This window comes from Gorilla gorilla, chromosome 21, assembly GCF_029281585.2.
Source record: "Gorilla gorilla gorilla isolate KB3781 chromosome 21, NHGRI_mGorGor1-v2.1_pri, whole genome shotgun sequence".
Lineage (NCBI taxonomy): Eukaryota > Metazoa > Chordata > Mammalia > Primates > Hominidae > Gorilla > Gorilla gorilla.
The window spans coordinates 33,969,417-34,041,505 of record NC_073245.2 but is presented as its reverse complement, the minus strand read 5'-3'; the positions used below and the strand labels follow the sequence as shown (position 1 = coordinate 34,041,505).

The window sequence follows — 72,089 nt, the reverse complement described above, 5'->3', positions numbered from 1 at the left end:
TGTCCCTGCCACTTACTCCTGCTTTTGCCATGTGACACGTCAGCTCCCACTTTGCCTTCTGCCATGAGTAAAAGCTCCCTGAGGCCTCCCCAGAAGCTGAGCAGATAGATGCTGGCACCATGCTTCCTATAGAGCCTGCAGAACTGTGAGCCAATTAAACCTCTTTCCTTTACAGATTACTCAGCTTCACATAATTCTTTATAGTAATGCAAGAATGGAGTAGCACAGAAAATTGGTAATGAGGAGTGGGACATTGCTGTAAAGATACCTGAAAATATGGATGTGACTTTGGAACTAGGTAACAGGCAGAGGTTGGAAGAGTTTGAAGGACTCGGAATAATAGAGGAAGATAAGGGAAAGTTGGAAATTCTCATAGACTGGTTGTGACCAAAATGCTAATATGGACAATGAAGTCCATATTTTCCCACACCATGGGTTAGGACACACGTGATCTGGCAAAGAAGTTCTATGTTTCTTTCAAATGTGAGGAGGAGTCTGAGAACTTCACAAAAACAGGAACATTGGGAGGCAGTGATGATGGGTGAGGGCACCCCAGAGCCTGTCCTGCACAGGGCATATTGTTTTCATCTGTGAGTGATAGAAATAACAGCTCTCTCCCTCCTTTATCTTGTTAGGCTTGGTTCAGACCCATATGGTGGCCAGCATGTCACTGATAGTAATTTTTATATGTCCGCAAACACAGCAAGGATATTTCATGTCCCAAAACCCCATGCATGTCCACTACTCTGTGACTTCACTTACATCATTCCATCAGTCTGGAGAGACACCCTTTTCCTTTCAGTTCATTCTTCACAAGGTCTTTCCTGATCACCAGGTTCATCCACGTCAGAAGAATCCCTACCTGAGTTCCCATAGCATGTTTCACTTACATTTATGGAAGCACGACTTTGCATTAGGTGAAGCTCATTTCATATGTGCTCTGTGAGTTACATTACAAACTTATATAAAGTAGAGATCATCTCCCTAGCATGATATTTCCAGCACTTGACAAAGGTTGTGATCCATAGTAAATGCTTAACAGACGTTTGATCAATCAAAGAAAAAATAAATGTGCATAAACACCTCTACTTTAAATACTCTCAGAATCAAAGGGGTTTAAAGTCAAAGGGAATATTCTTTAGGACTGTCTTTAACAGAAAAGATATACATTGATTTTATGACATTCTCTACATCACATGGAGATGGTCCTACTGAGGCTTCACATCAATGTGATTTGACAGTGACACAGAAGGTGTGTGTTTAAGTCTGAGTCCCCTAAAGAGTCAGACATTTCCTATATATGTGTATTCATATCCCTTTGTGTCCAGGAAAACACATGAGGGAAATGGTGGCTTGGCGTGGTCAATGTGCACAGGATACAGTGAAGTTCACAAGACCACGTGGCATTGTCATGGATGATGCTGACCCCTGGATCAAAAAGTGGCGTTCCTATCATTTACTTCCCAATTTATCTGCTTAGAAGTTCTCACTGAGATGGTCTTGACAGTTACTTTGTTACAATATATTTTGTGATGAGATCAAGAAGCCAATGTAACTTATGGAAAGTGAGGTGAGATCTTAGGGAAACATTATGTAGATTTAGCATATCCTTAGGAAAAGGCCGGATTACTGGTTAGTTCCCACTAATGTAAGCAAATGGGCACTCAGACCTCAACAGCATCATCAGTGGCTGAGATGCTGTATAGATGAGATGCTCCCCCATCTCCTCTCCCCACACCCCCTCTCCCCACCCCCTCCCCCCTCCCCTCCCCCATGGAGGGGAATAATCAGCCACTGGTGGGGCTCTGCATGGCCCCAAGCCACTTCTCATTCCTCCTCCTGATGTGCTTTGATACAGTTCGTTTACTTGCCATGGTACTTCGGGTAGAAATAGATATATTTAAGCAGCTGTTCACTCTCATCTTAAGGACTCATTAGCATTTTAAGAGCTGTTGATAAAGAACCTAAGTGAAAGGAAAGAAGTCTGGAAAAGGAACTTCACATAAAGACAGATCATTGCTGAAAAGTCTCCCCTCCTCCTAAGGGCTCACTTGTGGCAGGAAGTTCGCAGAACTCATGGCAATTGATCCAACAGGCATGTTTCAAATGGTAGGCAGGTATCTCAGAAAGTTGGTATGACCATGCTTTAACGTAAAAAAGATTTGTCTTTCCACACTTTTGATAACACAATTAGAACAGTCTCACTGGTTCTCAAAATTAAAATGATTTTAACACTGGCCTGTAAACAATGAGGTGACGAATTAAAAATCCCTGGCTGGCTGCTCCAACGGTCTGAACAGATCTTGGGGTAACTGTTCCCTGATTCCATCTTCATCTGAATGATGCCATGGAGCTCCCTCCACCCACACTTCAAATCCAAAAATCTTAGCAACTGGAGTCCACTGCAGGGTGTCCACTAAGATCACAGCCATGCTTCTAGAGAACAGATATGAAAACCCCCTCAGGGATCAGTGGGAAAGAGAATATTTAAAGGATTTTTTTTCATGGTGGCAAAACTTCCTTAACTTGCGCATTCTTTTTTCACTATTGTGTACAGATGGGCCACAAAAAAGTTAGGGAGAAAATAACAAATTGTATTCCCTTGAATTTCTTTCTTCAGGAAACCTGTAACAGTACACCTTTTGATGAATGCAGGCCTTTTTTTTGAAAAGAAATTTTCTCTACAATGCATGAAAATTACATAAGAAATGAAAACTAATTAGAAAACTGAAAGAGAAATCGCTTCCAAGAACAAAAGTGGAGGAAGGGGATATGTAGCATTACTATTGCTATTCATCTCAGTCTACAGAAATTTATTTTCTTTCAAGCCATCTCTCAAGGAAAAAAAAAATCTCAGCATGATGACTGATAGTGCTACTCTTCTTTCTCTAACACCCAGGGCTTGGGAGTTGAGTTATGACTTCGTAGTATGAAATTATGACTTCCTAGTTATGAAGACTTTTACCAGTTGGGTGCCTCAAAGATCTGTCTCACATTCCGCTTCTGAGACACAAGGACAAGGCCCACAAATCATCCCTGTGTCTCCAGCGAGTCCTAGTGAAAAGGAAGCCAGGCTTCCTTAACCCCATTGTTTTATGTGCTAGATGATTTTTTTCTCAAATCATGAAAATTTCTTCTGTCACTTCTAAAATGTGACTTTCATAACAACTGGGGCAGATAACTCAGGTATGATACTCTTCATTTTATTGACAACAAAATGGAGTCAATGGAGTGATGCCACTGGGAATAGTGAGGTAAGGATTTCCAAAAGTCTGCTTCCAAAAGTCTGCTTCTCAATAACAGCAGTGTGAACACCGGCAAAATTTATCACAGTCACCTTTTTCAAAACTCTACAAATTAACCAAAGGACTGTAGCAATCCAAAAGGAGTTTACTGAAAAAACAACAACAAAATAAACAGATGAATCTTGGTAATAACAGTGGTATTTTGCTTAATCTTTTCCCATGCCTCTCTCCCCAGCTCTGTGGTAGCCTTGAAAACATCAGGTCAGGATCCCAATCATGGTAGCTGTGAAAAACAGCAGCCTAACAGGCACTGATGGGACAAAATGAATTTTCAGCTCCCCAAAGCCCCATCCCTTGAGAACTGTCATTATGTGACTGCCCTGGCAGCTCTCAGGAAACCCCAACTTGCAGTGCCTGTCTTTATTTGACCTGACTCAGAGCTCTCTGCCTGTGAACAGCTTTTCCTCACGACATTTGTTGAAAATAATTGGTAGCAATTATTTACTATCTTAGCTGCCTGAGGTGGTGACATGGAGGAAACAAAAAGCTGATCAAAAAACTTAAAAGGAAGAGCTGAGGAAGGAGATATCTGTAGGAGACTTTGAAAAACTTCAAAACATCCCTGGTAATGTAGGAGGCCATATGCATGTGTGGGACTAGGTACATACCCAGGACAAATCCCTAGACTCCAAGCTCTTATCTCTGGCTGACTTCAAAGACAGGTGACCAGGAGGTAAAGACTAAGGCAGTGTTGTAAACTGCCTGCCAGAGTGCTGAAACCACGCCCCAATGCACACATTTACTCACTCAGAAAAGCCTGTGGAACTTATTGACAAGACATTTAAAGAAACTTCTGTCTCATCATTAGTTGACCACTAAACTAACTGAAGAGAGGCTTTAGAGGCCACAGAAGACAATGAATACAGACTTTAGAGAATTACTTCAGGAAAGTCACTAGGCAAACAGAAACAACAACAATTAGAAATAACCACAAACCTAGGAGAAGAAGGATATGATTTCCAAGTTATTGGATTATATTATTTAAAATGTCTAATTTTCAATAACAAAAAATGAGACATGCAAAGAACAAGAAAATATGGCCCATATACAAGAATAAAAAAATCAGTCAATGGAAACTGTTCCCCAAAAACCTCAGACATCAGATTTGCTATTTAAAAAAAGACTTTATGTAACCTATTTTAAATATGTTCAAAGAACTTAAGGAAGCTTTGTCTAAACAAGTAAAGGATAAGAACTGTATCTTCCCAGAAAAGAATATCGATAAAGAGATACAAGGGATTTTTTTAAAGAACCTAATAGAAATTCTGGAGGTGAAAATCACACTAACTGAAATGAAAAATTCACTAAAGAGTTTCAAAGCTGAATTGGAGATGGCAGAAAAATAATTAGTGACCTTGAAGATAGAACAATTGAGATTATACAGACCAAGGAATAGAAAGAAAAAATAATGAAGAAAAAGGAACAGAGCCTCAGAGACCTGTAGAACTCATCCAGCACACCAACACAGAGATAGTGGGAGTTGTGGAGATAGAGAACAAAACAACAGGGGCAGAAAGAATATTGGAAAAAATAATGACCAAAACCTTCTCAAATCTTATAAAAATACATGAATCTACATGTCCAAGAAGCACAATGAATTCCAAGTAGGATGAACTCAAAGATATTTACATCAAAACATATCATAATCAAATTTACCAAAGCCAAAGACAGAGAATCTTGAAAGAAGAAAACGAGAAGTAACTCATTGTGTATAGGACATTCTAAGTCAAATTACCAACTGATTTCACAATAGACACCACAGCGGCGAGAAGGTGGTGAGAGGACACTTTCAAAGTGCTCGAAGGAAAAAGCAAGCAAACAAAAAGCTGTCAACAAAGAATTCTATAAAGAGGAAAACTATCCTCCAAAAAATAATAAGAAATTAAGACATACGCAGATTTATTTTAAAAACTGAGAGAGTTTGTTGCCAGAAAATTTTTCTTATAAGAATTGATACAAGGCCAGGTGCAGTGGCTCACGCCTGTGATCCCAGCACTTTGGGAGACTGAAGTGGGTAGATCACGAGGTCAGGAGTTCAAGATCAGCCTGGCCAAGATGGTGAAACCCCATCTCTACTAAAAATACAAACGTTAGCCAGGCGTGGTGGTGGGTGCCTGTAATCCCAGCTACCCAGGGGACTGAGGCAGAGAATTGCTTGAACCCAGGAGGCGGAGGTTGCAGTGAGCTGAGATCACGCCACTGCACTCCAGCTTTGGTGACAGAGGGAGACTCCATCTCAAAAAAAAAAAAAAAAGAATTGACACAAAAAGGAACACTGGTAATCCTAGCACTTTGGGAGGCCAAGGCGAGTAGATCACAAAATCAAGAGATCAAGACCATCCTGGCCAACATGGTGAAATCCCGTCTCTACTAAAAATACAAAAATTAGCTGGGCATGGTGGCGCACACCTGTAGTCCCAGCTACTTGGGAGGCGGAGGCAGGAGAGTCGCTTGAACCTGGGAGACAGAGGTTGCAGTGAGCTGAGATTGCACCACTGCACTCCAGCCTGGCAACAGAGCAAGACTCCATCTCAAAAAACAAACAAACAAAAGAACACTGGTAAAGGTAAAAACAGGTAAACATAAAAGACAGCAAAGATGCAATTTTAGTTTTAATACTTTGTTCTATTTGATTTTAAATACAACTACATAAAGCAATAAGCATAAAACTGTACTAATGGGCTTATAATGTATAAAGATGTAATTTCTATGATAATGATAGCACGAAGTAAGCGAGTAGGAAATGGAAGTATATAGGAGCAATGTTTTTATACACATTATTGAAATGAAGTTGGTATTAATCTAACTGTATTATTATACAATTAGATGTTAATTGTAATCCCCAGGAAACAATTAAGAAACTATCTCAAATTATAGTTTAAAAAAAGCAACAAGAAAATTAAAACAGTAATCTACAAAATATCTGTTTAATGCAAAAGAAGGCAGAAATAGATAAATACAAAGGACATAAGATATGTAGAAAACAATATAATGTCAGATACAAGTTCTCCCTTATCAGTAATTATATTAAACATAAATGATTAAATATTCTAACTAAAATGCTAAGATCAAAACTATCAATAATTAAAAAAACATAATCAACCATCTTTAAGAGATAAACTTTAAATTCAAATAAACAAGTAGTTTGAAAATAAAAGAATGAAAATGATTAGCCATGCAAACAGTGCCAAAAGACAACTGAGGGGCCTATACTAATATCATACAAAATAGACTTCAACATAAATAATGCTGCCAGAGACAAATGAGGACATTTTATAAAGATAAAAGTGTCAACCATCAGGAAAACATAGCAATTATTTTTAAAAATGCACCAAATAACACAGACCAAGAACAGAAAGCGATAACTGATTTAATTAAAAGAAGAAATAAACAATTCAACATTAATAGCTGGAGACTTCAATATGCCACTTTCAGTAATAGATAGAACAACTAGACAGAGGAAGAATAAAGTTGCATGACTCTCACTTTTCAGTTTCAAAATTTACTACGATGCTATAGTGATCAACACAATGTGGAACTGGCATAAGGACTGATGTATAGATCCCTAAAATGGAATTGACAGTCCAGAAATAAGCCCTTATATTTATGGTCAGTTAACTTTTGACAAGGGTGCTAAAATTATTCAATGGAGACAGAAATGTCTTTTCAATAAATGGTGGGAAGACAACTGGATATACATATGCAAGATACTCTATCTCACACCATATAAAAAATTAACTCAAAATGTATTAAAGAGCTAAATGCAAACCTAAAGCTATAAAACTCTTACAAGAAAATGAAGAAAACCTAGGCATACATATTCATTAACTCAGATTAGGCAATGGCAATGTTTTCTTAGGTATGACACCAAAAGCACAAACAAAAACAACAAAAAATAGATACATTGGACTTTTTCAACTCTTATATGTGCTTCAATGGATGCCATGAAGAAAGTGAAAATTCAACCCACAGAATGGGAGGAAATATGTATCTTACAGGTATCCAGACATTAAAGAACACTTACAACTCAATCATAAAAAAGACAAGTAATCCAATTTAAAAACAGGCAAAAAATACTCGACATCATTTTTCACTAGGCAAACACAATTAAAAACCCAGTGAGATATAACATTATAGCCACTAGGCTGGGTATCAGATTAAAAACCCCAGTGAGATATAACATTATAGCCACTAGGATGGGTGTCAGAACAAATCATAGCCCACTACAAGTGAAGTGCTGGAGTAGATGTGAAGAAGTTGCTACCTTCCTGCATTGCTGGTGGGTGCACTGGAAAATGGTACAGCTGCATTGGAAAACAGTTTGTCAGTTTCTCAAAAAGTTAAACATAGAGCTACCAAATGACCTGGCAATTCCACTCCTAGTTATCTACCCAAGAGAGAGGTGAAACATACCCCCAGAAAAATGTATACACAAATGTTCATAGGTACTTTATTCATAATAGCCCCAAATTGGAAATGACCAAAATGCCCATCAGTTGAATCAATTGGTGAACAGATAAACAAAATGTAATATTATCTATACCATAGACTATTATTCAACCACAGAAAGGAAAAAAGTATGGATACATGCTACAATGTAGATGAACCTTGAAAACATTATGCTTAGTCAAATAAGGCAGACACAAAAAGCCACATACCATGTGATTCCTTTTATATGAAATACCAAGAATGGGCAAATCTACAGAAACAGAAAACTAATGAGTGACTTCCACAGGCTGATGTGAGAGTGGAATGGGGAGTAACTGTTAATGGGCACAGGGTTTCTTTTGTGATGAAAATGTTCAAGAATTAGATAATGGGGACGGATTACAACATCTTGAACATACTAAAAACCACTGAAATGTGTACTTTGAAAAGGTGAATTTTAGGACACATGAGTTACAATAAATAATTGAAAGAAAAATATATCAGTTGATGGACAATTCAGCAGCAAGATTATAAAGCATTCTTAAATGTATGCTGCATTCGGGCTACATAAATACAAATGTAATTCTGACAGGTCACATATTTCGAGTATTTTCTTTTGAGCTTAAGGTTGCTCAAAAGACCTTATATGGATCATGTCTCATTTAATATCAAAACAGCAATCCTATAAGGGAAGTACACTTGTTTCCTCAATTTACACAACAGAATTTGAGGCACATAGAATTTAAGTAACTTGCTTTGAATGCCATTCCTGTATTGTCAGCTGAATAAATTTTAAAATAAAGTAACTTCATGTTGTTATTTTCTAAGATCCCAAGAACAATGCAATTTTCTTTTGTTTTTGTTGCCCCTCACTTTAGTTTGTTTGTTTGCTTCCAAAGATAGGTACTCTAAAATTCTCATTTTACAAATAAGAAAACAAAGTTATTGAGAATTGAAATAAAATATCCAAAGATATTTAGCTACTGAGTGACAGTACTAGAATTTGGACCCAATGAGTCTGTTAAAGAAGAAAAGGATATTTGTTGAAACATGTCTGCTTATGGAAGCTGGAGTTAGGAGAGGCTCCACGTACTCACCTCCACGGTGGGCTTTTTAACTCAAGAAAAACAATGATAGTCACAGTGCACTATTTATTAGGCACCTTGGCTGTTAAAATGCCTATGGACTATTTATATGATATTTTGAAAAAGGAAAACTATAGGTATAGAAAGCAGACCCGTGGTTGCCAGCTTGGGGTGGGTCTCAGAAGAGGAGCTGACTACAAGGGGAACAAGGGAACTTCTGAGGTGATGGAAATGTTCCGTGTCTTGATCATGGTGGTTATAGAATGGCATACATTTGTCACAACGTATAGAGCTGCATACTGAAAAGGGGGAACGGAACGTTACTGCATGTAAATTATATCTGACAACCTGACATTGAAATAAATTGAATCAGTGACATCCTAGGTTGACCTGTGGGTTAGAGACAGAGCCAAAAAGGGGACCAAGGTCAGCTGTTACAATATGATAAGCAAAGTCTGAGAGCCCAGGACTCACCGACATGCCTACTTCCCCTCCGCCCCCCGCAGGAAATGTAGGCAGCTCCTCCTCCACCTGTCTGAACAGAAACCTTCATTACCATATGCTGAAACTTTGATGTGAAAGGCTGCCCTCTTAAATCTTATTTCTCCAGCAAGTATATTATAAATTCTTTTAGGAACTATTTCTCTAGGGGCTTTCCACTCCAAGAGCAGAAAAGAAAACCAAAGACAGATATATTAATAACCACATTCTTTAGCAAGAAGTGTCACATTGGTGCCTTGTGAGATTAGAGAGTTGGGACTGTTAGCACACATGCAGAAAGCTTCCTCTTTGATTAATCTAGTTTGCCAATTTATAGTTTACAGAGCCAGCAGATCCAGAACATCAGGAAGAGGTATGCTGGGTTGTCAGATCTTCTAAGAAGACACAGAAATGGGGAGACACTGGTGGTGCTGGATACATAGCTGCCCAGGGGTCCCCAGAGAGATCTGTCAGCAGATTCCATGGGAGATGAGTCCGTCTAGTGTGCACGCTTTTCTCCAGCAAAGTACAAAGGCCCTCTGTGCATCCATGGATCATATCTGGGCAACAAAATGTGTGTAGTTAAAGAAAGGTAGAGAATGGAAACGGACAGGTTGTCACCATGCCATGGATGTAGACTTCTCAAGACCTGATTTTTAAATCAGTATTTTAGCAAAAGCAATTACACACACTATGAGCCTGGCACCATTCTATGTATTTTAGAGCTATTAAGCCTTAATCCATTGAAAATAATATCTATGGAGTAGGTAATATTATCTCCATATCCAAAACTGAGGAAACTGAGGCAAAAGGTGGGTGAGAAATTTCCAAAACCACCAAGGTAGTGAGGAGCAATGCCAGTACTTAAATCCAGACAATCCAGCTCTGGTGCCCTGCTCTTTACTAATGTGTACTTCCTTTCCATGTTCACATAAAAATGCTTCATGTATTTATATGTTCATAGACAGTACAGGTAGATAATTATCAAGATGTATAGATAGAAAGTATGTATGTATGAATGGATGTATGGATGAAGAAAAAGAGGGAAGGATGAAGGGAAAAAAGGATGGATGGATATATAAGTGGATGGATGAAAGGATGAATACATATGCATGAATGGAACAAGAGAGGGAAGGAGGAAGGAAGAAGTGAGGGAAGAAGGAAGGAAATAGGGATAGATGCAGGGAGCAAGGGATGGAAGGAAGCAGGAAAGGAGATGGAGGAATATATAAGTAGGCAGAGAAAGGGTGAAAATAGAGGAGAAAGGGGAGGGAGAAATTTATGGATGAGTGGGTAGGTGGCAGCATTGAGGGAGGAGGTGATGGATGAATAGACAGATAAATGGAAAGATCAATTTTGGGGTTAAATATTTATTTATTGGGTGTTTTTTGACTTCAGTGTATGAAAACACAGGATACTGCAACAAATAACAGAAAACTCTACATATTTGCAGCAAGTAACAATACTAAGCATTTACAAATTTAGGCATTATTTTTCTTAATTCAGTCTCAATGATTTTGAAGCCACCAAATAAGGGCCTTAATATGCATTTTTAAGAAGAAAGAGGAGGTGGAAAAGAAGAAGATGCCAACCAAAAGAATTTCTATCCCAGATTCCACCACTAATTAAGCCCTAGATATATTAATACCCACATTCTTTAGCAACCCACGCACTAGGTCAGTGCATAATTCAAGCACATCACATTTATTGTGCACTTTATTTCTATTATCATGACATTGTAATATATAATGAAATAATTATACAACTCACCATAATGTAGAATAAGGGGAGCCCCCAGCTTGTTTCCCTGCAACTAGATGGTCCCATCTGCAGGTGATGGAAGAGAGTGGCAGATCATCAGACATTAGATGCTCATAAGGAACATGCAATCTAGATCCCTCCCCTGTGCAGTTCACAATAGGGTTCATGCTCTCATGAGAATCTAATGCTGCTGCTGATCTGACGGGAGGCGAAGCTCAGGTGGTAATGTAAGCAATGAGGAGCAGCTGTAAATACAGATGAAGCTTTGTGCACTGGCCCACCACTCACCTCCTGCTGTGTGGCCCAATTCCTAACAGGCCAAGGACTGGTACTAGTCCATGACCCAGGGGTTGGTGAACCCTGCTCTAGTTCACAAGAATGAGCTGTGGATGCCAAAAGCATATTGAAACATTATTAAAGCGAAGATAAGGATTTAGGGTCTGAGAAGAAATGACCAAGCCAGGAGAGAGAAGGGTGAACTCTTGGCTCAACCTCCAGCTCCCATCAAGCAAGCCCCTCATCCTGACAAGTTAGTGCTGGGGAAACAGGAAGGGGAGGGGCATTGGGAAATGGAAAGGGAATTAGATGAAGCTTCATCTACCCATAATGTCTGATTACCAGCATTGCAGAAGCTGACATTCACCTATGGGTGGACACCTAGGAACAATAACTCCTATTTGGCCCTTAACTTGTAATTTTAATACATATTAACTTGTAGATGTATACACTCTTCTTACATACAAAGAAACCAAAATACACAGTGTTTTTATTTTAGTAAGAAACCATGCTATTGTTGGCCTACTCAAACGCTGCTTCAGCTGCTAAAAACAATTCAAAGACTGTACCTCTATCTTTAGGAGCCTCAGAGAGAAGATTATGTACACTCTAACCAAAAAAGGTAATAATTTAAATTATGTGGAATATTAAAGTATATATGTTCTATCAGTCAGCTTTTGCTATGTAACAAATCACCCCAAAATTTAGCAGCTTAAGAGAACAATCATTTTTTAGCTTGCGATTCTGTGAATTAGTAGGTAATTCTTCCAGTCTAAGCTGGCATGGCTGATCTTTGTGGTCAGTGGCAGGGTTGGCTCATGGCTGAATAACCCAGGGTGGGCTTACTCACATACCTGGCACCCTGAGGGCCAGGGCATAGGGGTGACCAGGCCGTATCCCTCTCACCATCCAATAAGCTAGCCTGGGCTTCTTCAAACAGCAGCAGTCGAAGGGCTCCAGAAGCTGCAGGATAATAAGTCTCAGTGCACAGCACCTTTCAGAGCCCTGCTTGCGTCACTTTTGCTAGTGTCCCATTGGCCAATGCAGGTCACAGGGCCAACCTAGATTTAAGAGAGAGAGAAAGGACTCCTTCGTGCCTTGATGGCAGGAGCTAAGTCACATTGTAAGGAGAGGAAGGCACACAGGAGCATCTGTAGCTATTTTATAATCTGCCACACACACCAGTGATATACATATTATGTATATGTACACATAGGCAGATTAAGATTCAATATTGAGTCAATCCAACTATCTCAGTTCCAGTGGATTTTAACAGGTTGGGAGATATAGAACTCATCTGAAAATCTCATGAACTCTCTACGTCTTCTCTTTTAAAGGTGTATATGCATATTAGCATGGTTTTTTTCTCAAATGCTGCTTAACAAATTGAGAAACATGTTGTGAAGCAACTGGTCTGTACTCCTAAAAAATGTCAAGGTCAGAAGACAGAAAGAAAGACTAAGAAGCTTCCAGATGAAAAGACACTAAAGAGGCATGCCAACTACATGTGGTACAGGACCCTAGAATGTGATCTGGACCTGGAAGGAAAAATAGCTATAAAAGATGATGTGGAGGCTTAATAATGACCGTGCAAACATGCCGGCATCCTAATGCCAGAATACGTGAATACATTCCTTTACATGGCAAAAGGGATTTTGCAGATGTGATGAAGTCAATCTTAAAATGGGATATTATCCTGGATTATCTGGGGCTGGAGGGGTCTAAATGTTATCACAGGTTTCCTTATGAGAGAGAGGTGGCAGAGTCTCAGGTGGAGAAGGTAGTGTGACAACAGAAGCCTGAGGCTGGAGTGAGCTGAGCTTGAAGACAGGAGCCAGGGAATGCGGGCAGCCTCCAGGAGCCAGGGAAGGCCGGGAGGAATGGACTCTCCCCTGAAAGCTGCAGAAGGAATCCAGTCTGGCCACCACCTTGATTTTAGACTTCTGACCTTCAGAACTGTAACTGAATAAGTAAGTGTTTTTTAAGCCACTAAGTTTGTGGTAATTTATTATAGCAGCCACAGGAAACTAGTACAGCTATTACTGGCAATTGGCAAATGTGCATATGGGCTGTGGGTGAGATAATTGTACAGTATTAAATTTTCTGATTTTGATCATTATACTGCATTTATGTTAGAAAATTCCCTTATTTTTAGAAGGTACATTCTGAAGTCACTAATGGTAAATACATACAAAGCCTCCAAATCACTTTCCAATGATTTAGGGAAAAAATGCATACAAATGTATGCACACACACACACACACACACACATACACACATGCATCTATATAATGGCTATACATATAAGAGATCAAATACATATATAGTTACATAATAAACATATCTAAAACTTTATGAAATATAAATATTCACATCATATACATGAATGTACGCAAATTTATAAATACATTTTTACATCTATACATAAAATACATATTTGTATATTATACAAAATATATAAATGAAAAACAATGTTTATATATTATATTTATATATTTATCAAGAGAGAATGATAAAGCTGATGGAAGAAAATGTAAATAATTGGCAAATATGTATAAAGTGTATAATGGAAGTTGTTTTTCTTATTCTTGCAATTTTTCTGAAAGTTTGAATTACATCAATATAAAACGTAACACACAAAACAATTTTCAAACCTTTGGAAATTAGAAAAAAGATTCCAGGATTTATAAGTAGCCTAAAGGCCAACCCAAAACCTCAGCTCACAAACACGTGGCCTTCATGTGGCACACAAAGTGAAGAGTAAGATAAGAATGCTTTGAAATAACAGCATTTGTCCACACATTGAAGGGAGCAGATGACCTTACTGGATGGGATGGTTACATGGCTATTCTTTGGTTTTTATCCCCAGGGTGTACCAAGACTCAGTGCACAGGAATCTGTTCCCCCTTCCAAACTGCAGCCCAAGTAAACTTTCCAGATCCATTTTTCAGAGGGCGGCTGGAGCCTGCTTGGGTTGAGAGGCACGCAGGCTCTTCTCCCCTTGCCCAGGCTCCACTCTCCCCTCTGAAGAAGGCAGCGATCCCCTGGCTTAGGCTCCCCTGGCTAAGTGCTGTGCGTCCCAGGGCACCGCACTGTGGAGACGCTCATTGTGATTGGCCTAAGGTGTGGAGATGGGGACGACGGAGCCCTGGGCTGCTGTCACAGTGGAGCTGGCTGTGTGGTGGAGATGGAAGGGAGATTGAGGGTCCCAGGATGGAGCTCAGCGTGGCCTACAGACCCCTGGAAAGGAGGGTTATGCATGGAGTGGGCACCAGAGGAGAGCAGGTGTGCGAGAGCCGGGCTGGGAAGCCTCTGGAACCCTATTGCTTGGAGCTTATATAATTGCTGGGTTTCACTTGTAATGTTTTCTCCTCTAAATATTGAACTTCTTGAGGGAAGAACACCATCCTGCACTTTCTTTGCACATCTCACAGCACCTTCCATGATGTAAAAGAGCAAACATTTGTGCATAAAATTATAAACCTATAAGGGATCATGATGTACACAAATACGCAGTTTCTTAACATCCATACAAAGAAAAACATACTGTGTGGTGGGAATGTAACATTATATCTTATTTAGTGCTTGGAATAACAAGAAATCAAACTATGCCTCTGAGAACACTGTCATAACAGGGAATTTTTCCTGGTTATAATTTTTGTTTTTAATTTCAGAACTCATGAATTCTAATCAAGATGGAGAAATGGTATCTTAGTTTTCAGGCATAATCGCTACCTCTACATTTTCAAATCTCAGCCTTTTTTACGTGTAGCATATTTTATTCATATAGTAGCTCCTTGTCTCCATTACTGAATAGCATATTTTCTAATTATGGACAATAATTGTAAATGGTTGTTACCCAATACAAGAATAAAGCAACAGCAGAAGGAAATAGAGGCTTGTTAGAAATTAAATAAATAGGCCGAGCATGGTGACTCATGCCTGTAATCCCAGCACTTTGGGAGGTCAAGGCAAGCAGATCACTTGAGGTCAGGAGTTCAAGACCAGCCTGGCCATTGGCCGACATGGTGAAACCCCATCGCTACTAAAAATACAAAGATTAGCTGGTCATGGTGGCGGGCACCTAATCCTAGCTACTTGGGAGGCTGAGGCTGGAGAATTGCTTGAATCTGGGAGGCAGGAGAATTGCTTAAGCTTGGGAGGCGGAGGCTGCAGTGAGCCAAGATTGCACCACTGCACTCCAGCCTGGGCACCTGGGCAATGAGAGTGAGACTCGGTCTCAAAAAAAAAAAAAAAAAAAAAAAAGAAAGAAAGAAAGAAATTAAGTAAATATGTATATATAAAAAAGTGTTTGCTCTCAAACTCTAGAAGTTTTCTGTTTTGTCTATGCATTTCCGGACAACCTGCTTCTAAATTGCTCAGCACACTCAGAGATGCTGTGTTCGAGGCAGCTGAAGCTGCATGCCCCTGTCTGAGGGGGGATCCTTGGCTCCTGCCTTCTCAGGGCCCAGGTGGACCTTACGTGATTCCGGTCTGCCTCTACCTGACTCCCTGGTGTGGACTCTGGGTCATCACAGTGCTTCTGTTATTATTTAAATGACATTCCTCCTCATCTCAAGCCACGTAAGTCTACCTGACACTTCCATTTCAAGCCCTTTCCCTTCCCACCACTCCCCAAGCTGTGGCTAGGTCTGGCCGGGTTTCCTCAGCTCTGAGCACAGAAGGCTGGTTCTACCAAATGGAGTCAAAATTCATGAATTTTGAATTTTTCTCTCATTTTATGTCATAGGTAGTTGTGGTCGGGCTTGCCTTTCTCACAGGATGTGATCCTTTGGGAAAGACCCCGGCAGTGCCCCCTGGTGCAATGAGATCCTGCATGTCAGGCAGATAGGGGCTTGGCTCTGCTCACAGGTGCTTGGGCTGTGCTCAGGCCACACTGAGCCTCTCTCTATCCATAGGGACCAAGAGCGGACTTCCACTCATTTACCCTCCACTAGCCCATGCGAGGGTGAGTCTATGGGGCCAAAATAACCCTCAAGTCCACTCAGCAACTAGCCTTCTTTCCAAGTTAGACAATGGGTTAAGAAAACTCTTAGCGAGGAGACAATCATTATCTGGTACCCACAGTAGAAGGAGGGAAACTGACCTTTGATTGACAGGCACACATGCCTCCTTGACTCTGCCATTAACAGAAAAATATTCTTTATGTGATTATTTTAACTTATGCAATTAATTCATATTTGTTATGGCAAATAAAACAAAGCCAAAGTTGTGTTAATAAAGATAGCACCCTCCAGACATCTCACCCTCCCACACTCCCAGTTCCTCTCATAATTCAGGCACACATTTATGAGGCTGTGCACACATTTATGAGGCCTAGATTGTCGGTTTATTATTTATCCTGGTAAAATATACATGGTATCAAATTTACCATTTTAGCCATTTTAAATGTACAGGTCAGTGGCGTTAAGTATATTCACATTGTTGTGCAACCATCACCACCATCACCTCCAGAACTTCGTCATCATCCCAGACTGAAACTCTGTACACAATAAACACAGACTCTCTATTTTCCCTCACCCCCGTCCTGGCAACCACCATTCTACTTTCTGTCTGTATGAACTTGACTACTGCGGGGAACTCATATTAGTGGAATTTTACAGTATTTGTGTTTTTGGGTTTGGCTTATTTCACTTAGCATAATGTCCTAAGGTTTCCTCCATGTTGTAGCATGTGTCAGCATCTCATCCTTTTTAAGGCTGAGTAGTATTCCATCGTATGTATATGCCACATTTTGTTTATCCACTCTTCCATTCATTCATCCATCAAGGGACTCTTAGATTGATTCCTTATCTTGGCTATTGTGAATAATGTTGCTATGAATATGAGTGTGCAATATCTATCTCTGCTTTCAATTTTTTTTTTTTTTTTTTGAGACAGAATTTCGTTCTTGTTGCCCAGGCTGGGGTACAATGGCACAGTCTCAGCTCACTGCAACCTCCGGCTCCCAGGTTCAAGTGATTCTCCTGTCTCAGGCTCCTAAGTAGTTGGGATTACAGGCGGGCACCACCACGCTTGACTTTTTTTTTTTTTTTTCATTTTAAATAGAGACAGAGTTTCACTATGTTGGCCAGGCTGGTCTCAAACTCCTGGCCTCAAGTGATCCCCCCTATCTCGGCCTCCCAAAGTGCTGGGATTACAGGCATGAACCACCGTGCCGGGCACCTGCTTTCAATTCTTTTAAGTATGTACCCAGGAGTGGAATTGCTGCATCATGTGGTAATTCTATGTTTAATTTGTTTGTTTGTTTGTTTTGTTTTGTTTTGTTTTGTTTTGAGACAGAGTCTCGCTCTATTGCCCAGGCTGGAGTGCAGTGGTGCCATCTCGGCTCACTGCAAGCTCCGCCTCCCGGGTTCACGCTATTCTCCTGCCTCAGACTCCTGAGTAGCTGGGACTACAGGCGCCCGCCACCACGCCCGGCTAATTTTTTGTATTTTTAGTGGAGATGGGGTTTCACCGTGTTAGCCAGGATGGTCTCGATCTCCTGACTTCGTGATCCGCCCGCCTCGGCCTCCCAAAGTGCTGGGATTACAGGCCTGAGCCACCGCACCCGGCCTCTATGTTTAATTTTTTAAGGAACTGCCATACTGTTTTCTGCAGCGTGCACCATTTCACATTCCCATAAGCATTCCTGCAAGGATTCCAGTTTCTCCATATCTTCACCAATGCTTGCTATTTTCTAATTTTTCAGTAGTAACTGTCCTACTGGTATCTCACTGTGGTTATGATTCACATTTCTCTGTGAGTAAAGATATTGACTGAGCATCTTGTCATGTGCTTATTGGCTGTCTGTACATCTTCCTTGAAGAAATGTCTATTCAAGGACTTTGTCAATTTTAATTGAGTTGTTTTGCATTTGTTGGATTTTAGGAGTCTTTTATGTGTTCTGGGTATTAACTCCTTATCACATGTGTAATTTGCAAATGTTTTATCCCCTTCTGTAGGCCATTATATTGCTTTCTTGGTAGTGTACTTAGATGCACAAAAGTCTTTAATTTTGAATAAGTCCAATTTATCTATTTTTCTTTTGTTGCCTTGGTTTAGGTGTCATATCCAAGAAATAACTGCCAAATCTAATATCATGACAATTTCCTCGTATGTTTTGTTCTAAGAGTTATAGAGTTTTATCTCTTCTGTTTAGACCTTCAATCCATTTTAGTTAATTTTTGTATATGATATAAAGCAAGGGTCCAATTTCGCTGTTTTTTTTGGGTGGATATTCAGTTTTCCCAGCACCGTTTGTTAATGACGTGCTCCTCTTCTCATTGAATGAACCTGACGCCCTTGTGGAAAATCATTTGACCCTCCTTGTGAGGGCTAATTCTGGGCTCCATATCTATTTCATGGTCTGTAAGTCTGTCTTTATGCTGTTTTGGTTACTGTAGTTTTATAGTAAGTTTTGAAATCAGGGGTGTGAGACCTCCAACTTTGTTCTTCTTTTTCAAGATTGTTTTGACTGCTTGGCTGTTCATTCATTTTTTAACCAAATAGAGCATACTTTATACACTAACTGCTTTCTCTCACTTGGCAGTGTGTCATGGACACTCCCATTAATGAGTGGCTACAGAGATTCCTTTTCTACACACACATAATTTAACTGAAATGGATCACGTATAAATGCTAGTTTTTCTAAAGCACAATTTCTTGGCTTATTTTTATTTCCCTTTATAGTCTGCTTTCCTCCTTTTGCTTGTAACCACTCCCAACCACACATGGCTGCTGTAAATCTCTCAGGCACATTGGCACACGTATGAAATCACATCACCATACCTGTATGGCTGTCTGTGCACGGGGCCTTGGTCTTCCTTTCTATGACCACAGTGTAGTGCCCATACCCGCTGCTGCGCCCTCCTCAACGCTCTCCAATATACTTCATGGAGATTCCTGTGTGTTTGGAGCTGCTCTATGTTTTTTCTTTTATTTTAATGACTCCATAATTTTGTGATGTGGATAAACCATGAGTTATTCCATCATTGCCCCAATAATGGGAATATTAATTTTTTTTGTTTCCAGTTTTTGTTGGTCAACACAAAACCTGTAGTAACATTCTTAAAAATAAAATATTGCTGTAACCTGATAGTGTCATTTCTAACGTGCGGATTCCCGTGAGTGCAATTTCTGGGTCATGGATTTTTTATATACTAAAACACACAAAAAGCATCTTAATCATGTTTCTACCAGGTATAGATGAGGATTCTCACCTCCCAGCAATAGATTTTCTCACACCCTGAACAGCAAATAAATTAATAGAAATGTTGTTATAAAGCTTTAGAAAAGTAAGAAATCCTGTGGAATTTTGGCACTGGTATGATTTTTCCTCACTAAAAGACAGGAACAACTTTTTTTGTGTTAGCTCATAATACCCTGCAAAATGTGATGCATCTCACTTTAGTTCTCCAGGAACAAATGGACAAAGTTCATAGATGGGTGATTTGGTTTTATTGTCCAGTGAGATGCCTGGGGAAATTACATATCATGGTTTGGTGATGGCCCCAAAAAGAGGTTGTTTGAAGTTTTAAAAATATCAATGAGCCCATGAATGCAGGCCAATGAAAGGATACTCTTTGGAGGGAGGAGGAGCTGGGCCAGAGGCCACAAGTCAGCTCTGTTATACCCAGTAAATACTATCCTTGGTACAGCATGAATTCATATATCCAGTGGGAGCTCTTTCATTTCATCAATAATTTTTGAATCTCACTGTAGGGGGTGCATTTGGAGGTTGGGCTCAGTGAGGGCCCTTCCCTCTCTCGGGGCAGATATGACTAATCCACGACAGCACACCTCCCCACTCACCTCAGGCAGCCCGAGTGCTTTTCTGTCTGACTTTTTAAGCTCCCACTCCCACTGTCCCCACCATACTCAAGACTCATCTCCTGAGAGCTAGCCCTCCCAGCAGAGCCCCCAGAATGGCAGCTCAGGCTTACAGCCATCCATGCCCCAAGTCAGAGACCACCAGGGCCACACCTGGAGTCAAAGTCGGATGTGTTACCTGCTGCAGGTTAGGAGATCACAGGCCATGGAGAGCCGTGGTGCTCCCAGTAGCAGGATGTGGAGGTGATGGTGATCAGGCCCAGGCTGGGGTCGGATGCTCTTGGGAGGAGTTAAAGAAGCAAGGACTGTTGCAGGTGACTGTGCATTTGAAGCAAGCTTATTCTGCAGACCCATAGTGTAGGTAGATTTGGAGACATGGAGGCACTGTCTGCTGTGCATGGCTCTGCTGAGGAGACCAGCACGAATGAAGTATTCATACTCCAACTGTTGCCCAGAGGCCTTCTTTGCCTGTCTCTATATACCCAGAACAGCTGGAAAATGCTTTATTAGGCCATGCTCCCTTGTCACTGGGACTCAAACAAGCCTTCTCTTACCGCACAGTTTACTTTTTTTAAAAAAGTGAATTATGCAAAATGCCAGGGAACAATCGACATGTTATTTCTGCTCCACAATTATTTTAGATATTCTGATAGGTGGGCTCTGATATTTAACATCTTATCTATATTTATTTACCTCCTACTTGTTCTTTTGCTTGGATTAACTGAATATAATTCACAACCCCAAACCTGGAGGCCTGTTACTTACTATGCTGTTCTTTCTAAAACTTACGAGGTTCCCACATACAAACACCGTCTTGGCTTTTAAAGCAGATGTTTTACACAGGGGGAAAGTGAGTTTCAGGGAGAGTGACTCAGCTACAGGCCACTGATATACTTGTTAATCATCACATGGAGAAAATCACCAAGATTAACTTGGGATGATGGCAGGGCTTGAGTCTTTCCTGGCCATCGTGGGAAAGAGATTAAGCATGAACGAGGACTCAATTGTCTAGGCATCCAAGCCTGATACTTCCAAAAAAATATTCAGCCAAACATAGCCTTTATAGTCATAGTTAGTGGGAATTGTCTTCAAGCTTGTCAGTTAAAAAAATTAAAGTAACATAAAACAGAGGTCTTTCATCTCTTTCTGTATGCATGAATATATGCATACATGAGATACGCACACACAGAGGAAGATGTATGTGTGGGTTTCTTAAATAATTGATGTTCCAATTAAATGATGTGGTTGCCCGCTTTCCTAGAATGAAAAATGGACAAATAAATATTATTTCTTACATTCTTAAAAGTTTTATTGTCATAAAAAATTAGCCGGGTGTGGTGGCAGGTGCCTGTAGTCCCAGCTACTCGGGAGGCTGAGGCAGGAGAACAGCGTGAACCTGGGAGGTGGAGGTTGCAGTGAGCTGAGATTGTGCCACTGCACTCCAGCGTGGGCAACACAGTGAGACTCTACCTCAAAAACAAAACAAAACGAAACAAAACAAAAACAAAAAAAAAATGTTTTATTGTCATGAAGAATGCTGTTACTCAGCCATTCATTTTTCTAATGTTGTCACAATGATCTCAGATCAATTGTACTAAAACTAAAAATCAATGATTTTGAAATATGACCTTCAAAATGTACTTTATAATCAATAATACCAAAGAAAAGCAATTTCTTTAGTTACATTTGAATACATTTTACAACCAACTCATTCTAGCATTTCACCAGAAACCACACAATTCAAAACAAGAAAGGCTTCTTAGAGCTTTTAAAAATATTGCTAACTTTTGTTGGCCTTCATAAGGAGCTAGAATTCCTGCCTTGAAATATACCTAGGTCATGACCATTTCAAACATGCTCTATGTGTATGAGTCAAATTTTCATTTGTCCATATAATGAAGAAGATGCCAGATTAATAACACCCTTCATCTTGCGTGAAGGGGTCCTCCGAGTCTGCCTGTGTGCAGAGGTGAGAGCCGCTGCCCAGAAGCTTGGTTGGGCTCCTCACTTTCTACCAGATGAGGACAGACCCAACTTAGTAGTAACAGCACTCACCCTGCAGCAGAGCCCCACCCCTGCCCCAGCAGGTCAAGAGGTCAGGGCCCTGGGAGTGACGTCTTGCAGGGGTGCCATGCAGGGGCTGGTGAAATGAAAGAAGTGTGACTATTTTGGAGAAAGTTCAGGTCCCTCTTACATTAGAGGTTGTTCTGTTGGCTTCTGTGGGTACAGGCAGCAGGCTTCTGGGACAGCACCGGGGATCCCCTGCAGGTCAGACACTGGCAGAGAGCTCACAGGACAGGCAGACTGGGGAGGGCGTTTATGTGAAGGTGGTGGCCGGTGGCCGGTGCCTCCCCGTCCATGGCTGTCACGCCACTGTGAGGTGGATGGAGAATGCCCAATGTGGCAGCACAGTCCATAGGACGGGGAGGTGTCATTCCCATTGGATTTATGGGAAAGTTGAGGTGCAGAGCATAATAAATGGCTTATTCTAAAGATGAGAAACAACTGCCTCATCTCTCAGCCACCGGCGGTCAGGCTGGTTCTCCCCAGTGAGAGCTGTGCATTCACCGCAGGGCTGGACTCGCCACGCAGACTTCCTGAGCCTCCAGTTTATTGCTCAGCCTCCAGCCTCGGGGCGGAAGCGTGCAGCGCCGGAGTGGCTGAGCGCTGGGTTTTATTACGCGTCCGGAAACCCTGCCACGTGCTGGGGAGAGGAGAGAATCCAGAGTGGAGTGATGCCCTCTTTCCCACTCAAAGGGGTTGCTGCTTTAACACCTCAGGGTGGTCGCCCTGTTCCGAGTGATTCATAACTAGTTACAGGATGCAGTGTGGCCCTGCCTAAGGCACACCTAAGGCACACTTCCTCGGAGAATCCTTCTCTCTCTGCTGTCAAAGGTGCAACGGGTAAAGACTTTGACCTGAGATGCGTGGCTGTCCACAAGGCAGAGGCTCTGGGGGCTGAGCCTGAAGCAAGGAACTTCCAGGGCAGAGCAGGGAGATGAGGCAGGAAGCACCTTCTTGTTCCCAGCCCTTTCCTTTTCTAAACATGCTCCGAAAAGGAACTGTCACTGTTGGCATTTGCTAGAACCAAAGATTCTAAAGCATTAATTTTTCTTCAAAACCAGCCCCTCAAAGGAGGCTCAGAGTAAAAAAGGTAAAGAAAGTCATTGGAAACACATTTGTACTAAAGCCTCATCTCATGTCTGGTTGTCTTCACGGCAATCGGGCCAGCACTGGGGAAGACCGCCTGTGTTTGTCATGACAGTGGGATAGAGCGGGCAGGCTGATGTTCTCCCAAAACAGAGCAAGTCCCCAACCTGCAACTGTGCCCACACCCATCCTCCTGTCCAAATGCGGGACGTGGGAAACCCAGGGTGAGTGGCAGCCTCCCCCAAGTTTTACACATTGGGCATCTCAAAATACACAGAGATAGACACTTTACGGGAAGCTGCATCCGTACTCAGCAGTGTTTTATTTATTTTGGAATTGTAAATGCCATTAAGGAAGAAAGAAAGATTAGGTGATATGGTTTGGGTCTGTGTCCCCACCAAATCTCAAGTCAAATTGTAATCCCTCGTGTTGAGGGTAGGGCCTGATGAGAGGTGATTGGATCATGGGAGCGAAGTTCTCATGAATGAGTTGGTACCATGTCCTCGGTGCTGTTCTCGCGATAGGAAGTGAGTTGTTGAAAAGTGGGCAGCACCCCCACCCTCTCTCACTTCCTTCTGCTCTGGCCACGTAAGACATGCCTGCTTCCCCTTCGCCTTTTGCCATAATTGCTCCCTGAGACCTCCCCAGAAGCTGAGCTTTTTACCAAAAAGCTCCCTAAGACCTTCCCAGAAGCTGAGCAGATGCCAGTCATGTTTTTGTAAAGCCTGCAGAACCGTGAGCCATAAACCTCTTTTCTTTATAAATTGCACTGTCTCAGGTATTTCTTTATAGCAATGTGAGAAAAGACTAATACATTAGGTTGTTCAAAAAGAGGCCTAATCGAGTTTAAAGAGCATTGAATAAACATGAGTGTGGCATGAGTTGCTGAGGGTCACGCCCTGAGGATGAGACAGGTGGTGGTTCAATTCTTGAATTCCAGAAGTTGTACAAAGCACTTCAGATCTGTCACTAGATGTTTTCTCTGGCTGCAATGTATTTCCTTACCAAAAGATTTTAAATAACTGACTTTACATCTTCCTGTTTGAATAATGCACAGATAATCACTGTTTAGATAACTCATGAATTGCACTGGCCTTTTAAATAATTAAAATATTTCCACCTCAAAATTAGTTTGATGCAGACCCACATCTATGAAGGGCAAAGCCAAGCTACCAGGAGTCCACAGAATGATGGGGACACCCAGGTCTGTGTCAAATTTTTTCCCCAGGCAGAAGTTACTAGAACATGGTTCCAGCACAATCGGCTCAAATGAGGCTGGTATTCAACATGCCACATGCCACATCACACCCAAATCATGTTTATAGATTTGTAGTGTTCAGCAAATTAGGGATGCCCTTCTCTGAGTTGTACAAGGAGCACCAAAATGTGTGCATAAGCAGCATAAAGACCCCCCCAATGGAGATGAGTGGAGGAGGAGGGGGCAGGTTGGGGTCGGGGAGGGTGGGCGCTGCAGCAGCCTCTGCTTACCCGGAGAATCGGCCCATCCATCCTCCTTGATTAGTCCCTGAAACGACCTGAATTTGTTTTAAAGGAGAGGAAGATAAAGAATCTACATGTGTGGTGGTCCATGCATAAAAAAGTGAGTAATGTGAGCACTTACAGGAAGATGAATGAAATCCTGTCCCAGGACAGAGGAGAGAGAGAGAGAGAGAGACTGAGACCAAGAAACAGAGTAAAAAAGACAGAGGTGAGGAGGGAAGGAGAGAGAGAGAGGGAGCCAGTGGAAGAGAGGGATGAATGAGGAGAGATAACCTGACCATTTAGGAACTGAAGCATCGTCCTCCCCCTGAATCTTTTTCATTCTGGTTCACATCAAATTAATCCACACCGCCCCCCACCCCCAGACTGCTTCTCCTCATTGCCTGTGTCCCAGCCTCTTGTACGGGAGCCCTGAAGCTGGCCCGTGGGAACACCCACACAGATACTGGAAAGCCACAGCGCTCTCATTGTTCCCACAAATGGTCCAAACAGGAACATGCAGCCCTGTTGGGACCTGGGGCATTTCCTGGGCCTCAAGGAGCGTATTCTGAGACAGGATGTGCATGCAGGTAGTGATCCCAGGAACACTGCTGGGGCAGGGGCAGAGAGTCAGGGACCTGAGAAGGTGACCGGGGGCCTTCCTGAGCAGGGAATGGTAGTCTTGCTGAGGATCCCTGGGAGACAGCACAGGCTTCTTGTCACAGCAGCTGAAGGGTGGGAGAACTGGCATCTTTATTCCTGAAGCTCTGTTGGTCACCAGTTGATGGCTGCTCCCAGGGACATCACCCCCTTGGCACCTGGCCCATGGCCACCCCAGGTGGCCTGCACCTGCTCTTAGGTAAGCAGCAGCAGATGAGGGATGCTGGAAACCATCTGGCCTGGGTGGATGGAAACAGCAAGTGCCAGAGGCTTATGGAGGGGACACCAAGAGAGCCTGTAACAGGGAATAGTATCCAGCTTGTGCACACAGAGTAATCTTCCTAGCATGGAGGACAGTGCTTCAGAAACCCAGCTTGATGCACAGAGAAACCATAAGCGGTCACGACAGACGCTGTCAAAGTCTTGTTCCGCTGCATACATTTTCATTTAGTTAACATTTGTTGTTAAATAGGATGCCACTCACCACTAACCAGGCACAGGGTAAGGAAACAGGATGGAAAGAGAAATTCAAGCTGCTAGACGCCGTGTCGAAGCTCAAAGGTCAAGGCCTGCGAGTGAAGTAGAAATCAAGGAACCATCTCTGCTTCTTATGTGCTCTGCAACTTGGGGCAAGTCTAAGCCTTCATTTCTTAATAAAAGTTGAACACACACTATGGGATTGGTCTGAAAATGAAGTAAGTTTATTCATGTACCTGCTCAGCTCAGCACCTAGCACAGGTTAAGTCTCACCAGGTATCAGCCCTTTCACTTGCAGAGGCATCAGCTTCTTCAAAGCTTCCTGAGAACAGAGAAGATGTCAGAGACCAGGCTTGGTTTCACTTGTTTGTCAGCAAGTGAAAAGTTTTCTTTATTCTAAAAGGGTAGGTCAAATATATCGTCCAGAAAATATTACTCAGCCCCTGCAATACCTGTAGCACTGACCTAGAGTGAAAGGAAGTACAAAGTGTCAAGAAGATGGTCCCTGGCCTCAAGATGTTTACAATGCAATTGATACAATGGTTTGCACAAGTAATCTCGGCCAGTAGTGCTCAATGAGCTGTGGATAGTGACACATTCACTGCCATCAAGAATAGAGACATAAAGACATATGAGTGTTTTGCAGGAAGAATTCACAAAAGAGGGGTTTGGATTAAAAGCTCAGAACGTCTCTTTGCTCAAAACTTCTCCTGTCACCCCAAAGCATAAAGTGTGTGAGTGTGCATGTGCATGCATGTGTGTGTGGCATGTGTGTGTGTGCACAAGTGCGTGTGTGTGGTGTCCACTCATGACAACACTGCTAAACATGGAGAAAATAGTTGATATACTTAGGAATTGGTTAGATGTAGGAGGGAATTCCTCTCAAGGAATAGGGTCAATCAACCTTCCACTTTCTAATCTGGGTGACTGCAGGGATGGTAACGTGGTAGGCAGAGGCTGGTTTGGAGGGAAGAGGCAAGGCAACTGAGGAGCCTGCTTGTAATTTGGGCTTCAACAGGCAAAATTAAGCTATTTTCAGAGGCTCCTTGAGAATGGGGTAAGAGAGGAATTAGTGAATGCAGCATTAGCCCTGAAAATAAATCCTACTGCATGACACCAGCCAGGCGCACGTCTCAGCTGCGGCGCAGCAATTCCCCGATGCAATGCACATCTGGCCTCTCCCTCCTTGTTGGAATCATTGCCATGAGGTATTGGGTTGTTTTGTTCCTCAATCTGCTCAGTGTTTACAGTGCTTCGGAGGGAGAAGCTATGGTGTGTAAATGTTTTAATTGCTTGGAAATCTGTCTCAAAATAACACTTGAAATCCTCAGGCTAAGTTAGAAGCAGAGGGTAAATAAAGCACCGATTCAAGTGGAAAACCAAGAAGTGGAAACAGCGACGTGAGCATTCCACTGAATTCCATGTTTGTTCAGGTGTGAGGGTGACCTGCAACCCACCGCTCTCCCAGAGCGAGCCGGGGTGGCTCTCTCTGCAGTCTTCCCTGCTGGCAAATACATTTGAGGAGTCAGGATTCAGGGTGCCTTGTGAAATCACCTCAGCAGCTACAACCCTGAAGAATAATTTATGAAATGCACGCAGAGCGTTGTTCCTCCTCATGACAGAGCCGATTATGAAAGGCCTCATGGCAGCGGGACCATCCCTGCTGCTGGGACCCAGGTGGAATCTTTCACGGGTCTTCTAGACATTCCTGGGCATGCAGGACAGAATTTTTCAGTGATCAGCTGCTCCAACCGCAAGAGTCTGGCCAGGTGCAGTGGCTCATGCCTATAATCCCAACATTTTGGGAGGCTGAGGTGGGAGGATCACTTGAGCCTAGGAGTTTGAGATCAGCCTGGGCAACATAAAGAGGCCCTGTGTCTACAGAAAAAAAAAAAAAAATTACCTGGGTGTGCTGGCACATGCTTGTGGTTCTAGGTATCTAGCTATGTGGGAGACCAAGGCAAGAGGATCACTTGAGCCGAGGAGGTCAAAGCCGCAGTGAGCTGTGATCACACCACTGCACTCCAGCCTGGATGATAGAGCAAGGCCCTATTAAAAAAAAAAAAAGAAAAAAGAAAGAAAGAGAAAAAGAAAAAGAAAAAACAAGTAATTAAATCACTGGGGTGTTGTTATAAAGGATAATTTTGGAGGAGGATCAACCTCTGAATCTCTTGACATGAAAAACTCAATAATAAAGCTTATGATTATAAAAGATATATTTAACAGGGTGAATGCTGGTGGGCCCCAATGGGCAATTGCTTTACTTTTCTTTAGTTTCTGCTTATACATATTCTTTTTCAGATCGTCTTTTTCTATTCCTTGACTAAAATTCAAGAAGATTTAATTCCTGTTACTTTCAATTATTGCCTCAGACTCATTTTTAGATACAAAAAAGTGCAGTCCAGTCTAACTCAAAACTGCAATCTCTCATGTCATTCGTCCAATCTAACTCAAAACTGCAATCTCTCATGTCATTCAAAGATTTCTTCTCTTTCCAGCTTGAGATAGATGAAGGAGGGAAGGAAACAGCATGCGGGAGGTGAGGCACATGGCAGATCCTCCTGAGAACTGTGGCCCATCCCACAGAACTTGGCACAAGGACACAAGCTCTTGCAACTTGCACATATTCATCAGGACAGTGGAGGTCTGCCCTTTCTACAAGCTCCCACCACTGATGGACTCTTGTTATCAAAAAGAAAAATGCTGCCAACTTAGGCTACAATCAACTCTCTGCAGTGTATGCCCCAGTAGATTTAACATGCCTAATCCATCCTTTCAAGGTGAACATAGTGCTTTGACAATGAGTGTGAAAAAAGCTGTTTTTCAAAAGAACTCACAGTAAAAAGAAAGCATCATGAAAATAAATATTTGAAAATATTTTCATTGTCACATAATTTTATTAAGAAGAAGAGAAATATGTCACCTCAGCATCGCTCTCATCTGTGCACTATTCAAATTTGAAGGGAAAAGAAACCATTTTCCAAATGAAAAGTTTCCATAGGTTATGAAGTGAATCATTAAAAACAACAAAGAAAATGAAAATTTACAGCATTATATACATATTTACATAATTGGTAAAGGAGATTGAAAAATGGAAATAGGATTTAGAGTGCATAAGTGACACTTCGCATCTGCCAGGTACATCTGCTATGGCAGCCCTTAAAGCCGAATATCAAAATTAATCAAATTTCTGTATTACAAAATATATAAAACAATCCTTAAGCATTTTGAAGCATATTTGATTCTGTTGTCTCCACTAAACTATTTTTGCTAAAATTTTTTTATCATTGATAAATTGAATATTTAAAATGTCCTTATGTTATATGAATTAATATTCTTGCATAGTTTAAAATGTAGATATGAGTAATATGCATATACACATGTACATGAGACATGTTAATACATGTGTAAGTACATACACATATTTACAACTTATATTGGTTGGGTTACATGATCAGAAAGTTTGGAAATGCTAACATTCTTAAGTTGAAAGTCTTGAGGTGTGTATGGACTCGCACATCTGTTGGACTGATCTTGACCCTGGAATCTGGGCCTGCGTCTGTCCTCTGCCTGCTGTGGGAATCAGACAGGCTCAGGACACAGCAGAGTCACAAGGCTACAGTCCCTGCAACCTCTACCAGATGCCTCCTCCAAGCTGTTCTTTGTTTTCTAGAAGAGAGACGGGACTCTGGGCTTAAGACTAATCTTTTAGGGAGTTTGAATTCATTAAAATGAAGCAGAGAACATGGCCCTGCCTTTGTGAGTACAATTGTGAACTCAGCTCCTGCAGTTAGTTATCTGCTTCCTTCCCGTCTGAGGTCAGGTTCCCCACGAGCAGATACTAAGATGAGTATTTGTCTGCAAGTGACTGATTTGGGAAGAATACGATAAGAATCCAGAAAGGGGTGGGGAGCAGGCCTGCTAGAGAAGCAACAGCACGGCGTTGGGCAAAGGCAGGTGGTCTCCAGCTCAGCCTGAAGGGGCGGGGAGCTCTGGAGCATAAATCACAACTCTGAGTCTCCCCTTCCCAAGCAAAGAGTCTGGGCTTTCCCACTTCTGCACCATCAGGCATGGATTGCAGGCCACCCCAGAGGACAGGAACTCCAAGGCACCTCCAGCCCTCTGAGCTCCTGCAGATGCAGTAGTCCAATGGCAGTCCTTGAAGGACGCTACAGGTACAGCTGTTAGAGGCAAAGCTGGAAAAGGGGCATGCAGAGCTGGCCAGAGAGATCCCAGGAGATCTAGGGCCACCATCCCATTTCACCCCCCTGCTCCACTAGAGAACCACCACTCTAAAACATCACCAGCAGTACCAGATTCAGTGTCATCAGTGTGCAGAGCAAGTCTGCTTTCCTGGGCCTTTAGGGGCTCACTGAAGCCACATTATCATATAGAGAAGGATGGAGACCAGATGCCATCAGCCCAGTTTTTATTTTATTAATAGCAAAACTGAATCATGAAATATCATATTCAGCATCAGCAGAGAACTAAATATTCTACATGATGTAAACTTATTTTAATGCCAACCTACATGTAGCATATTAAATAAAATTTTTTTCTAAAATATGTAATACCTTTATTTGCCTACTTAACCAAATGTTTCTAAATATAATCATTGTTTTTCTAATAACTGAAGACCATAATTACAAGCATCAGGTATTAGTCAGTATACTGAATAATACTGCTGCTGTTGGTGTTTCTCTTAGCTTGCAGCCTCCAGCTCATGTTCTAAGGACCATGATAAATGAGCATGTTAGATCTGTCTTTGAACTAAAACTCGCCCCAACCTAAGGAAGGAGTAACTCTATGGATAAAGTGCATCAGCATCAAGATGTGGAACTCACGCCATCTTCTTGCCTCTACACAGATTCTATTTCTTTGTTCTGGCTTGAACTTCACATTTTTAGGCACAGAATGAAGAACTGTTTATACAAAGTGCTGCAGCTAAACCTAAAAGCTTGATCTTTCTCTAGATAACTAAATCCTACCATTGTTCTGATCAGGACAATAGAGAGAAGGCAAGCATATTTATTCTGTAATTTGATGGCTGCAAACACACACACACACAAAACACCAAAGGCCATCAGTTCAGAGTTCAAAGTGTTAGAAAGGGAGCTTATCTGTCAAATGTTAAAATTAAAAATGATGTTTATTCAGGTTTTCAGGGCTTCAGATAGCAATATATTTCCAGCGGCTACGCTAAAATTTCACCACCCAAGACAAAAACTGTCTTAAAATGTAAGAAAGTATCTGCTTAACTTTAAAAATCAGCTCTTTGGTTAGGCTGATAAAACAGACCTGTAAGAGATAAAGCATTTGCCCCTACAATCAGCAGTTAATTTTTCCTGTTTTCTTATGCCTGCTATGTTCCCAGAACTGAGGGAATTCCTCCTTGGCAAGAATCAGGACCCCGGGGATGTGGTATAACCCTTCACCATGGGAGATGTCATCAGAGACAGGGCTCATCTGGCCACCCAGCTTCCCTTGCTGGCAGGTTGTGGCAACATGACTCAGTCTGGCCCGTGGATGGTCTGTGGCAGTGGCCAGTGGTCTATAGGACTTCAGGGCTGAAGCAAGTGAGAGTGTGTACCCTTCCTCCATTGCTCCCTGGCTCTTGCCACAAGGACCCACAGAGACCCACAGAGCCCCACAGGGATTCACAGGGATCTACAAGGCCGTGTGTTCCAGATGGAGCTGTACAAGGTGTGACTGGCTGCCAGACCTGCTTCGACTCCTTTCAAGCAAGAAATAAATCAGTGTTGTACTAAGCCCCTGAGAATTCGGCATTTTCTGTTATGACAGCTATTGGTTATTATCCTGTCCTGTGCATTGCAAGACACTTAGTGTCATTGATCTTTGCCTATAAACACCACCAGGGCTCTGACAATCACAGTGTCAAGCAAAGATGACCTCACAAATTCCCAAAATACCTCAAGAACCACAGATTTAGATTCATGACAAACGAAACATTTTCACTAGAATGATTCTTCTATCATTTGCCTAGGAACAGATTTCTGGCATTGGCTTGTGTTGATGCTTTTGAGTCATATTTAAAATAAAGGAACAATCACCCCCATCAGTCAGGGTAATAGAACAAACACACCCAGGCAAAAAGCAAATAGCTTCTGCTTCTGACCTCTGCCTCTTCCCCTCCAGGGCTCTCTGCGTTCATCAGGGCATCACATAGTTTGGCCTCCATGTATCGTGCGATATTCTGCATCTCTGGAATCAAGTACTTTGTGTGGGATGACTTTGTCCAGATCGAGAGACCTGTGATGGAAGCTGGTGTGCTCTCTTGATAGGGTGCCAGTGAGGGAGATGGTGCCATCAAATGAGGTCCCCTTAGAGAAGCCCCACCAGAGCACGGCAGGTTGGGTGGTGCATTCAGCTGCAGCTACCACTGGCTCGGGAGCTCCCTGTGCCCCCATTGTTTATGTAATTGCATATACATGGCACTTGTCTGCAGTGACACTGAATCTGTGTCACTTGGTGGGTGATGGTGATGGCAGCATGGGCCCCTCCTTCTCCTGCCCATCGTGCACCCTCCTGAGCTGGCTTTAGAGGACTCTGAAACATGACATGCCTCTCCACAATGCCCTGGTGATAGCCACTGCCATGGAGAAAGCCTGTGCCCATTGTCTCCACAAATGCCAGGTTCAGCCACAGCCCATTAATAGTAAGGAAATGAAGCCAGCAGCCACACGTTGTTTCTATCCCCGAACCCACACTCTGTGTCAAACCCACAATAGCTATTGCTATGCTAGGCCAGCTCTGTGGGACACCAGGAATTTAACCATCATGTCTCCTGAAAGTCTTCAATTAATATGTCTAATTATTACCAAGCACTACATTGAAATTAGTAGAAGAAAACGTGGCCAGAGGTTGGATTTTGTTTGACTAGGTTTAAACTACTTTGGCTTTTACATATGACTGAAAGCAAATAAACTAAAATTTAGTATGATATTTAGTATATCTCTCCTAGTCAGCTGGTAGAAAACCATTTGCGAATTCAGTGTTTGCTGTTAGTATTGGGACAGACTTCATGGAAACCAGTGATCGCCCACACCAAATTCTATGGGATGAATGATCACATATGAAAGGGAATACCAGTGTTGAAAAGACACAGCTTTTATCCTTGCCATGATTTGGTAACATGTTCAAACACAAAGAGAAGGCTCACAAGGAACACACCAAACAGCTAGGCTTATTCCTCATTCATTCAACGGGCACCTTGGAACACCTACTCATTATCTGACACTTACTTTCTTGGGGAATGCAGAAGTGGGGGAAAAAAGACAAAAATCCCCTCACCTGTGAAGCCAATTTCACAGTGGGGGCAACAGATAACTAATCACTCGGTAAAGTGCATGGGGCCTAGAAAGTGGGTGCTATGGGAGAATCCAGTGGGGTAAATGGGAAGGAAGAGATGGGTGTGCGGAAAGAAGGTGGAAAGGACAGGAGCCAGGCTGATGGCTGGTGGGGACGTTCTCAGCAGAGGAAGCCAAGAGGGCAAAGGACAAAGGGCAAAGGCTGTGAGGCAGAGAGGTCAGCATGTCTGAAACAGAGTAAACAAGGGGTGCGAAGGAGGGTTGGAGAGTCACCCTGGGTGGGAGCAGATGGGGGGACTTTAGCTTTTACCCTGGAATGGGGTTTTGAACAGGGGAGTGAACTCTAAAATTCACATTACAAAAAACCACACTGGCATGGCTGGGAGGAGAGGGTGGCAAGGGAGGTGCGGAGAAAGCAGCAGGGAGGCCTTTGCCATCGCCCCGAAAAAGATGGCCTTGCTGGATCCATGTGGAGGTGGTGGAGGATCTAAGGAGTGGCCGGAATCCAGATCTGTGCTGAAAGGCGAGGCTCTAAGTTTGCTCTTAGGCTGGCTGTGAGTGTGGAAGAGGAGATGCATAGCCCATCATTCCAACATTTCACCCTGAGACACTGCAAGGATAAAAAACGTCAAAACAAAAACAAAAACAAAAACAAAAAAAAAACCCCAAAGAAGCAAACATTTAATACAAAAACTCAGTCTGCAACCAAAATACCAAGATAGGCTTTGGTCTCCAGAAACCTCTCTGGAGGGCACGGAGTTGTCACTATGTGATTTCCTTGAGGAGATGGAATGAAGATATCATCCACCAGAAGTCAATTCCCTGTTGGCTGGGGGTAGCCAGGAGGCTGGAGGCCTTAGGAGAGCCTGACCAACTGGACAGATCCCCAGGGGTGGTAGTGCTGCCCTTCTAACCTAGGAAATTAGCTCCAAGGCAAGAAGCTAGCTCACATAATGGCTTGACTGCTGAATTCACCCTAATTGTTTTATCTATTAATTGCTTAATTAACTTGTTAAATGGGAATAAGTGTGTGGTTAGTTTGCAAAAAGTGTTTTGTACTTCTTGGTTACCTCTTCCCATTGACTTCCTCACACTGGGAGCAATTGCATGTAATAATTGCTAGTTGGCTCAAGTACAACAAAAACATTGCAGGAACTTCAAGTAAGGTGAGAACTGAGCATTCAGCTCTGTATTTTGCAGTGTGGCCATCAATAGTAACCTTGAAAGGGGCAGTTTTGGTTGAATGGAGGGCATGGACACTCAACTGGAGTAGAATGAGGAGAAAACAGGAGTAGGTTGGGTAGAGGTGGAGGAGGGTACAGGGTGAGGCCTGTAGTGAACCCAAAGGGCCCCTGTGGTAGTCATGGGCAAAAGCAGTGAACACTGCCAAATCTTTAGACTTTTTTCTGAAGTTACAAACTTCTCATAAAAAATAGGTTTTTATGATAAATGAGTTGGTCATAAATCAAAATTTTTTTTAACAGTATGGCCAGTGGCCTCAGGACCAACATTGCCACTGAGACTTCAGTTCTCCAGGATCAACTCACCTCACCCACTAGGTATCATGGACGTCTTCACTTCCAACATTCCTGAAGAGGATTCACCTCAATAGTCTTACCAGAAAATGGGCATGGTGCTATGACCTGGCCTCCCCAGTTCAACTACAGCAGGACTTCTGTCTTTGCTCCAATACTGAAAATTTCCATTAACACAACCTTTGCTTATTTCAGCTTATATCATTTAGATTTCTGTTTAGCCAAATCTATCCTGCCCTGCATGTGTACAACTAATTTTTTTTTAAATTTTGGTGTGGGGGACTTTTTCTGCAACTATTAAATTATGTTAAGATAAGAGGTGGTAAGGATGTGGGCTGCTTTGAATCCAGATGATAGAAGTTTTCCTGTTTTGTTTGCTAATGACAAGGTCTCGGGGGGTGGGCAGCATGAGTGGCTGCAGTGAGTGGAGGGCAAGGCTTTGTTATGGAGGCGCTAAGGAGCTGCGAGACTAGGGCACTGGACAGAGCCTCTGCGTGGTCTTCCATGTGGAGAACTGGATGGTCAGGGAAGCTGAAACCTCCAAGGAATAAAGGAAAAGGGCCACAGGGGTCTATACACAACTGTCTAAAGAGGGGCAGCAGGTGGTATGGCTCATGTCATGAGCCTCAGGGCTGGGATTTTAAGAAGGAGGGAGAGTGGTGTGGAAGTGGCAATGAGGAGAGAGAAGAGCCATTGCACCCCAAGTTCAGGCCACATGCTAAGAGGCCTGCAGGGGAGACACATTCAGCACAAGAAGCTGCAGAGGAGGAGCGTGCTCAGGAGGAGGTGGGAAGAGAGGGGTGCAGACTTCACCTCTAGGACAGCCCCTAGGACCAAGGGGACCCGGTCCTGTGTGTGTCTGCACGTGCACTTCTTACACTCTCTGGAGTTGTTTTCCTCACCTCCTCAGCAGGCATGGAGTGTGTGTCTCGTGGTTTCCACGTGGGGGCAAAGGAGGAGCATCTATGCATGGGTCCAGCCCAGTGCCTGGGCTCTGAGGGAAGGCTGCCCACATTTGAACATGCATTTAAATGTCAGTCTAAAGAGTGAAATGCTTCAGATGAAAATGATAGTTTAAAATAGCCAGTGACTCCATCAACCCAGTAAGTTACTGGAACTTGGGGCTTAGTTGGGAAAATCAATTCACACAGAGTGGAAAGGAATAAGAAGTCCCCATTTTCCCACCCTGCAAGGCCCTCACCAGGGGCCAGCAGCAAACAGCACCATGGAAAGAAGCCAGCAGGTGGGGAAAGATCTCCTGGGGACACCCAGATTCCAGCTTTTTCAAGGTACCACTAATGAGCTGCAGCCCCAGGCAATCCTTGTGGGTGTCAGGGCTGCCACCCTGCCTGCTGTCCAACCAGGGTTTTGTGCTGGATGATTTATGAGGCCCTGGCTCCATGCTTCCGGGTGGTTATAAGGATGATGATTCCCCTGTTCTGGCAGAACATGGTGGACCAGCTTCTGAGGCTTCAGCTACATGGGCCCTCAGTGTCTGCATCTCTCTGCGGAAGCTGCTCTTGGATTTCACAAGGTCTTTGCAAAGGGCAGGGTGTTCATCTTACCTGGGCTTGACCTGTAGATGAGGTGGGGGGAAAGACACAGCATCTGAACACACCTTGGGAGCCTCAGAAGCCTCATGCTGCAGCCTTTGCCTGCATGGCTTCAGGTGGAACAGGGAGCACGCTCCAGGCTGACTTGTGTAGCTGGACAGTCCTTGGTGGCATGGGGGCTCGAAGCCACCCAAGAAAGAACAATGGTTAGGAAAAATGCTTCTCATGCCTGCAGATGCAGAACTGCCTGGAAGCCAGAATTTCATTTTCTTTGCTGAATGGTCCCAGATGGATATTCTTTTTAGAAGGTCAGAAAGGATTGAAATTTCTGGCATTCAAAATTGTATAGATCCAGAGTTCAGCTAAAACTCTTAAATCTCACTGACCTCTTTCGAACACCAGGCTTTGCAAGATTGAGTGTTGGTTAGAAATAAAGCATTTTATTGTTCTGCATTATTTAGAGTTTCCTGAAATGTCCAAAAAGTTATTTAGTTTGAGCTTTGCTGCTACAAACTTGGAATTTCCATACGTTTGAATTAAGGAGTCACTAGTATCCTTCTACCCCTCCAAAGAAAACCTGTCACTCATCCCCAGCCTCCTCTTTCCTTCTGCTTGTGACTAAATTTAAAGGGCTTAAGTGTCCTCATAATTTTGGGTAAAAAAGCAAGTGAATATTATCACTAAAGTTCTATTTTCTGCAACCAGTGGAAACCAACTGCTTAACTTTAACTGCAATATCTAAGCAACAAATAGGGTCTACGAAAAGGTGAGTGGACACCTCATGAGTTCCAGGAAGGACTGAGCACCCCAGCAGTGAGGTGGGAAGCAACCAGAAAGCTCAGCAGAGAAAGGAAACCCTTCCCTCCAAATGCTACCATCAGCTTAGCTATGCTCCAGCCACCCCAGTGCCTGCCTCAGTTAGTTCTTCATATTAAAATTTCTACTGAACAGGATATGATAGGCCAAGTTCAGGTCACATGACTAGCCTAGAATCAAGCACAGATGACTGCAGGGTAAGAGTCACACTGTGCCAGCCAGGCTGCTGGGGCTATCCCTGCAAGTAGTTGAGGATTCCAGGGAGAGGCACGTGGGATGGTGAGTCCATATTATTGTGCTGAAGATGGAGCTCAAGCCAGGTTGCTCTGTCTGGCAAAATGGAACTTTAGGGTTGATATCCAGATGAAGGAAAAGGCAGGCTCTGGAGCCCAGGGGCTGTGCTCTGTGCCTGCCACCACGCTTTGCTCAAAAGTCCACTGAGCAAGTGCAGTCCTGTGAGGAAAGGAGAATTCAGGTACCTGTGGAGCAGAACTTGTTCTGACCAGGTCGCCAAGTGCCAGTGGTCACTCAGTTCTCAATTTATTTGAGTCCTTAGTAACAGAAAACATGATGGAGCATCCCTATCTAAGGTTCCAGAATTTCTTTCATTCTTTACCTCCTCCACCCCACTTGATTGTCTTTCTCTGCCTCTTTAGGATCCTTTCTCATACATTCCCAGCATCCCTTTCACTCCAGAAACTCAAGACCTCAAAGTTGGGTGAAAAAATCATTTCTCTCCAGCATGCCTGGAGTCAGGATTTGTTCACTATACATAGCCAATACATAATAGAAAAACTTAGCTGCGATGCATGTTGACCGCAAAAACTCATAGTTCAGATAAGTTTTGTTCAGATTCCAAAATTCAAATTTTTCAAGAAAGAGAATCTGATAGACCCAGCTTGGGCCATGTGTCCCTCTCTGGGTCAGTTAACTACCATTTGGGGTCCTGCATGATGTCGCCATGACTGCCCACCTTGGGAGCCCAGTGGGGGGCATTGCTGAAAGAGGGAGGGGCTGCTGTGAGCCAGGAGGTCCCCAAGAGCCTCCCTAGAGGGTGAGGGCACAATCAGGGCCCTATGCAGATTTCCCCCTTACAAACTACCCACTCCTCAAGCAGGGGACTCCACACTATTATTACATAAATAGTCCTTTGTTGCTACAACAAGTTGGCTTTGAAGGTGGGAAAGGTGGAGGATGAAGTTGTGAAGAAACTTTTCCCTGATCAATGAACAGGCCGTCTTCTCAAATATGTATTTTCTCTTGGATACTCTTGAGCTTTTATTCACTCTGCTTCTCTGTGCTCTGCAGGGCCCCCTCCAGAGGATGGCCAGGAGGTCTGAGGGGAACCACTAGAGTTTGAGAAATGTTGTCTTATAAGCCACTCATTTAAAGACGAAAGCTCCTCTGATGAGCACTGCTTCTGCTTCCACTCCAGGTAAGGTACCTCCCTTATTTTTGGAAATAGTGTCCCCAAACCCCTACAATAGCATAGTTCCAAGGAAAACTATCATTCATAATTCACTCATCTCCCACTCCTGCCTTCCATTGATTTCAGAGCTGGGCAAGTGAGCCATGCTGTGTCAGTCTGAGTGATTCCACAGAATTTTAAAACTTGGAGGTTCAAATTCATTTTTGGTAGCAATGCTTGGATGATATGAGCCCCGAGAAGCCCTCAATCACATTTCCATACTGTGGAGAGGCAGGTCTGAGAGTACTGCTGAAGTGCAGAGAAAGCAAGAAGTAAGAGAAAGAAAGAGTAAGAGGCCTGACAGTAATGGATTTCTGGACCCAGCTGTCCCTGATGCCTTCTTCTGTCTCTTTCCTTACTACGGTTTGGAGACATAAACCAATATTTCCCTATTTTTATCCTAAGCTAGTCTGCAACTTGTAACCGAAAAGTTCTGTGGCAGAAACAATAAATGGTGAAACTAGAGAATCCCAAGTGATAGTTTCCAAAAGGGGAGAACAAAGTCACAAAGGGAAGGAAGAAAAATGTCAAGGAGTGTCGTAGGTCCCTCCAGCTCCTATTTTGGTAGAGAAGCCACTGGTTCACTAGGGTGCAGATATGGCCGGTGGCCTATCAACATGCCCCAACCCAGTGCTGCCAACCGAAAGCTTCCAGCCCTAAGCCTGCCTTCTCTCCACCTGAAAAGCTCCCAGATCTTCTCTGCACACACATGCCAGAGTGGCTGGAAGTGCCAGGGAGTTAACATCTGGAAGCAGCAGTGGACAATCCCAGCTCCCACACACCTCTGTCAGCATGACTGCACATATCCACACATTGTCCGAGTTCCCTACTGGGATTAGCCCAATCTCCTATACTCAGTCACTTGCTTGATAATGTACCTTTCATTGGATCTCTTCCCTCCTCTGTCTCACTACCCTGCTAGTGTTTCCACAGGTAACATTGAACTCACAATCTTTGCCTCAGTATCTCTTTCTGGGGAAATCCAAGTTAAGACAACAGATAACAGGTTTTTCTCTTGGGACTTCAACTCTCGCCAACAAGTAGAGGAATAAAGATAGCTACAAATTCGTTGATATTCCTTCCACTGAAATGTGGGGTCTATGTTATTCTGCCCTTGAATCTGGGGAGACTCTGGGATTGCTTTGAACAATAAAATATGGTGGAAGTGGCACTGTGCTGGATCTGAAAACTCTCCCCTAAATCCAACAGCCAGGCTGTGAGAAAGCCTGAGGTGGTCACTTCAAGAGGCTGCATGGAAAGAGAGATCTGTTGGCCAGCTCCTGCCAGTCAGCCATCTCAGCTGGACATCTGACATGGTACAGAAGAAGCCACCTTGAACTTCCAGCCCACTGAGGCTTAAGATGCTTCTTCTCTTAGCCAATATGTAAATGCAATAACCTGAGAGACCCCACATGAGAATTCATCAGTTGAACCCAATTATGAGAGATAATAAATTATTATTTGAAGCCACTAAACTGGAGAGTAATTTGTTACATAAAAAATGAATAATAAGAACACTGGACCATCTTGGATTTTTGAAAAAGACATATCAAAATTTTCTCATTTTTTTTGTACTGCTGCTTTTGAGTTTTAATAAGATGCCATAAGAAACAAACTGGTTCAAATGGGGCCATTGGAGTGCAGATAGAAAAGAGTAAGATTATGGTGCAGACAGTGTTCCTCAGGTCATGACCATGGATGCAAAGATACTCGGACCTGACACCTGTCCACCTTGCTGAGTCATGGGGCTGGATTCTGTGCCTTAGGGTGTAAGCAAAGGTTCAGCAATCATGACATGACTCGATTTTTGGCATTGGTTGCAAGCCAACAGTCACTCAAGGCAAAATAAATATGCAAAGTTCAAAGGGATTGCATTACAGGAAAATCCCCATGCCTGTGATGGCCCAATCTGAGTCCAGCTTCAGGGCTGGCACCAGCACAGATGGGACCTGGGCTCTCACTGAGATGCTCTGTGGTTTTATCCTGGCTTCATAGTTGTATGCAATAGCTAATGACTGGGGAATATAAACAAACAAACAAAAATGTGTTCCGGAAAGCTCACTGAATCTTGAAGGAGCCAGGGGAGCCAGGCTACGAAGCAGTGCAGCCATCAGCAGCCCAAAAACTGGCCTGGTGGAAGTACCTCTGTTTCAGCTGCTGGCTGAAGATGCACCTCTGACACTGAACACTGGGTGCTTTCCTTAGATACTCTGCTGCGGATCCCCACAGAACCCAGGGCCAGCTGCCCAGGACCACCATCATCACAGAATGGGTTCCCAGCAGCCATGGCCACCTCATATCACAGGTGTCTTGTAAGTTGAGGGCAGGTGCCTGATTGGCAGAGGCAGGTCATGTTGACTGGCCCCAGCTGCAAGGGAGCCTGGGAAGGCACTATCCGGGCTTTCCCATTTACATAATGGGGGCCAGATTCTGCCACAGTGGGTAGAGGATCCCCAAAATATAGGAAGGTGGTTCAGATTCCAGGCACCCAGAAAGAAAAACAAATTCCGGCCAGGCATGGTGGCTCACTCCTGTAATCCCAGCACTTTGGGAGGCCGAGGTGGGCGGATCATGAGGTCAGGAGTTCAAGACCAGCCGGGCCAACATGGTGAAACCCGGTCTCTACTAAAAATACAAAAATTAGCCTGGCCTGGTGGCGGGTGCCTGTAATCCCAGCTACTCAGGAGGCTGAGGCAGGAGAATCACTTGAACCCGGGAGGCGGAGGTTGCAGTGAGCCAAGATCATGCCACTGCATTCCAGCCTGGGCAATAAGAGCAAAACCCTGTCTCAAAAAAAAAAAAAAAAAAAAAGAAAGAAAGAAAGAAAGAGAAAATCGAAAAACAAATTCCACCATGAGTCCTCAACAGGTGAGGTCTGCCCAATTCTGCTCTCAGCTCTAAAGGCCATGAGACAAAGGGAATCTTCTAGAGGGCAGAGCCACTTAGCAAGGAGCATGCAAAATAAATCTTTTATCAACCTCACCCTCCCTGCATGAGAACGTATGGTAAACATACCCTGGAATGATGTTTCTTTTTTCTTTTCTAAAGAAAGGTTTCCATCACACTCAATTGCACTGAATCTGAAAGAGCAAACTTCAATGTGGCTCACATTCCTAGTTCTAGTCAACCAAGAGTCCCCAGTTGCACTCTTGTACTTGCTGCAGCGTGGTTCTGTGAACCAACAAATTCCCCTTTTTAAGTAAGTCAGATTTTATTATATTTCTGTCACTTGCAATTTAATTAATTATGATTCTGAGACTAAGTAATGTTACCCTGGGCACAGTTGCTCCGTACCTGCCAGCACCCTGATTAAACCAAGGAGGTTTCAGAGTTGATGTGTCAGTTAGCTTTTGTGGCATAACAAACCACCTAACAATGTGGCAACTTCAAACAGTACACATTTATTATTGGTCATGATTCTGTGTGTTACTGGGCAACTCTGCAGAACTGTCTAGGGTTGGTTGGTCTTAGTTGGGTTTGTTCATGTGTCTGAGGTCTACTGAAAAGGTTGGTTGGAATTTGCCTGGTCCAAGATGACCTCAGTCACATGACTGGTGTTTGGTTGGCTGTCATGTGAGATGATGGGAGCAATTGGGCCTCATTCTCCAGCAGGCTAACCTGGCCTTATTCACACAGTGGTTTAGTTGATTTCTAAAAGGGGTTGTGGAACTTCTTGTAACTGGCACCTGTCACTTCCTCTGACTTCTATTGGCCAAACCTGGTCAAACTCAGGGTCAATGAATAGGGAAACTGACCCTGCCTTTTGATGAGTGGAGGTGCATAGAACTGTGACCATTTTTCCATCTACCACAACTGAAGAAAATAAAACAAATGAAGTACTTTCAGTTTCCACTGGGGACACGCGGCTCCCTGAAAATCTTTAGAAGCTTTTCGCAGGAGGCCCCAAAGAAGAGATTTTCCTTCTTGCCTCCAATCTTTGGATCATTTTTAATATAAAATCCTTGCCCCAAACCCAGAAATCATGAACTCCATTTCCCTAGTATGAAGTGTGATAAGGACTATTACACTTATACCTAAATTACCCAACAACAACAACAACAACAAAAATGGGAAGTAAACAAGGAAGAAAGGAAAGGTGGAAGGAAGTCAGGCCAGCCTGAGCTGGGTTGGCAAGATGGAAACAGAAGCAAATATTGAAAAGAACTTCCTCAAATTGTATAAAGTTTGAGATGTTCATTATAATCTTCCTTTCACCTGATGAAATCACTCAAGTATACGCATGAGGGAAAGCATGCACTTGGTTAAAAGGAAGTGGGTTCTGGGGAATGAAGCCCAAATCCGATGGGTGAAAACATAGAGACTTTAACCCCAGCTAACACCCTGGAAATTTGCTTTTTCCACCTTTATACACATCTATTTGAGGTGCTAACAAAAAACCATGAGATCTGTGGAGGAAAAGTTGAGAACTTTATTTTTTATTAAATAGAAAACAATCTAGGTATCGGGAAGACACAGGCTTTGGTGGAAAACAAAAGCACATTCTGGAGAACAAAGATAGGGTCTGGCTTAAATAAGGAAAATTCCTGTCACAGTCTTCAATCAGGTCTGTATATGTAAATGAATGATTTGAACACATTCAATTCTGATTGGTTGAAAATAACAGTCCTGACTGGCTACTTTCTAAACCCCAAACCATAAGTATCTATTGGATACCCTTTCAGGCTGGTTGGAGGAGATTTCCAGCCATGGTGCCTCAGCTCCCTTTACAAGAACTGTCTTAACTCAGAGGCACAGACAGCATGTTTGTTTGGAACTGCCCTCTTCAGAAGCAAAAGGCACATGACCACCCTTCTCTAACTATGGCCATTGGATTTCCATTATTTTAATTTGGGTGTTTCTACTAGCCATAGAGAGTCCTCTTCTCTGGAGAGTTTGGGATCTTATTAACAGTTTCATTTCACATTGGTCAGTTCTATCAAATTATGTGAAACGCTGATTATAGGACTACAGCTGAATAAAGCACCCATAGGAAATTTTCCTGCCTCCAGGGTTACCCAAAAGCTTTTCCTGGTGGTGTGCTCAGGTGGTCCAGCTGAGAAGTGCATGGCTCCCTGGGAAACTCATCACAAGCCAAGTGCAACCCAAACTCCCCACCACCCAGAGCGTTCAAGAGCTTTAGTTGTAAGAAAATGCACTAATGAAAAACATCAATCCTGATTTTTCTCTAGATTCCTTAAAACCCTGGATTAAGTGAGAACACAGAAAACCAATAATCGTATTAGTTTCCAAACACAGCAAATTCCATCTCGCCATCCTCTAGTTCTCTATTTTTGCTGCTTGGTGTTATGGCCTATATTAAAAGATTTTATGAGATTTAGCCTTTAAAACTTGCATAAGAATGTAGTTAATGCTGCGCCCTACATCAAAGAGTGTCTTCTTTATGAAGACTCAAAGGAAAACTCTCTCTGAATTTCTTACCAGAAATAGCTCTGCTTTCCCTAAGCAACTGTTTAGTTTATTTCTCATGGACTCTGAGGCCTATTGCGTTGATATTGTTCCTACTATGTTGCTTACTGGAAAGCTTAGAGATGAATATTTAGCCCATTTCTAGTAATTGAGTAGGACCTCGAGCCATCTGTGAATGAAACTCAGCCCTGGTTTTAGCTCCATCTTTCCTATCCCATTGTGTTTGTCTAGATGTCTTCACTTTGTTAAAAATATATTTAATTTTGACAGATTTTTAAACTCTGCCTCAAATCATTAGAATAAAGCTGAGTAGAAGTGATATTTTATGGTGATGAAAAAATCCTTGGGTAAAAACATGAGTTACCATTACATCCCATATCTGATTGCACAAATCATGGAAGCACACCTTTGGTAGACAGATACACTCATGTAACACACACCATCATAACACAGAATGCCTTCATATCCCTAGAAAGTTACCTGGCAAATAGGTGGGCTTTGGCCTTGGGAGTCAGCACACCCACTTACTGGCTGTTGATCCCTGGATATACAGCCTCAATGGCCTGAGCCACAGCTTCCTCCTTGGCCATCATACTCCTGATGTGTTTGTGATAAGGATTTGGGGCAATGTGTAATATGTGCCTAGCACAGTGTCTACAACGAAGCACAATGTCTGTCTACTATGCATTGTGTCCAGGGCACACTCACACCCAGAGACCAAATCCACACTGTGCAAAATATCTGCACACAATGGAAAGAGATAGAGGCAAGCTTTCACATTTAATTTGACAAATAATCGGATTTATAGAAATATCTGGATTTTTGTTTTATTCCTCTCTTTATATCTTGTCGGTTCTGTCTCTCTGTAGAGCCCTGACAAAAATGGAGCCCAGGGTAGGAAGTAGTCAGCTCTTCCTCCTGAAGCTTCACTCCATGACACCCTGGTGACCTCAATGGAGACAGCTGTCCCAAATCATATTAGTTAATTGCATCTTGTACCAATTGAACATGATGACTCTTCCCTGGGCTCTAACAATCTCTTCATTGAACAATTCGCTTGTCAGATGCTTTGTCTGTTTGTATTGCTACAAAGAAATACTCAAGTCTGGGTAAGTTATAAAAGGAAAGAGGTTTATGTTGTCTCCCAGTTCTGCAGGCTGAACAAGAAGCATGGTGCCGGCATCCACTCTCTTTCCAATGAGGTCCTCAGGTTGGTTCCATAAATGACGAAAAGTGAACAGAAGCTCCTGTGTGCAGAGACCACGTGGTGAGGGGATGGGGAGTGCCAGGCTTGTTTTGACAACCAGTTTCTCAAGGGAGCTGATAGAGTGAGAACTCACTCTTCACTGCGAGGACAGTACCAAGACATTCATGAGGGATCTGTCCTCAGGATCCAAACACCTCCCCTTAGGCCCCCCTCCAATATTGGGGGTCAAATTTCAATATGGGGTTTGGGGGACAAACATCTAAACTATAGCAGATGCTTTTCCTGCTACTAAAAGACACAGTTTAGCTGTGTTTGGCCACCCTTCTAGAGCTGATTAGAAATCTACTCACCACACAAGTATACACTGACAGCTTTCTGGGGAGACCTTGGTTATTGCATCCAGAGTTTATATGATTAAATTATAACCCTTGTCTTCTGTCTTCTCTTCCACCCCACTCCACCAGTTTCTATATAGCATCCGTCTGTTTCTTTATCCTTTGTAAAATGAGATGCCTCAAGACCATCTAAAAACAGTGCCTGTCTGTGGCTGGTAGATCTTATGCATTGGTAGAAAAACATTCAGCCTGTGGAAAGGAGAGAGCAAAATTAACTTAGATGCTAAATTTTATCAGAGCTAAATTCATATTCCCCTAGGGTTGGGGCAGGAAAGTCAGGTACATTTTACAAGTTCAGAAGGAAGAAAATTCTTTGTATTATTGCCTCTCAAGTTAAGTCAAATATCGGTAGCCTGGACTGGCTACATAAAATAAAATCTCATCAAGCTACAGTCAAAAACTCTGAAAATAATGCTCCAAACACTACAGTTATATAACAAGAAGAATCCTTGTGTATGAACTGAATTAGACTTCCTTTCTCCAGGGAAATGTAATGGAATTAAGTCTCCTCTGTTCCCATTTAGAAGTTCATACATAATCATAGCATGTTATTACACAGACAGAAAATGAAAACTTCAAAGCCAGAGCTGGTACACAATGCAATTTATTTCTACTGGTAATAAATTGCCCCCTAGGTTATGGAAGAAGAATATGACGATGGAGACTAAGAAGAAACTAATGTCCTTTCTCAAAACATTGCAACAGCTGTGCCCATCTTGTGCGCCTCTCCAGAACTGACAGCATTGTTGCTGTTTTATTCCTTCAAGTGGTAAGTTCACCAACATCTGCTGATGGAAAGATGACAAAGTATCTCTTGATCTCTGCCAAATTGGCCTGTGGATAGACACTTTTTAAAGTCATAAACTTTTTATCAGCCTATGCAGGATATTATTCTAAAATTTATTGTAGGCCGGGCGTGGTGGCTCACGCCTGTGATCCCAGCACTTTGGGAGGCTGAGGCAGGTGGATCACCTGAGGTCAGGAGTTCAAGACGAGTCTGGTCAACATGGTGAAAACCCGTCTCTACTAAAAATACAAAAAATTAGCCAGTCGTGGTGGCGGGCGCCTATAATCCCAGCTACTCGGGAGGCTGAGGCAGGAGAATCACTTGAACCAGGGAGGCAGAAGTTGCAGTGAGCTGAGGTCATGCCATTGCACCCCAGCCTGGGCAACAAGAATGGAACTCCATCTCAAAAAATAAAATATAAATAAATAAATAATAAAAATAAAATTTATTGTAATAATTAAAAATTTGATAGAAAGCATTAGCCAAGACAATAAGCCAATCCATCAACCTGAAGAAAGCCAGGCAAAATCTTTCGAATTTCTTTAATACACTTGTCATGATGATATTGGGGAAGCCTGGCTTGAAATCCAAGTGGCCTTCTCCAATTCTTAGCCCTGTCACTTTTTACCAGGGTTTGAGCTTTGATAGTTTGCTTAACATAACTGGGTCTTGATTTCATGGAGAAAATGCTACATGTTAAATAGAGGTTTCATGGGAATAAATTGAAATACTGCATGCATGTCACCCAAGGGGCATCCGACACAGAGAAAATACCTGAAGCTTAGTCCTTTCCCCAACCCCTCTCCTCCCTGTACTTTGCTTTATGGTATTGAGTCCTGAGTTTATCTCTGTGAAACACTGTTGCGAATAGACTTCTAATTCCAGATGGTTGCCTAAACTCAAGAAATCCTATTCTTTTGTTCCAAAAAGTTATAATGCTTTAGATATATCAAAAAAGAAAAATAGCCCATAGCCCAGCTACGATGAGTAGGAACACTCAATATTGTAATGATAAGCTCCTCAAATGCAATCACGACCAAAACCCCAACAAGCTTTCCATTTTTATGTGGTTGTAGGTTTCTAAAACTTAATGGATGAGTAAAGTAAGGTTGGAAAAGACAGTCCTGAAAAAGAAATAGAAAGTAGAGAGAGTTACTACACCAGATACTATTAAGCTGCAGTAATGAAGACTACAGAGGTATTTGTTCAGGACTGATGAGCTGATGATGGAGCAGAAGGAAGCCCAAAACAGGCTCACACAAATAGATGCACTGCAGGCCCCTGGGGGAGGAAAGGACCGCTTCGTAGGTGGAGGTAGACAATCAGCGATCTGTATAGAAAAGTGAAATGGAATTCCATCACTGCAGACGCAAAAATGAAAGGAAGGAAAAGGTATGGTAGATTATCCTGTGCTAAGTAGCTGGAAAATCTTACTGACGTGGCACAGCAAAATGCATTTCTTGTTCATGCCACTGTTGCTTTGGCTCCCAGAACTCTCCAGGGCCACCTTCTCGGGGCTGCAGCCCATCACTCCAGGAGGTGCTGATCTTGTGGCAGCTCCACGTCAACACATGCTTCCCCAGATGTGGCAGCCATGGGCGTGAGCACAGGAAATCATGCGCTGACTCGTAAACACTTCCTGGAACTGACACATGTACCCTTTTACTTGTTTCACTGGCCAGAGTAATTTACAAGAGCTTCCTGTCTGAAAATCAACTACTGCTACACACAGCAACAAGGACTGATCATAGAAACACTTTGTTAAGGGAGGAAAAATAAAAAATAGGTCCCTGGAGAAACATACTTTAATAGTATTTCAATATATTTTTAAAATTTAAAATAAATATTACTTAAACATACATTTATGAAGGTTAGACTTATGTATTCAAAAAAGAGAATGGCGAAACCAAAATTCAGAGAGATGCTGACCTCTGTGGCTGGAGTGAGGGGAGATGCACACAGGTGGAGATGAGCTATTGGAATTGTTCCAGTCCTTAAGGAAGCACTGCTCAATGAGGCGGAGGAAAGGCGACAATTCCAAGGGGAACAGCCAAAGCCAACAAAAGTAACATATTTTGCAGGAAATTTAGATAATTCAAAAGAGATCATTTTCAAAGCTCCAAAACATCATCACAAGTATTTGAGAAACTATATCCTTAAGACAAGGACAGGCTGCGGGGAAAGAATCAAGGACAAGAAAATATTCTTGGTAGTTAAAATTAGTATTTCTGAAGTTCAAATAAAATTATTGGTAAGGCTGAAAGACAAAGCCCTCTAGGACTATAAATAAAAAAGTAAAGATGATGGAAAATGGGAGAAAATATTTGGAAATCCCAATTCAAAATATTCAAAAACCATAAACACTGAAGTATAAATACAGGGACTGATAAATGTCCCCAGAATTAAAGGAGGGCACTCATCACACGTTTTCCAGAGTATGTGTGTTGCCTGGAATGGTGTGGCCTCTAAGTCTACAGACTCAGCTGCTCATTTCAACAATATTTTGTTTTACTACCATTTGGATACATTATTTCTGTTCTATTTCTTCTGTTCTCATCTTCGTGAAACCTGATCAGTGCATTTATGGGTCTGTCTCTGATATTTTATAATATCTACCTGAATTTCTATTTATCTTTTAACTTGTTTTTTTTCAGTTGATACATATTAGCTGTACGTATTTATCTTTTAACTGATTTTATGGAGTAATGATATTTGTGATTTATTGAGCATCTTAGAGAACTGTGTGTTTACATTCATTCTCCTTTGGTTAATTTCACTTCTGATGTATGTTTTTATTTGATTTTGCACTCATTTTTTTTTGTTGTTGTTGTTTGCAATATGTATGCACAGATCATTTCAGCTTGTTTCTCGTTGCTGAACAGGGACAGAGGAAGCAGGGTGGTATGGAGAGAGGGCGAGAGGGGTGGGCTAGGAGCTCACTCTACCTGGTCTTTTTGATTCGTGTGTGGGAAGACAAACATCAGTATACAAACACCTGCCTGGGATTCAGCAGTGCCATTTCCACCAGTTTACCCACCTTGGGGAGTGCATCGCTCCTCAATTTGCCAATACAGACACTGATAAGGCCTCAAGCTTGTTAGTTTCATGTTCTGTCCTTTTTCCCCTTCAATCATCTCCGTGGGCAGGGAGGTGAAGTCTGAATCCACAGCAGTGGCATTCTGCTATAGTTCTTCCTCTTTTTGTTCTTTTGTGTAAAATTGGGTCTTTAAAATATATTATCTGACTTTTCCAGGGCCCTCTAAGCCCCTAGATCATGTCCCTGTAAGTAAAGAACTTTTGGACATGTCTTAGGATAGAGGCTCATACATTTGGGAAAATGTGGAACCTGCACAAGATTCAAGAAACAAAAGGCAATTAGAAATTTCAGGCAAAGCAAAATATTTTCAAGAACATTATGGTTCAAATATGAAGCAAACTAAGATGTTGTCTGCTGGGCAGTGGGGGTATAACTTGATTTTTCTCCTAGAAATATCTGCCTGTGTTGTCCCAGGCCACGATTCTGGGCTTGGAGAAGGAAATGTAAGTCAACGACAGTACTTGGCTATGGGGTAAACCACACTTACTTTGCCATATTTTATTGAGTATGTTTATTAGTTTTGAACTTTTAAATCACCTATGGTACAGAATATAAAATAGATGTTATCTTCCCTAACAAAGATCCAATTGATAGAGGTTTGGGAGTGGGTGCAGAAATAGAGATGAATCCAAAGATACTTTATAAATTGATAGAAACATAAATCTATATTTAATGATATTACTTGTATTTACACAGTAACTAATGGAAGGCCTGCCTACAATTGGGAAGAGGTGGAAAAGAGAATAAAATGATTTAGGTGAGCTATTTTTTTTAAATTTTAAATCAGAAATTTACCAGATGATGTCTGAAAATTATTTTAGAATGAACGAAAAAGCGTAATGGGCACATTAGTTAGTGCTGTGGTGGTAGCCACCAGAAGGCAGAACAAGTTGCAAGTCTGGGGGAAGGCACAAGGGTGCGCAAGAGGCTGTGTTTTCATGGTGCGCCTGGGTACCTTTTTATTTTTATTTATCGTATGTGCATATTATATTGATAATCATTATGAATTTTACTATTACTTATTATATAAAAATATTCCTATTTCCACTCTACTTCTCACACTTCTTAATAGGTAGTCTCTATGATCCCAAACATGATACAGTCATGTAACCATCTGGCTCCATCCGATCTAATTCTGTGGCAGTAATACCAAATTCCCTCCGTCTCTAATCCCTCTCTAGCTGAAAATAGGCACATTGACCCCTCACATCCTGGAAAGAAGGCGATAAGCATCACTGGTCTGAATCCCTATAGGGAAAACTGATAAAAATGAGAACTCCAGTTTCTGCTTGTATGACGGCTTCCCAGAATGATTAATGAGAAGGAGAAGCCACTCCACCTTTGTACTTCTAAAAGTCAAGAGCCATCCCCACAGCTGGGTTGACAGTGAGGGTAATTTTGCTTTACTTTTATGCAGGCCTAGTGCCTACAGCTATGTGATGTTTTAAAAGTACCTCACACGATATCTGAAAAGATGCATGCATGCTACTTGTGTACCATAAATAATAAATTACAGCAGTATCACAGGTGCTGTGACACAGTGGTTATCTCTGCTGCAACTCAGCCAGAGTGGGGGCAGTTCTGCATGTAAGCATAGGAGTGTGATTAATCCCTTCCCCTCACTTTTCATGGCTTATTTTTTATTCTATTTAATAATGCAGTACACTAGGTCCCATGATGGAGTGTCCTGTGTGTTTTATGCCTAGAGAGCCAAGAAGCACTTGTTGGGCACAGAAGCAGTCCTGGAATACTGCTAGGACACCTAAGATTCTAGTCCTGGGACAAGACTCATCTGGGGCCATATTTCTTCAATCACTGCATTGCAAATGTCTCTTGCGATAATAAAATATGGCAGCAGTTTATTGGTGCTTTATTGAGAGGTCTATGAGCCTCCCGCTTGAATCTGGGCAGACCATAAAGAGTCACTGCAAGGACAGGCAGAATGGAAGGGCATTGTGTGACTTCCATCAGCAGGTCAAGGGCATAAACTTTCTACCTGGTTCTCCTGGGATGGTCATGCCAAGGGAACCTGGATGCCCAATCAAAAATGTAACTCCTCTAAGGTCCCCATGCTGGAGAGGCTGAGGGGGACATCAGCTGAGCAAGTTCTTGGACCTCCAGCGCAAGTGTCTCAGCTGAGGGCAGCTCCAGCCAAGGCTGATTGCAACAAGCATGAGAAATCCAACCAAGAATTGCTTAGACCTTCCTAAACACCTGACCTGCAAAAATTATGAGCTGAATTAATGGTGTTTTAAGGCACTAAGTTTTGGTATGTAAAGATAGTCAGCAAATACCTCTCAGCCCCTACAAGAATTGCCTGGACCCCTCATTAGTATCATTTCTTACATAACCTTGGCTTCCTTGAGGTCTATGGGGTGACTCAAAGAGGTAACCCAGATGAAAGAAACTTGTGCACCAAAATTATAAGATATCATCACAAATATTTCAGAGAAAAACACTACAAAAAAGCAAGTTATCTGTATTATAATTATTGAATTTTTCAAATAGCAAATTTAAGAATACTCTTGGTTTGATGCCAAGTTAACAATCGGCCTGGTGGGGAAAGATGGAAGGTGCACCTGTCATTGGCACTGTGGACAAATAAGTCACCTTTCTTGCCCTTCTCTCCTTCCTCCGTCCCTCATCCTCTTCCTCTTTCTTTTTCTGCTCCTGTCGCTCTTGGTCCCCTTGTCTCCTTCTTGCTCTCAGTCTTGCTTCTTCCTGGGAGTATCAGTCTTCAGGCCCCATTTTCCTGTGGCCTCAATACTTCTCCGGGGGACCAAGCAGGTGAGCTGGGCACCTTTGCTGGTGGAATTGGCCTGTGCTGAGACAGGTGAGAAGAAAGGAAGAAGAGGACACCTAGGCCCCCCGCCTGGTAATATCATGAGCGGTTCCTCTCCTGAGGAGCAGCTTCTGTTGGGATCATTATGTAAGCAATTAGGGGTTTCCACTCAATTTGCAGGCTCGCTGATTGTTATGCATGTCTCAAAGCATCAGGCAGTAGAGGAACTAATCAGCACTTAATTGCTGAAAATAAAATCCAGAGAATAAGGAAGAAAACACAAAGAAAAACAATTCTCTCATTATTTCAACTTTTCTGCACCACTCCCAATTACAAAGTAAATCACCTCTTTTCATAGCTGCTGTCATGACATCTGTGTGGGCCTTGGGGTCACTTAATTTCAAGCTACCTTTAAAACCAGGTCCTCTGAGGAACAGATATTTGCTTTATGCTGATGCAATTAAGGAAGCTAATTTCAATTTTGAAGCACACAAGATGCATGCAAGTTAATAGCTTTGCAGCTTTTGGCCTCCAAGCAGAATGAAAAGCTTGTTGTTCGGCTTTAATAACCTGTGGGACAAATCTGAGTGTTCATATAAATTGGAAACCTTGCTCTTAACTGATTTTTTTCATACAATTGCTTCCTGATACAAGGATCCTTATCTTAAATCCTGTAAATCTTCAAAAGTCTTTTGTTTCTTGTGCATCTGGCTGTGCCATTTATTTGGGGTGTCATAAAGGGAAAATGAAGTAGAAACAGGCACCTCCCAGGACAGCCTTGCAAGCTGGAACTCAGAGCACTTGGGGCACTGTGGCTGTGATGACCCACCTCAAGGTTGTTCTCCTCCATGCCTGCCCCATGTCCTTTGCCTTCCTTGTTCAGAGTACACATTCATGCAAGTGACAGATATCAGCATTCCTCTACATCATGTTAGTTCAGTTGCTTGCAATTTGCAAGTGGCCCTGCTCCTCTAGTAGGGATCCTGCAATCTCCCTTCATGTATTTTTATGTGCAGCATAAAACTGCACAGGAGAAAAACTGGAATGAACGTATTGGGAGCAGGAAGCACATTTATTAAGAACCTACGGTTTTTAGGGATATGCACCTTGCACAGTGGGGCACATGAAGCATAATAAATATTAACTTAAAGTTTGGTTTAGGCTCATTCCCCCAGAAGCGGACCTTGAGGAAAGGATCCAGAGCGGAAATTGGTCTGAGTGGCGATTTGGAGGGAGCAGTGGTGGGGAGCACTGTGGAATACCTCTCTTCCCCTCAAAGGAGAACTTGCCCAGCTGCAAGGAAGGCGGGTTTCTGCAGCCTTCAGTGGCTGCCACCAGGATCTGCCCCTGCTTTTCTACTCAGACAAACTCTTTGCAGGCCATCCCTGCCACGGCCTGCACTTGGCTGGTGCTGCAGCCCAACTCAGTGCACCCAGCATTGGACCCCTCTAATGGGCAATCTCAGGGTTGGCGGAGCCTTCCTCAGTCAGCACCACAGTCCAAGGCTCCCCCTGCCCAACCCTGGCCCTGCACTTGGTGTCAGGTTTTCTTCCCCAACTGTATTAGCGTTTTCTAGAGGGACAGAACTAATAGGATATAAATATATATATATATATACACACACACACATATATTATACACATATACATACACACACATATACACACACACACACATATACACACACACACGTATAAACTCCCCTTTATATATATAAAAAGGTCTGGTCACGCTTCTGGTCACGTGGTCATAGCTGGTATTGGTGACTACATTCTTCTACCCATTCTGTATTCCCTTTGCCTTTAGCAAGTGCCTCAGCAGGTTGTGTGTGTGTGTGTTTTTTTTTTCCTTGTGGAGTAAGCCAAACCTTCATTCCTAAAGGGTCTGGGCAATTTGTAGTCCTACCTGGATTGGGCTGTTGTATTTTCCCACTGTGAGATCTGAGAAGAGCAATTACAGGGCTCTTCAGAGATGCAGGTGCTGCCCTCACAAATCTATTTTGCAAGGCATTGGTCAAAGGTATATCTTCTGGATGCTCCCAGCTGGGATAAGTAGATCTAAAGTGACTAATCCACTCCACCATCCCAATCTCCCAATGCTTTTGGATCCCTTCCTTTACATTAAACCAAGGGAGATCAGGCATTTCCAGCTCGCTGATAGTAGGCCATCTTTTCATCCATATTTCAGCTAACCAAACAAACTATTAGAACCCTTTTTAACTCCCCAAGCTGCAATATTAAGTGCAGAGTCCCTACTTCGTGGGCCCAAAGCAATAAATTCAGCTTGATCCAACTCTATGTTCCTTCCACCATTATCCTACACCCTTAATATCTATTTCCATGCCTGTTCTCCAGATTTCTGCTTAAATTAGAAAGCTCAAGCAGTTCTTTTCGAGTGTACTGCAACTCCTCATGGGTCACACTCTCAACCTTATGTCTAGGGGCCCGCTGGGACTTTAGTCTAGTTATAGGTCTAGAAGAAAACAGGGGTGTTGGGGGTGGCTCCTCAGGAGAATCAACATTATCTTGCCTGGCAACTGCCTCGAGGCCATCATCACCGTTGCCTCGGGCAGCACAGGGTTTAACTCCTCAGACAAAGGTGGAAAGGCTGATGGCAGCATGGGTTGGGGAGGGGATGTTGCCACTACTGGGGATAGGGAAGCTGTTTCTTCTGGCAAAAAAAGGTTCATCACAGTTTACAAACTCAGTGTCCCCAGTGTCATCAGGGTCCTCCCACACATCCCCATTCCAAGTTGCACGGTCCCATTCTCTTCCTATCAATGCCCTCACTTTAACAGTAGACACCTGGGGAGGCTCTGCATGCACCTTTTGTTGCAGGTCAGCCACTCGCATTATAAGAGCTTATGTCTGTTTTTCCACAATTTTAGTTCTTTCTCTACAGGAGATAAGACCCTCACTCAGGGCAGTCTTACCAGATTTGAGCCTTAGTATCTGCTTCTGAAGCTGGGAGTTAGAATCCCTGAGTTCATTATTTTCTTTTGTCACTTTTTCCACCAAACTTAGGAGCAACCAACCAGCTTCATTATGTTCCTTGGTTCTCCACATATAGTCAAAGGTATTATGTATAGAGTCACCAAACTCCTTGCCTCTTGTGAGTGGTGAATTAGGAGTGTCAGATGCATTTATTTTGCATAACTCTCTAAACAGTTCACACCAAGGACTATCAGTGTTCTCCACACTATTAGAAGTAGAGTCCTTATCATTTTTGGATCTAATTATATTAAGCAGCCAACTCCAGAAACCCAAAACCAATGAAAAAACTCCATTCTTAATATTCTGTTTCTCTAGAACCACTCCTGGTACCAAAGTCTGTAATAGTCATGGTTCTCTAGAGGGACAGAACTATATATATAAAGGGGAGTTTATTAAGTATTAACTCACACAATCACAAGGTCCCACAATAGGCCATCTATAAGCTGAGGAGCAAGGAGAGCCAGTCTGAGTCCCAAAACTGAAGAATTTGGAGTCTGATGTTTGAGGGCAGGAAGCATCCAGCATGGAGGAAAGATGTAAGCTGGGAGGCTAGGCCAGTCTAGTCTTTTCACATTTTCCGGCCTGCTTTATGTTCTAGCCTCGCTGGCAGCTGATTGGTTGGTGCTCACCCAGATTAAGGGTGGGTCTGTCTTTCCCAGCCCCCTGACTCAAATGTTCATCTCCTTGGGCAACACCCTCACAGACACACCCAGGATCAATACTTTGCATCCTTCAATCCAATTACATTAACAGACAGTATTAACAATCACACCCAGTTTTCTTTTACAGGTATTACGCACCTCAAGGAATTACTTGCACTTGTAACTCCTTCCCAGCATCTGCTTCCAGGAAGACACAGATGACTTGTGAAAAAGTGAGACAGGGAAGGAGGGGAAGCAGTTAATGAGCAGGCCTCTGCTGTGAGCACCTCAAATGCAACCTGGGGGCTTGTTGGTGTGGAACTTGTCTCAGACTTGCCTGAAAAAGTGAGGAAGAGGGCAATTTTGTTTTCCACCCAGCACCCCATCCTCCTTGGCTGAAGGCTGCTCCTGGGGAATTGGGCTCTGGCACTTCCTGTGAGTGGGGAGAGCAAGCCCTGGGGAGTCACCGCCACGCACCCTAGTACTCCACATGAGGGTTTGAGAGCAGTCAGTGTCCAGGGAATGTGGGTGTGGCTGTGAGAGCAGCTGCCACAAGGCTTTGTTCTCTGGCTACTCATTCCCCATTCCAAGTCACAGTGAAAGAACAGCCAGGCTAAAGGATGCAGGGTTTTCGGATCTGCACCACCTCCAGGGGATGGCCCCTGTTGCCACATAAACCCCCAGGAGCTCCTCTCATTCTGCACTCACCTGGTCTCTCCAGTCCTTTAGTAGGACCTCCTTACCCCTACTAAACTTGGTAGTTTACGGAGCACTTGCCCCTGTGCTTGCGCATGCTCAGCTTGTAAAGGATGTCACAAAGCGCTCAGTATTATCCACTTCCTTTATCGAAGACATCTTCATTCTTCTGTCTCGGAAAGAGCAGGCTTACAAAAGAGAGCCGTGTTACACAGAGCACCTCATAATCGAACTAAGGGGCAACCCAGAATGAATCAGTAGTGCTCAATGGAAAAGCCCTGAGCTGTGATCTACAGTGGGGATGAACTGTGCAGCTACTCACAAGACCTTTCTTCCTGATGGCAGCTCAGCCGCTCTGCCAAAGGATGGGAAGATGGTCATTAGGACTGTGGACTGCACAGACAGTCTCAGAGAAGGGAAAAGAGAACAGAAGCTCACATACCCAAAGTTCTGATATTTGTAGACTCAACCGTGGAATCCACTGAAGCAAATATAACATTTTGGGGGAAACTTTCAGAAGTTCAGATGGGTTTGCCACTTTAGTCCTTCCCCAACTGGACACAGCTGTCACCAGCCAGGACCAAGAGAGAACCAGCCAGGGGAGAATATTAGAAATTTCACTCTCATGCCAATCTTTTGGAGAAGGCTGCTCACCTGTCTCATCTACCTGAGTCCTTGAAAACCATCACCTTTGCCTAGGTTCTTGCTCCCTGTAGAGCCCTAAGCTGTTGTCCAGCTCTCTAGGGACTTGTGCTGGGAATGAGCCTCCTCTGGGTCCCTCACACCAAGAAGTCACCGGCCACAGACCCTGATCCATTTGCCTCGACTCACGATTGCTGTGTCTTCTGGCTGAGTCTGTGGACTCTCCCCTTGCATTTACCATGAGTTACACGCCCTTATATCAACTCTGTTGCCCTGAGTTTTCTCTAAGTAGCCCTGGTATTCTTTTCTGTTCCTTCAGAAGAATTTTTTTTTCATGTTCAGCATTTCTTTACCTTGTTTTTTGATTTCACTTATAAGCCAGGGTCTAAAACACCTCAAAGGGGTAAAAAACATGTAAATCCTCCTTGATTTGTGTTCCCTCTAAAGCACACCCTGAGCTAAGAGCTTGGGTATAGATGCTAAGTGGGAAGTTGTTTCCAGGAAATACAGGTAGAGAAATAAGACAGTATCCAAAATGTGGCATTTCCATACAATGGAATAGTGTTCATCCTTAAAAAGGAAGGAAATTCTGACACATATCACAACACGGATGAACTCTGAGGACATTATGCTAAATGAAATAAGCCAGTCACAATGATTCCACTTATGTAAGTGGCTAGAGTCATCAAATTCGTCGCGACAAAGTAGAATGGTGGCTGCCAGGGGCTGGGAGGGGGAGAGTGGGGAGTGTTTAATGGGTACAGAGTTTCAGTTTTGAAGATGAAAAGTGTTCTGGAGATGGGACTGGTGATGATTGTGCAACAATGTAAATGTACTTAATATCACTGAACTGTGTACTTTAAAAGGGTTAAGATGGTAAATTTTATGCTATGTATATTTTAATACAATAAGAAAGGTATTGTTTAAATCAGAAGACATATTGTTTAAAAAAAAACCAGATGCTGATGGCAAGGTAGGGCTGTTCCAGAGGAGTGAAGGGAGGAGACCCATCAGAGCAGCCGTGCCTCCTGCATTTAATAAAGGCATCAAAATAAAATAGATGAGCAGAAAATGAGACTCATACTCTTGCACTCTCTTTATCATAATTGGGCCACTTTAGCAACCACACTGGGGAAGGGAATGGGTTTGATTTTAGTGGTTATGTTAATTTCTGTAAAATAAATCAGATTCTTGAATCAGCAAGCTTTACCACCCTTTGCATGAGTTTAGAATATAAATGAAAGCTATTTCTCTTCCAAGATGATCTGGGTTAAAAAGCAATAACACGCAGGAAATATGCGAGCCATTTCTGGAGCTGACATTCTGCGATTTCCTACTTGACAGTTATTAGAGGGACAGCAGATTTGCGTTCCCACCATCATTGTCATACTGAGTGGCTGAGCGATGAGTGAGGCTGGTGTTAATGATTGACCGGGACTCTGTGGGAGAAGCAGTGAGGATGATGGCCAGGAGGTGCCAGGATTTTGGAGTGTTACAGAAAAGTGCTACAGGGTCTTAGGTAAATACCAAGTTCTTGCAGTCCTGCCTGTCTCAGCAACTAGCATTCTTGTGTATTTAGAGGAATTTGCAAAACATAAAACATATCAAGCATAGGAGGTTCTCCAGCTTCAAGTACACCTCACCTCCATAGCTCCAATCAGCTGGGAACATAGAACAATCACGGATAGTGTTTTCCTTCTAAGCTAACAGCAGAGATCATCAAGGAAGGTGGTTCAGATAGGAAGGGCACAGAATCAAACACCAGAAGGTGGGGTCTGTCCCTCAAGTGAGACTAAATTGCTTGTTGCTTGTTTCATATTCCCAGCCGTTACAAAGCAGTGACTTTAATAAGGCTGTGTTTAAGGAATTTTTGTTTGATTGGGCTGCAAGGCAATGGGAAACGAAGGTGACATGCATTACGTGATTTATTTTTGGATTCTCTGCATGCATGGGTTTTATGAAGACAGGATGAGAGAATATTTTAGCTGGAAGGAAATACAGTTTATCTAGTTTAAACTGCTTACAGTCGGAAAGTATTTCAAACTAAAAGGAGCAGTGCATAGATCCCTGCACAATTTCAGAAAGCAATAATACTCCTAGCACAGAGCAGCCCCGCTGTGTTGTCTGGAGAAGGTGATAGGTGGACTGCAATGGACAACCCACCTCTCGGACCTACACCTCCCCTGTGCTATTTTCTGACACAGGCTGTGAGGCCCGTCCTTGGGAACCAGGACTCAACACCATCTTAGTAAACTCACCCGGCTGCGGGTCCTGGTGAACACTGCACAAGGAGACAATGATGCTTAAGTAAGGGCACAGAATCCACTCTTGTATAGGGAGTGGGCATGAGGACAAGGGGGCCAGCTGCTGCTGTTGTCACTAGAGCAGAGTTAGGAACTGTTCGATGTAACTTATTTACTACATTAATCTCTGCAAAGACCCATGACATGCCAAGGAAGTTTTCTCTTATACAGATGAGTTTATTAGAAGTTCCTGTGAGTAGGTAGAGTGGCAAATGAGCCTTAAGGTTTATTAATAAAAGTTAGTTCTTTTAGAGATAAATAATGACCTGATATAGTTATTTTTTAAAAGAAGGAATTTAAGATATCTACCTTATAATACAAAGCCACAGATATCACTTCACATTTTTCTTTGAGGAACTTGCTGTAATAGGCAACCATATACAAAAATGAGAATGGGAAGGAAGGCATATCATTAAAACAACAAAAAAGAAAATATAAATCAATAGCTTTTCTTTTCATACATGATTCATGTGAACATGGAGTATTAAATGTAGTTTTGAAGTATTGGAAGGACACGAGAAGTAGAGAAAGGGAATCAGGACAGGTTAGGTTAGCACCAGGTATATGAAAGGAAGCAATGGGTCTGGTTTACAATAACAAGCGCTGCAAGAGAGCTGAGGAGGCTGGGAGCCATTGCAAGGGTGTCCCAGGCTGCATAGGGTGGGTCTGGGTCTGAGTCTGGGCTGGAAAGGGGAAAGGGAGACAAGGTCTGGTTTTGTGGGTTCTGAATCTGGCCAGAGAACTGCAGGGAGCAGTGCCACCGATGGGCAGGGCAGCGGGGATGCTGCCTTTCATGGTCAGAAATAGGGGAGGAGAAAATCCACAAGACACTGGAACAGAGAACCCAGGAGATGTCAGTGAGGGTGCATGCACATAGAGATGCTCCAGTCAAGATGCCAAAAAATAAAGTCAAGGATAAAACGAGAACAAGCTGGTTTCCCAAACCCTGACACACATGTGTAAAGTGAAATGTAAGATGTGAGCAAAGTACTCATATAGCACAGAAGGGAACGCACTGCTCACACAGCGAGTAATCAACACTGTGCTTCCCTTTGCTTCTGGAATAATCCCAAAAAAGGGTTTGGACAAAGTTATGAAAGACAGAGCAGTAAGTGGAGCTGAAATGCCCCCAATCATTAAGCCTGAGATTGAGGAAGACCCTAGTCCCTTCCCCACTCTGATCCTAGGGCTGCTGGCAGCTCACTTAGCTCCCAAAATGTCCCAGGTTCACTAGAAGTTTGGCCTGAAAGTGCCTTCATACCTTTATGAAGATCAAGGTCAAGTTGACTATGGAGACCCCCTGGCTGCTTCCCTCCGCTAAAGAAAACCAGAACTGGACAATAGTTAAAGCCGTAAAAATAGATTTGGTTCAGGAATGATTGCAGTAGGATAAAAGAAGCCTCAAAGTAGAACATGGGTCACTCCTGAATACAGCATGGACAGTGGGGACTTTCACCGAAGAGCAGGGTGGGGTCAGCGGATGCTAAATCAATAAGAGGAAGCACCCGGCCTGTAGGTGGGGGAATCTGGCTAACCCGACCTAGTAGGATTCTTGCTGAAAGCAGACAGGGTTCAGACATCTCCTGGGGGATGGTGGAGGTGGGAAGCTTGATCAGCTGTCAGGAGTCAGGGATTCCCACTAAACTACTCCAACGCAGACACCTGCACACACACATACACACACACCAGATCACAGGCACACATACATCATCTATCACACACATCCCGCACACACATGCACACTGCATGCACATCACACTCCCACACACATGACACTGTGCATTTCAGCCCCCATGCTGCTCCCTGTACCCCACTCTTCCCTCAGATGTCTTGAATCCTCAGCTCACAGATAACCTGCCATCATTTAAGCCAAATGAGCTGTAAGTGTCCACCCATGTTTAAAACAGTACTAATGTTTTGTTTCTTTGCTATTTCTAGGTTAAAAATAAGAGTTATAAAATGTTCTTTTGTAACCTTGATGGATTTCCTTGCAAACCCACAGGACAACTAATATGAACCAAATATCACCAAATGAAACAGAAATTAAAATTCTTACCTTAAAATAAAAAGTAGTTAGATTAATAAGGCCTCTTTCCAAAATGCATACTTTTAGATACAGACATGTAGGACAAGAAGGGCAAGTTTCATTTCATCCAGCCGATGTGTGTGGCTCATCTGGGCAGCGAACAGGCCCTGATGGAGTGATTGTGACAGAAGGCAAGAAGAACAGCCTATGAGAAACTCCGAAAACCAATCTTGCTACCTTTGTGGCTTGGTCCAGGGCTTACCTGAAAGGGTCAGAAATTCAACAGGATCAAATCATCATTGACAAAAAACAAGCTATTAGCTCTAAAGGGATAAAATTTCAGGTGTGTCCTTGAGAGAGCTTAAGTTTTCATTTTCTGGACAAATCAAGACCTAATGCCAGGGAAATTGATGCTGTGCTAAAACGTTACTCAGCCGCAGCTCTCGAGTAACATGGTAGGAAAGGATGCAGAGAAGTGTGATTTGCACAAGAAATGAAAGGTTCAGGGTGAAAGTCCATTGGGTCACAGTAGACACAGCTATGCAAAAACTCAAATCTACTTCCTAAATTTTCTTGTCAAGATTCAAGAAAAATGCAGTAATTTGAACTAATGTGTTGGCTTAGAAAACATATCCTAGGAAACATGGGGAATAATGAACAAACACAGGACAGTAACAATGAACAGAACAAAGCGATCTTGTTCTGGAGCCGATGGTGTGTGTTGTCCGCTCCTTTCCTGGGGCAGAGGCAGGAGCTAGGAGGCTCCTTTCCTGAGGTCCTCCCCTCCCTGGAGCCTTTGGTCTCCCCTCAATGTCACAGGATGTGAAGCAGGAAGGCAGTGGGGTTGAGTGATAGGTTTGCTTGGAGGACAATTTATGTTTTCGAGTGTCTTTACAGAGAGAAGAGGGAGTCCATTCAGAGGGGGTCACACTGAAGGACAATCACAAAAAGATTTGAGTCAAGGTGCAGGACTGAGTGGGCCACGGGTACAGGCGTGTTATGAAGAGGAGGGAAGGCGGATGCACTCATACGCAAAGGAAATCAAATCACTGGCTAAGTAGGGAAGCCTGGGCAAGGGGGGACGAGGGGATGAGGAGCATGTGGCAAGGTTGCCCTGCCAGGGGAAGGGTCTGCAAGGCCTACCAGAGACAGGTCCATAGGGGAAGGCCATGGGCTGGACCTGGAGGCTGACAGGCTGCCCTGTACCTGCCACACCATTCCTGTACCCTGGGGCATTCATTACTGGTTTTTAGGAGTTCAAAGCAGGTGTAGTCACCATCTCCAAAACTTGTGACCTGGCAGAGCCTGAATCCCGCTGGTGTCACCCTGGACCTGCCATCTTACTTGAGACCACATCCACCCCCAAGAACCTGCTGTTACAAACATCGTTCCTCTGCAGGGAGGCAGGGGGAGACACTGGCTTCCCTCCTCCCTCCCGCTTCCTGCTCAACTGGCAGGGGGAGTCTTCTTAGAAGCCCACCTTGATGAGGTCTTTCTTTCCCCAAATTCTCAAATGCTCCTGATGCTTTCCGAGTTGGACCCGAGCTCTGTGACTGGTGTCCACAGGCTGCTGTGATGCTGTTAGGGTCCATGTGCTGCCATATTCTCCACCTCACTCCACTCTCCAAAAACTCCAGCCTGCGTGGGTTCCCCTTATCCCTATCTCTGTAGCTTTTCCCCTGCCTTCTTGATCCCACCAATCAAAATGCCAGAGATTAGCCTCCCTGAATACCTCCAGACAAAAATCACCCTAACTGCTTAGCATCCAAAATAACTGCCTGTACCACTCTCATGGGGTGTCCCACCTTGTCTCTCAGTGCATGGATAGTATGTGCACATCATTTTTCCAGGTCATCCTCCAGAAAAGGCAGACACATATAAATTGGTTTGCATGTAAAGTCAACCTTTCCCCTGAGAGAAACATTCCCAGCTTTTCCAGACTTCTGTACCCACTGGAGGCACCAAAGCCCTAATGGGCATGATGCCTCCCTCCAGGCTGGTGCATCGCAGGGCAGGCCTTTGATGTGACTGCTGCCCCAGTGGGTTGGGGACGCTCTGGCCAGATGAGAGACTCACCCTTGTGCTGTGCTTGTCGTGATGATGGCTGCAGAGGAGTTTGCTCCCAGGGCAGCCCTCCTCACCTGAGTCACAATGCAGTGAGCTTCCTGTTGACACAGACATACAAGCTGCCGTTCCAAATCAAGGGGCTCACAGAGGTGGGCTCATCTGGGCTGACCGGGCTGAACGTCTTTCCAAGTCCCTTGGAGCTTGAATAAAGTCTGCATTTAACTTGCTGTGAAGTTTGTTCCACTCCATCAATTACATAGTATGGGAGTTAGTGGAGCTCAGCATACAGTATTGAGAGGGTCAGTGTGGGTGACAGAAAGTCAGCTGGCATGCAGCATTCGAATTCTCCCACTCACAGAGCATGTTTATGAGGCATGCTCACTACCATCCCAGCCCTGGGCAGCACTGCGTCTCGCCTCCACTGACAAAACACAGTGATGACAGAGATGCACGCAGGAGAAAGTGGCTGGTAGGTGCATACTGAGTGACTGAGGCCATGAGTGTCCTTCAAAGGCTTGGTCTGAATGACTTGGAAATAGCAGCTTTCTATCCACCTTGGATGCCACCACTGATCCAGCCGTCTTCCCCAAGCATTGGGCTACATGGGGATCCTTGAGAGAAGAAAGCCGAGTCTGAAATTGGTTTTGCTTCTGTGTTTCTTGCATACCCTTTAAAGTATTAGATACATGACAGTAATTGGAGCTAAACCAGCAACTGCTTCGAGAGATCCCTGGGTTGCAGTTAAGTGTCAGCAGTCCCAGCCAACTGCAACGCTCCCATTCCTAAGCCAAGGGATCCATGCAGGTGTGCATTGCTCTGTCAATCCTATGCTGCTGTGAACCTCAACAAACATGAGCCCTAAGAACCAGGAATCCCAGCAACTCTGTTGTGAAATTTGCAGTACAGCACCACAGTTCTGCAATAATTGTATTTCCTGTTGAGTTACTGCCTCAGACAATCAACATAGCATGGCAAATAAAAGTGGCCCCCAAAGGAATATCAGAACCAACACCTTGGAATTGAAATGGAAAGAATACCCTTTGGTCAATCCCAGAGTTGTCTCATTTGTCTGTCTGTGAAAGAATAGAATGATTTATGTTTGAATAAAAGGTGTCAGGGCCTTGGGGAAAGGAACATACCCATTCCTGCCAGACCTACTCTGAAAACCCCCTGCTCTAAAAATCAGTGATTTGACAAGCATCACCTTGCATCTCTGTTGACATCTATTAACACACTCCTCCAATTGCTACAGAATATTTACTATTACACACAATCAGAGAATCAGGGTCACTGGATCCCTGGGATTCTGCTAGACTGTTGCAATTTGAAAGCAAATGAGATCTTCGGCAAAATGACGGGCAAAAATTCTGTGCCACAATGAGCAGATGACCTTCAATGACATTGCCACAGTGGATAATGCATTTCTCTTAGTCAAAGGAAGGGCCCACTTCACCTGGCTGTAAGGACATTGTCTTAGCCTATTCAACTTGCTGAAACAAAATATCTTTGACTTGATAATTTAGAAACAATAGAGATGTCTTGCCCACAGTTCTGAAGGCTGGGAAGTCCAAGATCCAGGCGCCAGCATATTCAGTGTCTGCTGAGGGCTGCTCTCTGCTTCAGAGATGGTGCCTTCTTACTGCTTCCTCACATGGCAAAGGGGTGAGGGAGCTCTCTGGGGCCTCTTTTATTAGGGCACTAATCCCATTCTCGAGGGCTCCACTCTCATGAAGGAGTCAACTTCCAAAGGCCCTGCCTCCTAATATCATCAACTTGGGGAGTGAGGATTTCAAAACATGAATTTTGAGGGAATGCAAATATTCAGTCTAGAGCAGACATCTATTTTTAAAAGAAATGTTGGCACAAGACAATGAGAAAGAGAGGGCTTTGTTGGTAAGAGGCCATGCTGACCTGGACTGTACAATAAGATAGCCACCAGCCATGTGTAACTATGTAAATTTAAATTAATACAAATGAAGCCAATTAAAAATTCAGCTGCTCAGTGGCACAAGCCACACTTCAAGGGTCTAACCCCACTCAGAATATAGAGATCACTGAGAGGAAGCAAATGTACACAGCAGACAGGTTGAGAATTCGCTGAAATTCAGAATGGTTGCAGCTCTAGAATTAGGCTTTCAGAGGTGCCTCTTAGCTTCACACCCACCCATCATTGGCCTTGGGCACGTCAGCCACGCCGTGCTTCACTCTGTTCATCAGCAAAGTGAAAGATCTAAAAATAAGGCCCTATGGCACAGAGCTACGGTGGGATTGAATGGGAATCGGTATGCAAGACTGTTGGCACCCAATAAGTGCCAGCTGTTTTTATATTTAATTTAATCATTCAATTAACATCCATTATTAACTGCCTACTGTGTAGGCAGTTAAAACATGGCTCTAGAGGCTGGGATGTGGAAGAGAATAAAGTACTCCCTCCCATCCACTGCCTTCACCAAGCTTACATTCTAGCAGAGAGACTGGCAACGAACAAGATCAATAGCCAGTGTGATGTCAGTGGTGACAGCTGCTATGGAGGAAGGGAAAGCTGGGTGAAGAGTGGATGGCCTGGGAGCAGCACTGCCACGTGGAATAGGAAACCAGAGATGGCCTCATAGGGGAAGAGACTTTCAGACAGAGGAAACAGTACACGCAGAGGCCACAGGCCAGAGCCTGGCACATCAGAGTGAGTGCAGGAGGTGACTGGAGAAAAGAAGAGGGGGCAGAGGTGAAAGGTGAAGCCCTGGAGGCCACTGTTGTGGTTTATGTTTCACTTCGACCTGGAGGCCAGTGGAGGATTTGAGCCCTGGGTCCCGTGCTTTCCCTTTTGCATTCATAATAATAGCAGTGTTGTAGAGCCCTCAATATGAGCCAGACCTAAGTTCAAACTCTACCTACATCAACAACTCTGAGGGGCAAAAACTAATATCAGGCCCATTTTCCATCCACAAAAGTCTAAGTGACATTCTCATAGAAGCACAGTTACTCAGAAGCAGAAGCAAAAGTTGAACTTCTAAGTCAAGCTCTAGACCATGCTGGGGTCCACATCCCTGCACACTACCAGGGCCCTGTGTGGCTGCAGCAGGGATGCCAGGAACAGGAAAACTGGCTGCTGCATCAAGCCCGCCTGGAGGCAGCAGGGCTGGGACCAGGGTGCTGAGAGGCCATGCTGGGCACAGGGAGATTCTGGGCATCTTTTATAAACAAAGCCAAGAAGGCAATCAAGGATAACACCAAATGTCTTAGCCTGAACAACTGGAAGGCGAGCATCACCACTGGCAGGATGCAGAAGGCCAGGGAATGAGGTCAGTTTGGTAGTAGGATGGGAGGGTGGACAGGAGCTCTATCTTGGGCAGATCACCCTGGAAATGTCCTACTAGACATCCAAATGAAAATGCTGAGTATGTAGTTAGATTTGCTGGTCCTCCAGGGTTGAGGGAAAAGTCAAAACACAAGGTAAACTGGAATCATCACCATATAGATTTATTCGAAGCCATTAGATGGGGCGAGGTCATCAAGGAAGTAAGCACGTATAAAACGGCAAAGAGGTCCAAGGAGTGAGCCCAGGGCAGTGAGGTTTGGACGTTGGGAGACAAGAAGGAACTAGGGGAACAGTGTGCAAGGAACAGAAAGGTAGAAGGATAAGCAGCAGGATCTGGCTGCAGCCACACGTCCATGATGCTTCAAGGAATCAGCTGTGTAAGCCGCAGATGAATTCAGGGAGGCCAAGACTGAGAACAGACCCCCAGGCTTAGATCATGAAGGTGACCTTGACAAGAGCAGTGTCTGCAGGGCTGTGGGGACTCATGTATGACCAGATAAGAGTCCAGAGAAAACCAGCAAAGGATGAATTCACATTCCCCTGTTATGAGCTGAGCCCTGGAGTCTGTCTGCACATCCAGGTCCTGACTGCACAGCATATTAGCTCATGACTTTGAATTCACATTCCCCTGTTATGAGCTGAGCCCTGGGGTCTGGCTGCACATCCAGGTCCTGACTCCACAGCATATTAGCTCTTGACTTTGGCAAGGTGTTTTCACATCATCTATGCTAAATTTCTTCATTTGTAAAGTGGAGATAATAACGAAAAAATTGTTGTAAGGATCAAACGAGTTGATAAATGTCAGTTGCTTAGAACAATGTCTGACTCACAGTAACTGCTCCTTAATGTTAATCATGGTTTGTGATTGTTAAGATTATTATTATTCATAGCACATATCATAATATGTGATGTATTTTCCTAGGATTGTTTAATGCCCATTGAGGACAGAAATCAGATCTGTTTTGTCCATAATGCCAATCAAAGTTGAGTTCTCCGAAGTGGACAGAGAAGTGAGTGACTCTCAGAAAGTCTCTCTGACCTATTTTTGGCTGAGTGTGCTGTAATTCACAGTATGTCCGGACACGGGATATTTTTCAGCTTCAGATATCATCATGGAAGGCGCTAAGTCTCAGGCAGAGTCTTGTGTCCTCAGCACATGCAAAGAAGTGGGTGTCAGAGCAACGTGCGCCCCCGTGCATGTCAGCAGAGACATTGCCAGTGCTCCAGGAGCACTTGTTCCCAATTTAATTAAAAACAAAAAACTCCCAATAGCAATTTGTCGCTGTGCTTTAGGAGGCATGGAAGCTGTGCTCCAAACTACTGTGACCTGGTTGTTTTGCAGCAAACCTGGTCTGGCTCATTAACAACTGGAGGCATAGTCTGTGCTTCATGCTTCCGTTCCTCAGTTACTCCTGTGAGCCTGGGGTTGGGTGATATAACAAACGTGAAGGGAGACCAGTGGGAGGAAAAATCAGGGCAGGGGCTGTCCCTGTTCTCCAGGCTGGAGCTGGCACTGGCAGCTGCTATTGCAAACTCAACCTTACTAATGCCAATCGGAAATATGCACTCAATCCACTGGGAAAAGCAAGTCATGAAGAAATCTCATCCCCACAGCCAGCACACCCCAGGCTGATTGGCGAAGCTGCTAATTGCTTAACACAAGCAATTAGCAAGGTAGATGACACCGGAGAAATGCAAAGCAGTTGCAGTGAGCATTTTAAATATCGCCTTAACTCACTGGAGTAGCTGAGAGTTCCGGATGAGAGCAGTAGCATATCGATCACTTAGGAGCTGCAAAGACACTAGCTCTGCGTTAATCAAAGAATCTGTCTCCGCTGAGGGGAAAAAGCCAGGAAAACACCTGAAAATGTGGCTTTCGGCTCCTGTGCCCTAGTTTCTTCACCAGAAACCAAATTCCAGACTCCATTCAATTCCTCATTAGTGATCAATATAGGTAACAAAATGCTGGGCTGTGTGTGGATCTATGAGCAGGTGCTGGAGGCAGTGGTACAGACACAGCTGAGCATGAGGGATCAGCAGCTCCCTGGGACCTCCCTGCCTTCATCAAGGAGAAATGTTTAATCACAACAGAGCAAGATATACATTTTTCCTGCTGGGGGTGGAAGGAACCTGAGGGCTGTAGTTTAAGGCTTGAAGAAGTGGCGGAGACGCAGATCACATCTCTGCTCTTGCTGGTCCCTCTCGCTGAGGAAAACCCAACCCTTCCAGTGCCCCAAGTGCCATGCTTGCTGGCCCCCCTCACGAGGTGCATTCAGTGCAGTCCTGACTTCCGACCAGGAGCAGGAAGGAATTCACCCACCTCCTCAGTGATTGCGCTCTTCAAGGTGAACAGCCCAGATCCTTCTAGGCTGCCCGTCCTCCAGCCCCCAGGCTGGGAAGGAAGTCATCACTTCCCAGGAGAGTTTTGGCAGATTGGATTTTCCAAAGATGGCGCCATCAATATCTCTCATTCCCCACAATCTCCTTACACAGTGACACGTCATCTGTGACACCAAGATATCAGGGCTGTGTCCCCTCCTCTGAATCAGAGTAGACCTCTTTGACTGCCTCAACACAGAGTACAGCAAAGTGAAGCCCTGTGACTCCTGAGACCAGATCATGGAAATTCTTTGTTCTTCCTCTTTGTTCTCTTGGGACGTTACTCCTGGAACCAGACACCGTGCTGTGAGAAAGCCCAGGCAGACCTTGGAGAAGGCCCCGTGTGGAGAGAAACCAAAACCTGGGGCCCACCTCCCTTGCTGCCCTCCCCGACAATGACTGGAACCACACTTCAGCCCCAGAGTAAGCCATCTCCGAAGCAGGTCCTCTACCCTCCAGGGGTCTGCCCCAGAGGGTGCCCCAGAGGGCAAGGCAAGCTCTCTCCACCAAGCCCTGCAATCTTCAAATTCATGAGCAGAATAAATAACCACAGTTGTGTCAAAAGACAAAATCACAACAAATTTAAAGATCTTAATTGGCTTTTATGTGTGATTCGTGAATCAGGGCAGCCTCCATCCTACAAAATAAAATGAAAGCTTGAAAGCTTCCACCAACCAGTAGCAGAACAGTGAGTTTTCTAAGGGGAAAACAAGGAAACAAAACCATAGAAAAATACCTGATCAATTAATAGCATTAGGTTACTTTTTTGTGAGAGTTAACGCAGGACAGACTTCCTTATTGTGCCAGCTAAAGCTGGGCTCTTTGGTTATATTTCTCTCTCCTGATTTCTCAGAAGGTCAAGTAGCTTAGTTTTGGTTTGGTGACATGGAACTTTAGCATGAGTGACTTCATTTTGCTTTGGTCTGCTGGGGCTGGTAAAGGGGTCTACTTCCAGGGGAGAGTATTTTTAAGGCTACCATCAGGGCCACAGGAGGCTCTTGTTGACAGAAATGACTGCAATATAACCAGGTCTGCTTGAGCCCTAAGTAGGCACAGCTGATGGATGTCCTCTACCTTTCTTATGTGTCAGCCTCTTAGAACATCCCTGTGGGGTTAGATGTTTCTGTAAGCCACCCAAAGGACAACTGACAAGCTTATCTGTCCCGAGGGGAGGGATGAATAGACGGTAGTATGACATTGTGATTTATGATAAGAAATATATATTTGGTTTTTGTCCTGCTCCCTGGCACACAGCTCCTAAAAAGCTTGGAGTCTCCAAAGTGACAAGTATCTGTTTCTATGCGAATGTGGTGATTGACCCCGGACCGCCTCAGGAGGGGGCCTGGTTGTCAAGGGGACGGATGGCATACTTACAGGGCCAAAGGGCCTGTTCAGGCGAGGCGGTATTCCTCAGGATTCTTTTCTGCAGTGGATAAGGAGATAACAGGGAGGAGAAGGAAAGCAACTGTTCTCCTTGGGGGTCGGTCTTTATGCAGATAAGGGAAAACTCTCTCGGCCTCTGTTGATCTCTAAGGATTTTCAGTTCAAAATACTCACTATACTAGGGAGCCATATTTTTGGGTGAAGTTCCCTGGGTTCCTTCAGTGCTATAGGTGACGAAATGTAATTTCTTTTCTTTCCCTTATAGATTCTTAGTTTAGACTTGCTTGAAAACAAAAGTCAGATTAACAAGAGAAAACCCAGCAGGAGTTTATTAACACTTGCTGTACCCATCACCTGGGAGAGGCTGCAGTTCAAAATTATTTCTCTCTCAAGGCAGTGGCTTAGGGGCCAATATTTAAAAAGTATTGGCCGGGCGCAGTGGCTCACGCCTGTAATCCCAGCATTTTGGGAGGCCGAGGCGGACAGATCACTTGAGGTCAGGAGTTCGAGACTCAGCCTAGCCAACATAGTGAAACCCTGTCTCTACTAAAAACAGAAAAATTAGCCAGGCGTGGTGGCAGGCATCTGTAATCCCAGCTACTCAGGAGGCTGAGGCAAGAGAACCGCTTGAACCTGGGAGGCAGAGGTTGCAGTGAGCCGGGATTGTGCCACTACACTCCAGCCTTGGCAACAGAGACTCCATTTAAAAAAAAAAATTATTTTAACAAAGAGCCATAAATCCTATTTAGTGACAAGACAAAGAAAAGAGCATCTTCAGGCTTAAAAAAAGTGAGATACATGGGAAAGTAATTGTGGGAAGAGTAAAGCCAGCTCCTAGATTCTCTGGCGTGGCTGTCTCTGAGCTTATAAGCAAGTGTTGGAAAGGGGCCTGTCTTTAGGTGGGAATGACAGAGAGGAAGGAAGAATACCTTGGTTTTGTAAATTGCTGTCCTGCTACCTGGCAAGCAGAGGCAGGGCGGAGTCTCCCTGCATCTGAACCTTCTGAAGCTCCATAATCCTCAGTAGGTAGGGGAGAATATTTTGGTTTCTTTCAGTGCATTAAGCTAATACATGTCACCTGAAATCTGCACCCTGACAGAGCAAAAGGCTTGGCATCCCACGGGACAGTAGCATATCATCTCAGGGGCCACACTTTTGTAATATGAGTATGTCCAAAGCGAAGTTACAGACTGTTTTTCTCACACTTGCTTCCACTGTGAGACCCACCGGGATAATCATTCCGGCCTCTCATCACATAACACTTAATTTTCGAGTGTGACTTTTCTTCCACTGGTTCTTTTTTGTTTACCATTTT

The 72,089-nt window shown here is 43.6% G+C and overlaps 1 long non-coding RNA gene across 3 annotated transcripts; it reads right to left on the bottom strand.

The window, feature by feature from the left end:
- Positions 1 to 44,873: 44,873 nt before the first annotated feature.
- LOC109024332 (uncharacterized) lies at positions 44,874 to 58,464 on the bottom strand. 3 transcript variants are annotated; one of them, XR_008674413.2, is made up of 6 exons: positions 56,671 to 58,464; positions 56,122 to 56,299; positions 52,157 to 52,370; positions 49,487 to 49,795; positions 45,618 to 45,851; positions 44,874 to 45,307 (listed from the first exon to the last, which is right to left on the bottom strand). It is a non-coding gene; the product is annotated as an uncharacterized lncRNA (long non-coding RNA). The 3 variants fall into 3 exon arrangements; XR_008674412.2 differs by having other exon boundaries at positions 56,122 to 58,461; XR_002003817.4 differs by having other exon boundaries at positions 52,157 to 52,365; positions 56,122 to 58,461.
- Positions 58,465 to 72,089: the final 13,625 nt, after the last annotated feature.